The following is a 72,089-nucleotide window of genomic DNA, read 5'->3' as shown; positions in this document are numbered from 1 at the left end:
CAATTAGGGTTAAGTGCCTTGCTCAAGGGCACATTTACGTCATTTAGCAGACGCTCTTATCCAGAGCGACTACAAATTGGTGCATTCACCCTATAGCCAGTGGGATAACCACTTTACAATTATATATATATTTTTTTGGGGGGGGGGGTAGAAGGATTACTTTATCCTATCCCAGGTGTTCCTTAAAGAGGTGGGGTTTCAAATGTCTCCGGAAGGTGGTGAGTGACTCCGCTGTCCTGGCGACTATATGATATTATATATGTATATATATCAATACAAGTGGATGATTTAGTTCCTGTTCCGTTTGTAAATACCCTGGTAGATTGACTGATAACCTGAACCAGGTTGCAAACACTGGTTACAGTTTGAAGCTTTTTCTTGAACGGACAGCTTGATGAAAGCCAGTCAATATCTAGGTCACCCAGAAAATATACCTCTCTGTTGATATCACATACAGTGAGGGAAAAAAGTATTTGATCCCCTGCTGATTTTGTACGTTTGCCCACTGACAAAGACATGATCAGTCTATTATTTTAATGGTAGGTTTATTTGAACAGTGAGAGACAGAATAACAACAAAAAATCCAGAAAAACGCATGTGAAAAATGTTATAAATTGATTTGCATTTTAATGAGGGAAATAAGTATTAGACCCCTCTGCAAAACATGACTTAGTACCTGGTGGTAAAACCCTTTTTGGCAATCACAGAGGTCAGACGTTTCTTGTAGTTAGCCACCAGGTTTGCACACATCTCAGGAGCGATTTTGTTCCACTCCTCTTTGCAGATCTTCTCCAAGTCATTAAGGTTTCGAGGCTGACGTTTGGCAACTCGAACCTTCAGCTCCCTCCACAGATTTTCTATGGGATTAAGGTCTGGAGACTGGCTAGGCCACTCCAGGACCTTAATGTGCTTCTTCTTGGCCGTGTGTTTTGGGTCATTGTCATGCTGGAATACCCATCCACGACCCATTTTCAATGCCCTGGCTGAGGGAAGGAGGTTCTCACCCAAGATTTGACGGTACATGGCCCCGTCCATCATCCCTTTGATGCGGTGAAGTTATCCTGTCCCCTTAGCAGAAAAACACCCCCAAAGCATAATGTTTCCACCTCCATGTTTGACAGTGGGGATGGTGTTCTTGGGGTCATAGGCAGCATTCCTCCTCCTCCAAACACGGCGAGTTGAGTTGATGCCAAAGATCTCGATTTTGGTCTCATCTGACCACAACACTTTCACCCAGTTCTCCTCTGAATCATTCAGATGTTCATTGGCAAACTTCAGACGGCCCTGTATATGTGCTTTCTTGAGCAGGGGGACCTTGCAGGCGCTGCAGGATTTCAGTCCTTCACGGCGTAGTGTGTTACCAATTGTTTTCTTGGTGACTATGGTCCCAGCTGCCTTGAGATCATTGACAAGATCCTCCCGTGTAGTTCTGGGCTGATTCCTCACCGTTCTCATGATCATTACAACTCCACGAGGTGAGATCTTGCATGGAGCCCCAGACCGAGGGAGATTGACAGTTATTTTGTGTTTCTTCCATTTGCGAATAATCGCACCAACTGTTGTCACCTTCTCACCAAGCTGCTTGGCGATGGTCTTGTAGCCCATTCCAGCCTTGTGTAGGTCTACAATCTTGTCCCTGACATCCTTGGAGAGCTCTTTGGTCTTGGCCATGGTGGAGAGTTTGGAATGTGATTGATTGATTGCTTCTGTGAACAGGTGTCTTTTCTACAGGTAACAAGATGAGATTAGGAGCACTCACTTTAAGAGTGTGCTCCTAATCTCAGCTCGTTACCTGTATAAAAGACACCTGGGAGCCAGAAATCTTTCTGATTGAGTGGGGGTCAAATACTTATTTCCCTCATTAAAATGCAAATCAATTTATAACATTTTTTACATGCGTTTTTCTGGATTTCTTTGTTGTTATTCTGTCTCTCACTGTTCAAATAAACCTACCATTAAAATTATAGACTGATCATTTCTTTGTCAGTGGGCAAACGTGCAAAATCAGCAGGGGATCAAATACTTTTTTCCCTCACTATACATTATCAAGCATTTCACACATATTATCCAGATACTGACTGTTAGTGCTTGGTGGTCTATAGCAACTTCCCACAACAATAGGCTTTAGGTGAGGCAGGTGAACCTGTAGCCATATTACTTCAACAGCATTTGACATGAGATCCTCTCTAAGCTTTACATGAATATGACTCTGAATATAAATAGCAATACCTCCTCCATTGGCATTCCTGTCTCTTCTATAGATGATATAACCATATATTGCTACCGCTGTGTCATCAAATGAATTATCTAAGTGAGTTTCAGATATAGCCAGTATATGAATGCTTTCTGTTGCTAGCAAGTTATCGATTTCATTAACCTTGTTTCTTAGGATACATATGTTAATGTGGGCTATTTTTTGCGATTTTCTGGGATTCTTGATTGTTTTTATTGCTTTACAGGGAGGCTTATCAGAGGTAGACATGACAGCAATATTTATATTAGATCTGATAGTGCCGGGTGAACTGCTCACAGTTGGCTTCCTACTAGGGCAAAACGTCTCAGTGCTAACAGCATAACTCAGGTTCATAGGCACATGACTTCTGCTGACAATTGCTGTCGGATTGACAGAGGCATTTAGAGTAACATAAATTAGGTTACTTAGACTGTGATTGTCAACACCCCTGGGAAAATGTATTCGCAGCAGCACTACGACAGCTCAGCAACACAATGGTAGGGATTATCTGAGCAGGGCTTGGGTCACTGATAAATCATTGTCTCAACACAGCCTTGAAATGCAAGGATAGGGCCCAGGCACCAAGATGAATTGGATGGACTCCGTCATTCCTATAGAACTTCTGTTTCCAAAGTTGTTGAAGTTATCTATAAAAGTTATGCCAACAGATCTACAGTAGTCTTTTATCCAGATGTGTAATGCCAGTAGCCTGCTGAATCTTTTGCTGCCGCAGCCCAGCGATGGCTCAGGGCCTGAAATAATCGGCTGCTTTTTGGAATCTCGAATCAGTACTTTAAAATCCAGTTTCAGCAGTTCCGCGCTGGCCCTCCTGCCGTTTGACCCCCCATGATTGTCTAAAACAACACAAAATCGGGTTTTATCAAAACAAAAACATGTCTTTGCTGTGCCACATGAAAACAATTGAACAATCTTCCTGAGGTGTGGTAAAAAGATGAAACACCCTATTCTGGAATGTACAGAGCAGAAGAGTGAGATGTCTGGAATATCAAACCAATAAGAGCCCAATTATCATCTCAAATAAAACGTTTCTTAATGTTCTAAGTCATAACGTATATTAATTTCAGGTCATTTTTTATTTAAAAAGGGGCAATCTGTAGCTGATACATATTTGTTAAATAAATGTATATGTACCCATTGATTCTTGAAGAATATAACTTATAAAAGCCTCATGAGCTTAGATCAACTGTCGTACCACAGCAGAACCCAAAATAGCTAGTTTTACAATGTTTATAAACAAAGTAAATATATACTATATAGCCTGAACTATAATTTAGATATTATGGATGGTCCTTGCATCCATAGCGCTATGAATTTTAGTGGTGACATTTCTCCAGCCCTATCAATCAGCTTTTTAACAAAACAGGGGCGGGAAAATGCTTTGTTAGTTTCATATGCTGATTGCCGCTTTAATTCTAAAATTTAGACAGTTCAAAAACATTTATAATGACCTGATTAATATTAGGGCTAGTGTCCGTTTTTTCTGGGGCTTTTCAGTTTTCAGCTACCAAATCCAGCACAATACATAATGAACTGTAGGAGAGCTGAACGTTGCCATGGGATTGAGGTTTACTGGGCTTTCTTTGTTAAACTATGGTCTATAGCACCACCATCTGGTTAAGGTCTTCAACTGGCCTCTCTTCAGAGTTCAGACCTACGGATGGGTTACAAATCCATTAGACATAAGAATAAAACTGACCCATGACCAGAAACAGTGTTATTAATCTGGAGGGTAATGTTTTAATACTAAGCCTGCTAAATAACGAAGGAAAAAAGTTGAATAATATTGTAAGAATTAACATAATTAATTTTATTTAAAAACACTTCAGAAGATTAATTAACATAAATTCCAAACCATGACTTTGTCAAAAGCGGAGGCCAAAAAATAAACCATGTTGAGCGTCGGGGTCTGAAGCTTTACACCCTGACCTGCGCTTAACAAGGACAGAGATATTGCATGTTTTAAAAAAATAAGCAAATACTACACAGAAAAGTACGATAAAACAAAGGTCTATTTACATATCGTCATACAAACAAGTTTACAATTCTTGCTCAGTAAAACCATTAAACTCCAAACAAACAAAAAGGAGACAACAGAAAAAAAGGGGTTTTCATTGGGATGACAGAAGTTTAGGGTACCAAGTTGGATTCTGGACAGATTTGAGATGATTAACTGCGTTCCCGTTTATCGTCTTTCTGAGATTGGGTCCACCTGAGCTTTAGAATATCACTAAACTGGTCCAAAATTAACTCAGTGTAGCCTGATTATGAATGAGCTCTTTAAACCCACCTCTTGTGCTTCCTTGATGAAGATCAGCACTATAGTAAGAGACCTGAAAACTACATTACCCAGAGAGACCTGAAAACTACATCACCCAGAGTCATCTGAAGCCCTAACACAATACATTTTTTAAAATACCCTTACAAATCGGCTGTTTGACTGTGGAATAAAAAGTGAATTGATGACAACATGATCTGACAAACTATTAAGGTATCAAATCCCAGGTCCTAAACAAAGTACTGAGGAAACAGTCAGCAATCCCTACAATACAGCACGGGTAAGTTACATATGGGGTTGTGGGTGGTGTAGGTGAACAAATAGGAAGGGCTAACAACGCACTATGGTTCCATTCTGCCCAGGTCACTGTTAAACATTACTCGTTGGCCACACATCTACATATAAACCAGTGGAGGCTGGTGGGAGGACAGGCTCATTGTAATGGCTAGAATGGAACGGAGTCAAACGTGTGGTTTCAATATGTTTGATGTGGCTGATACCGTTCCATTGATTCCATTCCAAAGAGCATGTCTCCCTATAGCTCCTCCCACCAGCCTCCTCTTATATAAACCCTACTACGAGTCAACCAGACAGCACATTGAGCTTTTCACTTGACAACTAAAGTATTGGGAGAATAACGAGGTTGGCAAGAATCTAGACAGGGTCTACGCTTTCCCCTAATGGGACGGGTGCAAGACTTTACAATAGGGGATTTTAACGGGTGAACATAGCATAGCAGACAATCACAACCAGACTGACTTGAAATGGGCCAAACGTGCCGCTACATGCAACCAGAAAATTTCGCCAAGAGTTAAAAATCACCTTGTCTGGACGCTATAGCCCACCCCACATCCACATTTGTGATGTTACAAAAGCACTTTTTGTATGGAATTCAAAACCGCTTTCCTTTTTGTATGGAACATGTATAAAATAAAAAATAAAATAAATGAAAACACTTAGCTTCTACAGTAATATCTATGGTATACAAAAATAAAAAATAAAGAATCCAAAAAACGATTTCCTGTTCTTCTAGCTTAGTTCTGATCCCATGCGCTGTGGCAGAAGGGGGGAGGGGCTAGTCGGCATCACCATCGCTGTCGTCTCCCTCGTCCTCTGTGTCCCTCTTCCGTTTCTCTCCCTGGTCTCCTACTCCATCCTCTTCCTCCTCCTCTTCAACATAGTCATCATCATCTTCCTCATCCTAAGGGCCAGAGAACATTTCAATCAACATGATTAGGAGTTATTTTCCTGTAGGCCTTTTAGACCCAACATGCCAATGGCTAGAAAGCAGCGGTTGGCTGCGGTAATCCCCTAACCTAATGTAGCAGGTGTAGAAAGACACCTAAGCGGAGTCCCTACTTCCTTTTAAGGGGAAGTTAGGTTAAATACTCTATCCCTGAAAATCTGAAACATCCGCTTTCTGTCAACACCGCCAAGGGTGGTAATCACTTACTGAACTTCAACGAACTGCGCCTTTTCAACGTGTAGAATCAGGAAATAAATGTAAATTGACATCTGGTGTGCATCCTCTAAGGGACTGTCCGGTGTGCATCCTCTAAGGGACTGTCCGGTGTGCATCCTCTAAGGGACTGTCCGGTGTGTATCCTCTAAGGGACTGTCCGGTGTGTATCCTCTAAGGGACTATACACTGTCTGGTGTGTATTATCTAAGAGACTGGGATTGTTAGCTGCACATGGGTTTGGATGAATGATTACCTGAATGCCATCCTTCATCAGGTAGGACAGTCCCACCTCTTCACCCTCTGAACACTCATCATCCTCATCCTCATCATCTTCCCCATCTCTGGTGGGGCCGGCTGTGTGGTCGTCATCATCATCTGTGGGGAGGACAACATTGGGTTCATTCTTTGTAATGCTCTAGGACGAGGGCACACGTCTTAAGTCTTTCCTCCCCGCCTTTCCTCAGTCCGGCCCCTCCCAGCCCTGTGTTGCTCACCATCGTCAGCCTCTGAGTCTAGACCCTCGTTGTCATCTGTGGGGAGGACAACAATGGGTTAATTCTTTGTAATGCTCTAGGATAAGGGAACAGTCTCAAGTCTTACCACCCAGCCCTCAGCCTTTCCCCAGTCCGTCCCCTCCCAGCCCCCAGCCCTGTCGTTGCTCACCATCGTCAGCCTCTGAGTCTGGCACCTCGTTGTCTTCGTGGTCGTACCCGTCCAGGAAGGTGACCTGTGGCAGCAGCTCAAAGACACTCTCCCTGTAGTCCTCCAGAGTGGTGATCTCACAGCTGTACAGGTCCAGACTCTTCAGGTTCTTCAGGTTTTGCTGCAATCACAACGTGATGCTGTAATAATGATTATGGTTGGAATCCATTAAGGGGACAGTACTTTGTTGGGTCTACCAGGTGTTTATGGGGGTTCCCTTACCAGAGGCTTCACAGTGCTGAGCTCCTTAATCTTGTTCCCACTCAGGTTGAGGTAGGTCAGGTTGGGACACTTCTCAGACAGCTGGTCCAGACCTCCAACAATCATGTTATCACTGATCTCCAGCTGAAGAGGACAGACAGTGATTCATCTCAAAAAATACTATTTTCACAAGTATATAGTCAACAAATAAATGTGGCTTAAAATCTTACACGTTCTCCAACTGACTACTATAGTATGTAGCTACACACTGATTAATACATTTTACTTGTATTAAATATTCAAAACTGTGGGTGAACCATTTGAACCTCTCCATGACCCGTGGCAAAATATGGCCATGGACCGAAGATGTTGCTCACCTTGAGCAGTTTGGGCAGCGAGGGCAGCTTAGCCAGGGAGGTGAGCCCCACATTGACCATGCTGAGAAACTCCAGCTCCTTGTAGTCATCTGACAGCCCTTCCACCTCTCCATCACTGGACCTACAGTTGTCCACCACCAGCTCAGCCACCTGTGGAACAATTTGAATTACTTGTAAATGATACAGAATCATTGAGTTTGTTTTTATGAACTTGTTGCTATATTGTGCAAGAAATAGATATATTAATAAATGCCCGTTTAGAACGTAGCATACTAGTATTCGTTTTCAATTACGCTTGAGAATGTCAACATCCTTCCTGCCTGCAACTCCACCTCATTATACTAAAGTTAGCTCATGATCATAGAGTGCGCGAGGTCACTATCCCCAGTCAGAGAAGAGTCATTAACTGTTACTGTAGCGCGAACTATGGCAAGCAACGATATCTAACTACAAAGTAACACTAACTACTAGCGGACCTAGTTGGCTAGCCATAAAGTAACATTTCTTGGTGAGGTTTAAATGTATCATGTGCTATTCATATCCCTTACAAAGTCAACGGCTCAGCGTACAGCAATTGGCCAACACGTTCATAGCACTTCATATCGACCGATGCAACATTTGATTCACGAATAAGTGTTGAATAACACCAGGCTATAAAGTTATTATCCCCACAACGATGGGCGGCATTCCGCACAACTTTATCTTGCAAAACGCCACGCGGGCGCATAGGTTGCATGAAATGCATTCCAGAGATGTGTACATATTTTAATTAGCTATGTGATTTATAACCTTGTATTTGCGGAGAAGGCACATTCAGTTAGTTCGCTGTTCAAAATACCAAGTAAACACTACTTTCACACAAGCCAATTTGATTCAGTATGCGCAAACAACTCCATTGTGTTCTTCAAAACAAATCGTGGAGCTGGTCGGCTCTACGCTAGCAAGTCCAGGGTCCGGGATAATTTATGATAGGTTATTGCTGGCTAACTAGCTAGGCTACTACAGTCCATGTTGGCTACCAATAGTGTTTGCTCATTCTTAACATCGCCATTATTTGGGTTGGGAAAAAATGAACTCCATTAACTAACTACTGGTTAGGAGTCTAGCTAGCCAGCATTGGCGCTAGCTACATGTAGCTAGCTAGCTGATGCCCTTGGTATCGCTAACTCAGCCAGAACAAGTCGCGCCACCATCAATGTTCTGATCCCATTTTAGTCCGAATCGATTTCTACCGCATCCTATTCGTAGTAACCACCCATATGTGATTTATTATCAGATATTTTGTTGGCACGCCAGTTATATACTATAACGTAGCTAGCTAAAGAGTATCGAGCATCGTCATTTCGCATCCATGGTTGAGTCGTCATCCTTCACAAAATGCATTCGGAAATAAATAAATACATAATACTATACCTCGGCTGGGGTCTTATTCCTCAACTCCAAACTGATCCTCTTCTCCATCTCCATTTTGAAGACAAACGAAAGCTCAAAAACAAAGGAAAACTGAAAATAAAAAGCCGAACACTCAAGCTCTCAGTCACTCCAACCTTGTTCTGTCTATGGCTGATAGGCGATAACTAAACCACCATGTTACTTCGCACCCAACCCCCTTTCTAAGATACGCCTTCTTCTACATAAATATTAAGTCTCTCTGTTTTTAATCATACTATTGGCCAGCTATTACGCCATTCAACAGGGACAACCCCAATTTACATAATATGGCTTGGTGGTAGTTGTAATTGGTCAGGATTGCGTGGTCATTAAATACAGGTCAGCCAATGAGATGATTAATACCCCACTTTTAAACTTAGGATACTCCCCCTCTTTGTTCTCATTGGCGCCATTATCAAGGATCGACAGTTGATATAATGCTGTGTTCATAACCAAGTGAGGAAGGTGGTATTTCTAGTTGAGAAGTAGTAAATACTAGTTGGATGCATTAATGTGATTTTAACTTGTTGAGAAACGCCGATTGGCTAATAGCAAACAAGCTGCGTCAACCATAAACTAAAAGTACAGCTATCATGCTCGCAAACAAATGATTGTGTTCAAAAACCATATTAATAGATTGCTTTTTATAAATAATATTTTTTGATGTTGCATTAAACTGCCGAAAATGCTGGTGATGTCAAAGGTCAGCATGTGGGAGAAGTTGGCTCTCATGGATGATATAGGAGTTTTCACTAATTACCAGTTGGAGGGGTGTTCAAGTATACTGAACGAAAATATAAACACAACATGCAATAATTTCAACGATTTTACTGAGTTACAGTTCATATAAGGAAATCAGTCAATTTAAATAAATAAATTAGGCACTAATCTATGGACTTCACATGACTGGGCAGGGGTGCAGCCATGGGTGGGCCTGGGAGGACATGGGCCCACCCACTGGGGAGCCAGGCCCAGACAATGGGGAATATGTTTTTTAGAGAATTGAACATTAAATTATCTGGCAACAGATCTGGTGGACATTCCTGCAGTCAGCATGCCGATTGCACGCTCCCTCAAAACTTGAGACATCTGTGGCATTGTGTTGTGTGACAAAACTGCACATTTTAGACCTGTGTAATGATCATGCTGTTTAATCAGCTTCTTGATATGCCACACCTGTCAGGTGGATTGATTATCTTGGCAAAGGAGAAATGTTCACTAACAGGGATGTAAACAAATTTGTGCACAAATTTGAGAGAAATAAGCTTTTTGTGCGTAAGGGAAAATTCTGGGATCTTTTATTTCAGCTCATGAACCATATTTTTGTTCAGTATAGATTTTTCCCAGTCGTATGTGGTAAATAGCACCTTCCCAATTGGTTATATACTATAATAAATGTAATGTATAATCCACATTCTGACACTATGTAATGTTCAATATAAAATACATTTGCATTTTGTTAAGTTAGCAGACACTCTTATCCAGAGCAACTTTACAGTCAGGTCAAGGCAGGTAAGACAACCACACATCAAAGTCATTGCAAGTAAAACTTTTCTTGATAAAGCAGCTATCAGCAAAGTCAGTGCTAGTAAGAATAGACAAGTATTTTCAAGTATTTCATTTTTAAAAAATGTGGTCCTCTGTGGCTCAGTTGGTAGAGCATGGTGGTTCGATTCCCGGAACCAAACATATACTTTTACAGTTTAGTCATTTAGCAGCCTGGTCCCAGATCTGTGTGGGCTATTGCCTACTCCATTCTGTCATGTATGACAATGAGTGGCAACTGAAAGGTGTGGCATGTTGGCACAAACAGACAGGAACCCAGGCTAAAACTAGGCTTATTATGCTGAAGATCTGATTTCCCACCAGTGTGGCAAAAGTGTCTATTGTGCTTCACTATCTTCCTTCATAGTTCTCGGTGACGCCTCCGCCCCATTTCAACACTAGCCTAGTTCCCAGTAGGAACCTATGCATATAGATTATAGCTACACAATTTACTAGATGAGGTATGTCATCTCTTCATTATATCAATACTGCTACCGTATACTTTGTGTGAAGATAATATGAATTCCATTTTACTCCATTTTACTCCATTAATCTCTATTTGATGATGTGTTGTACTGTGTTTGTGTTGTAGTACCAGTGATGCTCACTAGATGTCAGGCAACAAAATGTAATGGGCTGATGGACTAAACTGCCGGAGGGTCACGGTCTGCCGACCTTGAGCTCAACGGCTTGCCTCTAGAGGCCTCTGCTTACTCTTTTTTCCACTCAGACGAACTTGCTGAAAAGGTTATATTAATCGGATGAATCAGATGGAAGCTCAGACGGCCTAACATTTGATTCATCTCCCAAAAATCGGTTTGGGGCTACAGCTGTTGGTGAGTTTAGTTGTCTCACTTTTCAAAATTCAAAAAGGCACTCGCACATCTGAGCTATCTTTGTGGCAGGTGCATGGTAACAGTTGAATAAGATGAGAAAAAAGAAGAATCCCTCACACTGCTCTTACTAGTATCACTGCTCTTTATTAAGCTTTACATATCGGCCTCAAGGCCTTCGTCAGAGCTCTGATACGTAAAGCTTAATAAAGAGCAGTGATACTAGCAAGAGCAGTGTGCAGGTTTTTTCGGTTTTTTCTCAGACGTCTCACTTTTGACATGCTTTGCGTTTTGAACTATTTCTATATACATTTACGGCCTTGTGTTCACAGCACTTTAAAATAGCTGACAGACTGGGACACCATCTCCCATTTATGACTCTGCCTTAGTCCTAATTCTCCACAAAGGGTCAACGACAGGTCATGGGAACCTCACTTCCTATGGCGTTGCCTGACGATGTAATGATAGGCCGTTGAATCACATTAGAAAGGGGAATCTCACTGTCTTTGGGCTGGAGTGGGAGGCACTGTATGTAACATTTTAGACAGCACCAAGCCAAGCCAGTCTTGAAACATGTCAGGCACATGAAGCGAGCTTCTCATGACCTGGCTTTGCCTGTTAATACCAAGCAAGGGAGGGGGTTGGGGGTTATTTTACAGCGTAAAGCTTTTTCAACACTTTTTTTCCTGAAGATAATGAATCTGTCCATAAATTGCTCTGTCTTGTATCACACAGAGAGATTAGAGTGCCAGAGCCCTGGTTAATGCCACAGTGAATAAAGTGCTGTATCCAGATCACTTCTGGAATATACTTTATCACCCTTCCTTTGTAACACATAGCAGCCATTAGGAAATGTTTGTTAACCCCATCAGAGTAATGCAATAAGCACACGCACACACACACATTTTCCTACTCAATTGATGGCTTGTTTTACTCCTCCAATAGAGACTGTTTCCCAGCACCTGGGTGTCAGTCATTTATGCCATGACCCCTGCCCTTTGACCCCCAGCTAATTTCCATCAGTGTGACTCCTTCCAGATGTGTATTACAGTGTCTGCAGGGGCTTTCATGGACCGTCTCGTTTAGAGGGTGCTGAACACACTGCTCATGGTTTACTGGCGGAACAAACAGCTTTGTCAACAGAAAGACAACAGAAGGAGAGACATTGCACTGCAATTCCAAAGACAAATGCCTTTGAAAATTGAACTCCTCCTATGTGATCGCAGATAATATTATTATTTTTGTACTGTGGACTCTGAGCCCAAGATAAACATTGAACACACAGTGCATGTTTGAGCACCATTTGTGTGCATACTTGCTATAGACGGCAGATTCTGAAACCTACAAAGCCTTGCGTGGCTTTGAGTGTTTTACCCCAAATCTTGGGCTCAGAGTCCACAGTATAAAAATATTACATAGAAAGAGCTACATTTTCAAAGGCACGTGTCTTTGGAACTGCAGTTAATGGGAAAATAAATACTCACGTCACTGTGCATGAATATAGACATGCATCTGAGGGGAGGCATACTCAGGGCTCAGACGCCGGACCAGATGGGTCAACATTTCCCACATCAACTGGTCTATTAGGGAGTGAAGGTAACAAAACCCAGCCATGCTTCAAGCAAGGGCTGAGGCTAAGGGAATAAGACTATCTACACTGTGTACAAAACAAGTTTTTGAACGGGGTACGGTAGTAGGTGCCAGGCGCACCGGTTTGAGTGTGTCAAGAACTGCAACGCTGCAGGGTTTTTCACGCTCAATAGTTTCCCTTGTGTATCAAGAATGGTCCACCACCCAAAGGACATACAGCCAACTTGACACATCTGTGGGAAGCATTGGAGTCAACATGTTCCTAATGTTTTGTACACTCAGTGTATATTGTCAAGAGCCCCCTAATCATAGAGCTGTCCACAGGAGCTGCTGAAGACGGCAACTGACCCTAGCGATATCATCCAATACCAGTGGAGGCTGCTGAGGGGAGGACGGCTCATAATAATGGCTGGAATGGAGTAGAAGGGAGTGAATGGAATGGTATTAAACACATGAACCATGTTTGATACCATTCCATTTGCTCCGTTCCAGCCATTGTTATGAGCCGTCCTCCCCTCAGCAGCCTCCACTGTGATTGAGATAATAAAGCTATGGGATGTGGTAGTTAATGCTGTGTATTTTAGTGTGATGTGTGTTCATTTATCAACATGGAGCCAGTAATAATACACCTTCTGGGTTGATCATCTCGCTCCTTCATCATACTGTATGCACTTGTCATTTTCATTTGAGCAATATTCTGGACAGTGTTTGGTACGGTACATGTGAGTAAGTAGGAGCATATGTAAGCCACTTACATGCCAGGAGATTGGAACTCTAATGGTGTCCATAGCAACATACTGTATGTTCTTTGACCTCAGTAATGCTTCCCCTGTTCCCATTAGGCGGCATTATCATTATTCATTAGGCTGCATTATCATTATTCATTTGCTTGATGCTGAACAGAGACAGTGAAGAGAGAGAGAGAGAGCGAGCGAGAGCGAGCAAGAGACAGAGAGCGAGAGAGAGAGCGAGAGAGAGAGCGAGACAGAGAGAGAGAGAGAGATGAAAAGCAAAGGCCCTGGGACAGAAAGATTTCCAGGACTGTGGAACAAGTCTGCCTCAAGTAAATCATACTAATAGATGTCTCATTGGGGGACTGGTGTGAATGTTTCTGCTGCCAGGTTAGCTCTCTTTGATTCAAGCATTTAGGGCACTCCTTGTCCAGGGATGTGTGTGTTTAGTAGGGTGGGGATTTAGGGGGTTGGATATTAGCGGTAATGTGGGAGTATGTTGGCTCGCAGGTGTTTGAAACGGGGAAGTCCACAATTCTCTCAAAAGTGCAAATCCAAGTAGTAAAAATGCTGTAGATTTTATTTAACCTTTATATTATCGAGACCAAGGCCTCTTTTTCAAGGGAGCCCTGCATGAATACAATTTATAAAATGTACAACATTCAAACATACAACGTGATGTATTGTGCGTGATGTATTGTTGTCTTTACCTTCTTGCCCTTTGTGCTGTTGTCTGAGCCCAATAATGTTTGTACCATGTTTTGTGCTGCTACCATGTTGTGCTGCTGCCATGTTGTGTTGCTGCCATGTTGTGTTGTTGTCTTAGGTCTCTCTTGTCGTGATGTGTGTTTTGTCCTATATTTTTATTTTTAATCCCAGCCCCCGTCCCCGCAGGAGGCCTTTTGGTTGGCCGTCATTGTAAATAAGAATTTGTTCTTAACTGACTTGCCTAGTTAAATAAAGGTTAAATAAATAAATAAAAAATGAAATACGTCATAAAAACATACAATACTATGAGTAATTTAAGAAGCAAACATAATAAAAATATGAAAAGGTTCATACAAATATGAAGACCAACATTGGGCTCCCGAGAGGCGCAGCGGTCTGAGGCACTGCATCTCAGTGCTTGAGGCATCACTACAGACCCCTTGGTTCGATTCCAGGCTGTATCACAACCGGCCGTGATTGGGAGTCCCATAGGGCGGCACACAATTGGCCCAGCGTCGTCCGGGTTTGGCCGGTGTAGGCCGTCATTGTAAATAAGAATTTGTTCTTAACTGACTTGCCTTGTTAAATAAAAAAATTCCATCATAAGGTGGTTTGGGATGGAGCAGTTTTGTACTTCCTGTTATATTTTAGATTCTATACTGCACTAAGAGATGTCCCGTATGGATATAAAAATAATCATTAATGCACTATTGTCCCTCTGCCAAGTCAGAAAGCACTACAGAAATACTGTTTCATAGGGTTGTCAATGAACGGGCTCAAGTTGGGAAAATTCCATATGACAGATTCTAAATGATTTAGTCTACCATATCAGTCCCCCCCCCCCATCAGTTTGTCAATAAGGTCTTTCATATTGCATGGCATGACCGATTCCTCACCATAGCCGCAGGCCTAGCTAACACTGTGTTGGCATAGATGAATCTGCCTTCAATGACTCATATTCCCCAACAACTAGCCCCGTAATGCCAGTACTGGCCCTCTTTGTAGATAGTGACTTCAAAGACTTGTCGAGACAGAGCCCAGTTTGAAGAACAAAACCATGTTGCCTGTTTGGCTGAGGCTTGTCAAATAGAGATCCAATGATAAACCAGAGAGAACTCTACAGTCAGTGATGGGTCTGATAACAACCAAAGAATATCTCTGGTCAAGCGGTTAAGACCCTTATCACAAAAAGCCTACCAATAATCCAGTGACACAGAACATGGCATGGAATGAGACGGGAGTGGCAGGAGGGGCACTGAAGTAATAACATAATCCAGACCCTGTCCACATGTGTAACAAAAGGAAAGTCGTTTTGTCTTTAAATGTACCCATTTGTGTTCTGTGTATCAATATCTATCAATTGTTTTTGAGACATAGAGAAAGAGGAGAGATGATGTGTCCTCAACTTACCTGTGATGTAGTTTACCCAATGATCGCTTGGCTGGCTGGAGTTTCCCTTCATGCCATCGTTCACCGTTCCTGCTTCAACGATCTCGTGACAGATCTTCATCACAATAGTAAGGTTGTCTTGGAGATAACAAAAGAAAGAGAGTGTGAGAAAGAGAAAGAGGGAACAGTTCAGAAATTAACCTTTAAATGTTACTTTGGCTTGATGAGCAGTTTTCCACTCAGCAAGTGAATGACTCATATCTGGTCATACTGTATTTCTCTCTGTTATGACTTGGTTAGAGACTTTATAACCAAACCCATGAAATACCAACTGTCCACATTATTTGAATGAGATCATACCAAATTTGCCTCAGCCTGCAAGAATACATTTTGAGCAGGTTAATCTTGCCCTGGGGGCAGAACTGAGCAATTTCCGATAGATGGGCCAGCTGCCAAGTCAAACATTGGCTATATTGTAAAAATGAATTTAAGATTAGGGTTAGGCGTTAGTGTTAGAAGTGTGGTTAAGGTTAGGTTAAAAATACACTGCTCAAAAAAAATAAAGGGAACACTAAAATAACACATCCTAGATCTGAATGAATGAAATAATCTTATTACAGTTTTTTCCAACTGCTTACACACAAAATCTTTTCATGTTACACGATTTTTGAAACCTCTCACTCAAAGTGCAAAACTACACACCAAATCTCCAAAACCATAAGCTATTTCTCAGCCTTTGACTCAGTTGTCAATTGCATAAAACACTTTTTTCAAAACACTACACACAATTTTCTACCTAAAGCACAACAATCTAACAGGAAGTGACTTGCTTTCCTTTTCCAAACACAACCAATCAAAATGCTACACTTATTCACCAGGTCACACACACACTCCTCACATTTGCAAACACTAATTGCTTAACTGATCACTAACCAATCACTGCTTTACTGTAGTATAGGCCTATAAATAGGTCAAAGGTCAGATTACCTGTTTTGAACAATGGATGCCAACAATGGACGGAGAGCAAGAGGAGTAGGAGGGAGAGGCAGGGGACAACAACGAGGACAAATTCAAAGACGAAGAGTTGGAAGAGGAGGAGGAGGAGGAGGAGGAGGAGGAGGAGGAGGAGGAGGAAGAGGAAGAGGAAGAGGAAGAAGAGGACGAGGGCAAAGAAGAGAAGGAAGGAAAGCCATCTCTGATAAAAATAGGGCAACACTTGTTGATCATGTGATCAACCACAGTTTGACCATGAGAGAGGCTGGACTGAGAGTCTATTTACAGTGGCGTCCATAATCCAAACCTTCAGAAATGAGAACAGGTATGCAACTATCTAATGACTATTTTAGCATTACAGTAATGTACTGTAAAATACGTATGACTGCATAGTATTGCATAAACATTTGTAACTCTAAGCCATCCATTTACTGCACTGCATTGAATGAATGAGGTTGGTTATCATGCTGTACTACATTTATTTGTACATTGTTTACAGTTCCTATGCTGAACACATGCTGTGTTTGAATTCTGTACAGAGTGGAAAGGCAAAGACATCATGGAGGACGAGGACGCTTGTTTACAGATGTACAAGAGACTGCAACTATAAATATGGTTTTGTCCAACAATGCAATTAGGATTCGAGAGATAAGAGAGCATATCTTGAATAATGACACCATATTTAACAACATCAATGCTGTAAACCTGTCGACCATACAACGCATCCTCCAACGGCACCAAGTGACGATGAAACAACTTTACAAGGTGCCATTTGAAACTCTGACAGAGTCAAGAATCTGCGACATGACTTTGTAGAGGTATGTATGCAAGTAACACTACTTCCAGTACTTCAGACATACCATATTTACTCATCTGTATATCCTTTTGTCTGTTACAGAGAGTATTGGAGATGGATGCCCATGTAATTCGCCATTCATTTATTTATGTGGATGAGGTTGGCTTCAACCTCACCAAAACCAGGCGCCGCGGAAGAAATGTAATAGGACAGAGGGCAATTACCAATGTCCCTGGACAGCGTGGGGGTAATATAACTATGTGTGTTGCCATCACTCAAAACGGGGTCCTCCATCACAATGCCACACACGGCCACATGCTCACTTTTCTGGATGCAATTTACACAATGCTTGTCCCTGATCCAGACAAGGAGCCTGCTAGATTTGTGGTTATATGGGACAGTGTTAGTTTTCACCGGGCTGTTCTGGTCCAAAACTGGTTTGCCACCCATCCACAATTTGTAGTTTTGCACCTACCCCCATATTCACCTTTTCTAAATCCCATAGAGGAATTCTTCTCAGCCTGGCGCTGGAAAGTGTATGATTGCCAACCCTATGCCCGCATGCCGCTTCTCCAGGCAATGGATGACGCATGTGGGGACATAGAGGTTGCCTCTGTCCAAGGTTGGATACGCCATGCTAGGAGATACTTCCCTTGATGTTTGGCAAGAGAAAACTTATCTTGTGATGTGGACGAAGTATTGTGGCCAGACCCAGCCCGGAGAAGAGATGAAGCGTAGCTTAGCACTGGTGATTGCCCCCCCCCCCTACCAATTCCAGGACTGCCCCCCCGGGATCCCATACAGACAATTGTGTTCTTTACTGTATTCTAAAGAATATACTTTTGGTTTACATATGTTTATGGTTTTGTTGTATGCTACTGTATGCTACTGTTTGGCCTAATAAATATTTTCTGTTTCTACATTGCATTGGTGTTTACAGTGTACTTGTTACCCCTCTCAGCAGATTACTTTCCCTGTAGAACATTGTATTGAAATGTAGATATAAGCCTATGAAAGACCAAAGAGCTTTAGATTTAGAACAACAGTGTTTACATGGTATATCCAAAAATGTACTATTATGAAATAAGTGTTTGCCATTTGATGCAAATGCTTCATTCTGACATGTGTTTATGGCATTTTGAATGCAGTGTTACATTTCGAAGGCGATGTGAGGCATTTTGCATTTTGTGTGTGCAGTTTTGTCAATTGTGTGTAGAGTTTTGAAAAAAGGAGACATAGTTTTGAAAACGTGTGTAAGCAGTTGGAAAAAACTGTAAATACTTTTTTCTTTACATAGTTGAATGTGCTGACAACAAAATCACACAAAAATTATCAATGGAAATCAAATGTATCAACCCATGGAGGTCTGGATTTGGAGTCACCCTCAAAATTAAAGTGGAAAACCACACTACAGGCTGATCCAACTTTGATGTAATGTCCTTAAAACAAGTCAAAATGAATGTGTGTGGCCTCCACGTGCCTGTATGACCTCCCTACAACGCCTGGGCATGCTCCTGATGAGGTGGCGGATGGTCTCCTGAGGGATCTCCTCCCAGACCTGGACTAAAGCATCCGCCAACTCCTGGACAGTCTGTGGTGCAACGTGGCGTTGGTGGATGGAGCGAGACATGATGTCCCAGATGTGCTCAATTGGATTCAGGTCATAGGAACGGGCGGGCCAGTCCATAGCATCAATGCCTTCCTCTTGCAGGAACTGCTGACACACTCCAGCCACATGAGGTCTAGCATTGTCTTGCATTAGGAGGAACCCAGGGCCAACCGCACCAGCATATGGTCTCACAAGGGGTCTGAGGATCTCATCTCCGTACCTAATGGCAGTCAGGCTACCTCTGGCGAGCACATGGAGGGCTGTGCAGCCACCCAAAGAAATGCCACCCCACACCATGACTGACCCACCGCCAAACCGGTCATGCTGGAGGATGTTGCAGGCAGCAGAACATTCTCCACGGCGTCTCCAGACTCTGTCACGTCTGTCACATGTGCTCAGTGTGAACCTGCTTTCATCTGTGAAGAGCACAGGGCGCCAGTGGCGAATTTGCCAATCTTGGTGTTCTCTGGCAAATGCCAAACGTCCTGCACGGTGTTGGGCTGTAAGCAGAACCCCCACCAGTGGAGGTCGGGCCCTCATACCACCCCCATGGAGTCTGTTTCTGACCGTTTGAGCAGACACATGCACATTTGTGGCCTGCTGGAGGTCATTTTGCAGGGCTCTGGCAGTGCTCCTCCTGCTCCTCCTTGCACAAAGGCGGAGGTAGCAGTCCTGCTGCTGGGTTGTTGCCCTCCTACGGCCTCCTCCACGTCTCCTGATGTACTGGCCTGTCTCCTGGTAGCGCCTCCATGCTCTGGACACTACGCTGACAGACACAGCAAACCTTCTTGTCACAGCTCGCATTGATGTGCCATCCTGGATGAGCTGCACTACCTGAGCCACTTGTGTGGGTTGTAGACTCCGTCTCATGCTACCACTAGAGTGAAAGCACCGCCAGCATTCAAAAGTGACCAAAACATCAGCCAGGAAGCATAGGAACTGAGAAGTGGTCTGTGGTCACCACCTGCAAAGCCAGTCCTTTATTGGGGGTGTCTTGCTAATTGCCTATAATTTCCACCTGTTGTCTATTCCATTTGCACAACAGCATGTGAAATGTATTGTCAGTGTTGCTTCCTAAGTGGACAGTTTGATTTCACAGAAGTGTGATTCACTTGGAGTTACATTGTGTTGTTTAAGTGTTCCCTTTATTTTTTTGAGCAGTGTACTTTATGACTTTGTGGCTGTGCCAGCTAGGGACCACTCTGCAGAGCTGCCTCCAGGGCAAGATTCATGACAATAAATGCCAACCTGCACATTTTGAGGGTGGAATGAATGTTGCAAATAATAAGAACCATATACAGTATATTCAGTTAAACCCAGGGCTTCAAATGGATACATTTTGTACAGTTTTCTTTTTGTTATCAATGTGCCTTGTGTTAAAAACACAACAAGAAAATGCAGAAAAACACAGACATGTTGAGACAGTAACTCTGGTGTCATCACTCCTTACTGGAAACGGTTGGCCCCAGATTTGCAACCCAGTTTTGACATCCCCTGGTCACCGAAATCTCCTCAACTACCCTTTATACCTTCCACGATGGCAGCAGTGTCACCGGTGCTGATAGACATAGCACCCATGAGGCTTTTCCCTCAGCAGCTACACAGAGATGTTAGATTAGATACATTTAGTAGTCTTAGGGATGTAGCTCAGTTGATAGAGCATGGCGTTTGCAACGCCAGGGTTGTGGGTTCGATTCCCACAGGGGGTATGAAAAATAAATAATGTATGCACTAACTGTAAGTCGCTCTGGATAAGAGCATCTGCTAAATGACTAAAATGTAAATAGGTAGCTGCCTAGTGATGGCTGTTCAGCAGCCTGATGGTCTGGGGGTAGAAGCTATTGGCCAGTCTGACAGTTTTTGCCATGATGCTCCTATACTGCCCGCGTCTGAGTGATGGAAGCGGGAAGAACAGGCCGTGGCTAGGGTGGCTGAGGTCCCAGATGATCTTCTTGGCCTTCCTGCGACACCTGGTGTTGTAGGTGTCCTGGAGGGCAGGCAGTGTGCACCCAATGGTGAGTTCGGCTGAGCGTACCACCCTCTGTAGCGCCTTGCGGTCAGTGGCGATGGAGTTGCCGTACCAGGCTGTGATGCAGCCCGGCAGTACGCTCTTAATTGTGCTCCTGTAGAACACGGTGAGGGCCCTTGGGGATAGGACACATTTCTTCAGCCTCCTGAGGTTGAAGAGTGGCTGTTGTGCCTTCTTCACCACGTGTCTGTGTGGTGAAAACATCAGGACTGGCAGCGTCTTGGGTGAGGCAGCTTTCCCATGGTAATTGTCCATAAGCAGAGATGACATCTCGGTGGCTTATTATTTTAGTGGTAGGTGGGGATTTCTGGGGGGATGAAATTTCAGCGTGGCTCGTAGAGTTGGAGCATGGCCAGCCCAGTTGGAGCATGGCCAGCTAGAGCTGCAGGTGATGCTGGTGGTTTAAGCCTGCTGTTTAGCTGTTAGGCTGGCACAGTGAGGATTCAGGTTACCAGCCTCTCATGTCATACCATGCCATTCTACATGATCTTTCTCCCATGATGAGGGTCCCCACTGTTTGGTTTGTACTGTTGTCGGCCGGTGGTCTTATCTGTTCATGGTCTAACTGCATTAGAAGGATTGTCTCCCTGGGGCCTTGGATTTACCAGTTATAAAAACATAGATTGGTACAAAAATATATTTTATTCATCATCCTGTGCTGTAGAGGGCAGAGAGAGGAAATAAGATATTCTTTCAAATCAAGTGATAAACCATACCGCCACCTCCCTGTGGAGAGATAAACCATACCGTCACCTCCCTGTGGAGAGATAAACCATACCACCACCTCCCTGTGGAGAGTTAGTCCTTGATAGATAGAGAAGTTTGCCAGGAATGCGTCCCTGCTGAGCGACCAACTGCAGATGGGGACAGTGAGGACAGGGAGAGAAGAGGGGGGCCACATAAGATCAATGCCTGCTTCGGGTCAGAGCAGAGGGCTTACAGGGCCAAGTAGGAAGTACTTCCAGCCTGTCTGTACAGTAAAACACCAGGAAACATTTCAGGGCCCTACAGGACTTGGCATATGACATTATGAACAGTAATTGCAGGTTGGTGTGTCAGTGACTGCATATCTTATTATGACCTATGATTGACAGAAGCTGATATTACCATTTAAAAATGAATGCTTGAAAAGGCATTATAACCTACCTAAATGCATTAGGGCCCTTCAAAAAAAATGAATATTCAAGGAGGATGAAGTATAGTTTACTCCTCAAAGGCATCTCTTTTGGCCCAGGCAATACTGGTAGGCAATAGGCATATGAACATGTCCAGACAGGCTTCAGTAGACACTCACACACCCTTAAAGACCACAGAGTGAACCAGCATCAGGTAGGGATTAATGTGCTCATGTGAAGCCTTGTCCTGTTTTCCCTTGGGTACACATGAACACCTGATTGAATAATACCTTCATATTGAATCTGTTAAGCTGGTAAATATAGGTACATGGTTTACAGTCTATGGTTATGATGATTGACAGGCGGCATAATGAGAAGCAGGTTTCCACTTGTAAAGGCAGGTGAAATAATGGACTTTTTATAGCTTTGAGGTAAAGGGAAGAAAAGAGAAGAAACACTCACCCTTCTAGGAACATTGACTCTCCTGGAATGACGTATGAGGGATATTCTGATTGTGTGTGAGTGTGTGTGAGTGCGTGTGTGTGCGTGTTTGTGTATGTGTCCGGCACATCCTCCCTGACCATCTCCCCACACCCACGGTCCAGCTCTCACACCCCCAGCAAACAGCTGGGACTAGTTAGGACGTAGAGAGGGAGGTTAGGGGAGCTAGGGATACAGTACTGTCCCATATATCTGCCCTTGTTTATTCAGAATCCCAGGAAGAGGGAGTAGCACGGGGGAGGAAGAGGGAGTAGCGCGGGGGAGGAAGAGGGAGGAGTGTGATCCGACCCCCTAAAGCTTTTTTCTTTACTGTTCTCTCCATCTCCTCCTCTCTTTACCGTTCTCTCCATCTCCTCCTCTCATCTCTCTTTATCGTTCTCTCCATCTCCTCCTCTCATCTCTTTATACCGTTCTCTCCATCTCCTCCTCTCATCTCTCTTTACCGTTCTCTCCATCTCCTCCTCTCATCTCTCTTTACCGTTCTCTCCATCTCCTCTGACCATTCGTCAGCACAGAAGGGATCGTCAAAGCAAGGCTGCCAGACAAACAAACACACACACACAGTAGAGAATAGATTCTAGACAAAAATGTAAGACAAAATTCTTATGTCGCCCTTGGCTACGTTGTTCTGTAATCAATCAAATGTATTTATAAAGCCCTTTTTACATCAGCAGTTGACACAAAGTGCTATACAGAAACCCAGCCTAAAACCCCAAACAGCAAGCAATGCAGATGCAGAAGCACAGTGGCTAGGGAAAACTCCCTAGAAAGGCAGGAACCTAGGATGACACCTAGAGAGGAACCAGGCTCTGAGGGTGGGCCAGTCCTCTTCTGACTGTGCCTGTAACAGTGATCGTACAGCATAACAAATCAAGAAACAAGATAATCAACTTCCAGTTTTCAGTTTAGTAATACAGTAATTGTAATAATTTGTCTTATGATATGTGAGTCAAGTTGACAAAATCCTGTCATTGCTTTCAGACAATGAGGGCCCCTAATAAAGATGAGAACACAAACAGCACAAATCAACTGTCCCCTGTCAAGATCAAACTATAGATTACACAACAGCCACATGTCAGGATCTGTCGGCTGGAGTTTAGTTTCTTAGTTAGTTCCCTCTTACCTCTATAAAAAGAAGAAATGAAGACTGAAAGTATCCTATATGGAGTTCTTCCCTCTTGGCTTTCTTTTAGCCCGCCCTCCCTGCCACACCAGCGTGCTCACACTCACAATCAGACACACCCCTACTCACAAACCACAGTGTCTGCGTTCGGCTCTCCCTTCCCACTCTGCCTCTGTCTCCCTTCCAGTATGCACAGGCGACTGCTCTCTCTCTGGGTGACCGGGGCGCTGCTGCTACCCTTGTGCTGGGGTGAGTATTCGCTGACCTTTGTACTGGCTAGAGCACTGCTGGACCTCGGGGTAATTTATCAACGGTGGATCAAAGAGGGCACCACTTACCCCATGCAGGTGTGTTTAAACAGGACACCAAGAGGGAATGTTTGCTATCATCTGAAGCCGGTGCCCAAAGTGAGGATGGCTGAACTGTTAGACAGGGTCAGGATGAGGGTTAGGGTATGGTTTGGAGGAGGCATTATGCCCTGGGCATTCCTAGAAACAATATCTAGTGCACTGTGGAGCAGTTTTAAATAGCCACGTACAGTGTTGTTGTAACCCTACTGCGGGCAGTGATGACTTTTCTCAGGCACCAGCGGATAAGTTTTTCTAGAGAGAAAATAATCAAGGAGCTCTGTGGATCCCCTATGGACTCCACCCGGCTGCTTTTACTCTGGATGTACTTTTTTTCCCATCCAGCCAGAGTATACACTTACAATGCTGGGGAAGGCCTCCAACAAACCACCTTTTCTTTGTTTAGTCTTACTCTTTCTTGTTGTTAGTCTTGTTTTGGCTGCTGTCTCTGGGAGTCGGTCAGATGCAGACATTTGTCTTTATTGGTTTGTGGAGTTTGCGAGAAGCACACTTCTAGCGCTGTGAGAGTTTCGTTCCATGCTGGTCGTTAACTGTTCTGTTGGGTGATTCATACTGCTGTAAGAAACAGACCAGACGACAGCGCAGATAAATTATTCAATTTGCTAGCTATAGCTTACCATAGCTTTTAGCAGTGATGCATGTTTTATAGTCTGTCAAGGTCTTACAAGTTGTATCGCTTGATATTAAAAAGCATTGTAGACATGACACTTAATTTAAGTCAATGAAAACATCTCTACTGCGATATGATTTATCATGAGGAAGTCCACCTGCTAGTCTCGCCATTCTGTATCATATCTAAGAAACCGGCTCATGGAGCATGAAAGGAAATTAAACAAAGTGAACCTGAGTGCAGGAGATGCAAGTCCTCAGAGAGAGAGAGATACTGTACATAGACAGGGGTCATTCAAAGGTCCACCGCACTCAGAATAGAGCCATAAGATGTTTTCTGGGAGTATAAATGTGCTGCCCCAAGCCTTGCTATTCAAGGAGACATGGGATAGGAGCCCTGTGAAATAAGACTGAGGGTGAAATGATTAGGTTATGGAACCACCTTATCAATATGCCAGAAGACTGAATAACAAAAAAGGTTTTCAATTGGGATAAAACACACAATTACCCTTGGACAAAGGATCTCAATGCCATATTTAAGGAAGCTGATGTACAACACATATTTATAAATACCGTAAGTAATGATGCAATGTCAACATGATCAAACACAAGTTAACCCTTAGTTACAAAGAAAAATGGTCGACTCAGATATTGGTAAAACCAAAACTAGTGAACGGATCAGCTTGTCCGAAGCACCCGAACACCAGCGTCAGGCATGATATTAACAGACCAGAGGCAGTTCAGGTTGTGGTTCCTTTTCTTTTGTATTGTTACTGAACGGGTTCTCTTTCGCCCGACAAAATAATTCCAATACAGGGTAACGTCCAACGCTCAAACAGCGTAACAAAAAAATAAACAAACTAAGCCGTTGACCAAAAGGCAGTGGACCAAAACGGGAAATCAAAACAAAAAACGGCTACTCCTTTCTCTAGACTATCGTCTACACATAACAGTTACAGGAGAAACGCTTTGCTCTTTCTTGGTTAACAGAGAGAAAAGGTGCCCCAGGCGAAGACGCTTTCGCTGAGGTAGGCCAATACGACGTCCTCACAGGTCCCCGTCTCTACTCCCAATCCTTCCTCAGCTCCTCTCCTGGCACACCTATATGGAGGAAGACACCAAGCAATTAGTGGGCCCAGCTGTGTGTTAATTGGCTTTACACTGAGTATCTATCCCCTGAGGAGGGTGCTGTTGTGTCGTCTTCCTCTGGCTGGTCACTGAACTCTCACTATATATATACAGGTAAAAGTCAGTAAATTAGAATATTTTGAAAAACTTGATTTATTTCAGTAATTGCATTCAAAAGGTGTAACTTGTACATTATATTTATTCATTGCACACAGACTGATGCATTCAAATGTTTATTTCATTTAATTTTGATGATTTGAAGTGGCAACAAATGAAAATCCAAAATTCCGTGTGTCACAAAATTAGAATATTGTGTAAGGGTTACATTTTGAAGACACCTGGTGCCACAAACTAATCAGCTGATTAACTCAAAACACCTGCAAAGGGCTTTAAATGGTCTCTCAGTCCAGTTCTGAAGCCTACACAAACATGGGGAAGACTTCAGATTTGACAGCTGTCCAAAAGGCGACCATCGACACATTGCACAAGGAGGGAAAGACACAAAAGGTTATTGCAGAAGAGGCTGGCTGTTCTCAGAGCTCTGTGTCCAAACACATTAATAGAGAGGCAAAGGGAAGGAAAAACTGTGGTCAGAAAAAGTGTACAAGCGATAGGGATCACCGCGCCCTAGTCAAGATTGTGAAAAAAACCATTCAAAAATGTGGGGGAGATTCACAAGGAGTGGACAGCTGCTGGAGTCAGGGCTTCAAGATCCACCACCAAGAGACGCTTGAAAGACATGGGTTTCAACTGCCGCATACCTCGTGTCAAGCCACTGTTGACCAAGAAACAGCGCGAAAAGCGTCTCACCTGGGCTAAGGAAAAAAAGAGCTGGACTGCTGCTGAGTGGTCTAAAGTCATGTTTTCTGACGAAAGCAAATTTTGCATTTCCTTTGGAAATCGAGGTCCCAGAGTCTGGAGGAAGACAGGAGAGGCACAGGATCCACGTTGCCTGAAGTCTAGTGTAAAGTTTCCACCATCAGTGATGGTTTGGGGTGCCATGTCATCTGCTGGTGTCGGTCCACTCTGTTTCCTGAGATCCAGGGTCAACGCAGCCGTCTACCAGCAAGTTTTAGAGCACTTCATGCTTCCTGCTGCTGACCTGCTCTATGGAGATGGAGATTTCAGGTTCCAACAGGACTTGGCGCCTGCACACAGCGCAAAATCTACCCGTGCCTGGTTTACGGACCATGGTATTTCTGTTCTAAATTGGCCAGCCAACTCCCTGACCTTAGCCCCATAGAAAATCTGTGGGGGTATTGTGAAAAGGAAGATGCAGAATGCCAGACCCAACAACGCAGAAGAGTTGAAGGCCACTATCAGAGCAACCTGGGCTCTCATAACACCTGAGCAGTGCCAGAAACTCATCGACTCCATGCCACGCCGCATTAATGCAGTAATTGAGGCAAAAGGAGCTCCAACCAAGTATTGAGTATTGTACATGCTCATATTTTTCATTTTCATACTTTTCAGTTGGCCAACATTTCTAAAAAATCCCTTTTTTGTATTAGCCTTAAGTAATATTCTAATTTTGTGACACACGGAATTTTGGATTTTCATTTGTTGCCACTTCAAATCATCAAAATTAAATGAAATAAACATTTGAATGCATCAGTCTGTGTGCAATGAATACATATAATGTACAAGTTACACCTTTTGAATGCAATTACTGAAATAAATCAAGTTTTTCAAAATATTCTAATTTACTGACTTTTACCTGTATATATATATATATATATATATATATATATACACACTGAGTGTACAAAACATTAGGAACACCTTCCTTATATTGAGTTGCAACCCCTTTTGCCCTCAGAACAGCCTCAATTCGTCGAGGCATGGACTCTACAAGGTGTCCAAAGTGTTCCACAGGGATGCTGGCCCATGTTGACGCCAATGCTTCCCACAGTTGTGTCAAGTTGGCTGGATGTCCTTTGGGTGGTGTACCATTCTTGATATGCAGGGGAAACTGTTGAGCATGGAAAACCCAGCAGCGTTGCAGTTCTTGACACACTCAAACCGGTGCGCCTGGGACATACTACCACACCCCATTTGTCTTTCCCATTCACCCTCTGAATAGCAGACATACACAATGCATCTCAATTGTCTCAAGGCTTAAAAATCCTCCTTTAACCTGTCTCCTCCCCTTCATCTACACTGAGTGGATTTAACAGGTTACATCAATAAGGGATCATAGCTTTCACCCTGATTCACCTGGTCAGTCTATGTCATGGAAAGAGCAGGTGTTCTTGATGTTTTGTATACTCATTATATATACATTTGATATATATATATATATATATATATATATATATATATATATATATATATATATGATTATTTGGTTTGGCTACAGAAAATACATGTGGGCTGGGCAATCTTGAAGATGCACTATAATAATAAAATAAATCAAATCATCCACTGTGGAAAACAGATACCCTTGATACTGTCATTCATTGCTTGTACACAAGTCATGTACAGGCTGTGCCTTTGTTACGCTCGTTGTGTTACTTTGTTTGAGTTTTGCTTTACAGTTACAGTTGACTGGACTATGTTCCAGCACACAGAGGAGATTGAGAGAAAGGGTGATATCTATAAACCTCAGTTACTATCTGACAGTATTGGAGTGAGTGAATGCATGGCACATGGCTTCAACAGACCCTATCTGATTTGGTTTTAGTGCAGAGAGAGTCAAACAGTGCCTATGCTCATCAGGGATTGGCCTCCTGTATCTGGCATGGATCATACAGTTAAGGGAAAACCACCTTTCAATGTACTCAACAACACATAAATAGAATGAACAGAATCTAACAATGTGGGGCATTGAAATTGTGTGTCTTTGAAATTGTATGTCTTTCATTTAGATTAGAAAAAATGTAGGTGCTTGATTATTATCTATCAGTGAACATGTTTACAAATGAAGTATTGCATCAAATTTGATCCATTTATTGCAGACTACTCCATGATACATAAATACTGTAATGCTGTGGTATAGAATAAAATCCTGAGGGATTCAAGCCAGTGAGTGTCAGCCTCTCTGTATACCAATTCAAGATGTAGCATGCCTAGAAGATGACCTGACATTTCTAAGTTGTCATGCTGAGTTGGCCAGTGAACATCTGTCATTCTCCCTCCAAGTGCCTCTCTGCATGTCCTGTGGTTGGCCATCACTCTGGGAGATCTTATCAAAGCAGCCCAGAGAATTTATTGGGGTAGGAGCTTGGGAAGGAAACTGAGGGTTGGGGTAGCAGAGCAGGGCTAATGTTTTCTCCATGTGTTGGAGCTGGTTCTCGGAGGGACAGAAGCTGAAGCCTTGTGGGGTGTCACACTGATGATGGGCCAGTGGTGGATTACAACTGAGCTCTGATGGTGGTGAGAACTCAAGACACCACAGACTTTACCTATGGGAGTGGTGAATAAAGCTCTTGAAGGCCGTCCTAATACATAGCCAAATAAGACAATACAAAGGTTATTGATTACAGTGATAGTAGTGATTCTGGAGAACATGGGGTTTTAGCAGCCCATTTGACCAGAAGCAAAACCCACTTCTCCCTATCATGTCAGCGGATTAGGAGAAGTCACCTGATTTACAGTTGGAGAGTAGTTGCGTTTCCCTAAATCATCCTTCCCATTGTCTGAGTGCAGAAACTGATGCAAGACGTGACATGTTGCAGTCTGACTTCTTTGCCAAAGGGCTCTTCTGTGGTTCTGGGAGGTTGTTGAAGAACCTGTGGTTGACTCTCATCATAGAGAGTGTAATTGTAAACACTCTCCAGTGCCAGTATGGTACAGCTGCCAAAGTGTTAGCAGACTTTCAATATGAGCTGTTTCAGCTTGTTGTCGAGACAAGAGTATACAGGCTCCTCCTATCAAATCAAAACTGATCATCAGGTTACCGGGATGAGTCAAAACCAACAAGACCAACTTACCCACAGCGACAAAGCATTGAGTTATTTTTTTCATATTGCAAAAACTGTTTAATAGTACATGGATCAAAGGAGGTTGGTGGCACCTTAATTGGGGAGGACTGGAGCGGAATAGGTGGAATGGTATCAAACACATGGTTTCCATGTGTTTAATGCCATTCCATTTGCTCCGTTCCAGACATTATTATGAGCTGTCCTCCCCTCAGCAGCCTCCACTGACATGGATCCATACTTGCATTCTTGCAGCACACCAGAGGAATGGGGGCGGGAGGTAGCTTAGTGGTTAAGAGCGTTGTGCCAGTAACCGAAAGGTCTCTGGTTCTAATCCCCGAGCCGACTAGGTGAAAAATCTGTCGATGTGCCCTTGAGCAAGGCACTTAACCCTAATTGCTCATGTAAGTCGCTCTGGATAAGAGCGTCTGCTAAATGACTAAAATGTAATGTAAATGTAAATGAATGTTTGGGACTTTTCCCGGAAACCTGGTGTAGAAACTCTCATCAATAGCATTGCAAGTGCTGGAACTTCCCTTTTGTATTTGTGTAGGGACTTCCAGATTTCTGGAAAGAGCTGGTTGTCTTTATGTTACTCACATGGAAAGTCTAATGTAAGATGATTATTTTATCCCACTAAGGTTCCTTCCTGCCATTGTGATTGAGACCTGGGATCAAGAGAGAGAGAGAGAGAGGTCAGGAATATTCCCCCCTCACACACCTCAAATATGACTTTGTGAGAGTTCCCATCCCTAACTTTCAGCCAAACCCCCCTCTTTGCTACGTCCATTTTGTGTGTGTCTGGCATTGGTACAGTAGCAGCAGCCAGATCCCCCTTTCTCCCCTTCAATTCCCCATCAGGACTATCCCCACATGACCCACCATTAGATCTTTAGCTCTGAAGGGCAGACATTTCCTCTTTTACGTTCATTTAAGCTTTTTTCATGAAGTTTAGTCTATCATACAGGCCATGTGGTTGAATAAGATGGTGGTAAAGCCATACAGTGCGGTCGAATTCTCATTTCTTGAGCATGTTTGTCAACCAACTCCCCAAGAGCATTTTATTCCTCTGCAATTATTGAGAAATTGTTTGATATATCTCAAGCTCAATATGTGGCCCTAAATCATAGGACAGGAAATCGCTGTCTCTAGAACGTATCCAAACGTTCATTACATTTACATTTACATCATTTAGCAGACGCTCTTATCCAGAGCGACTTACAAATTGGACATACGGCCATTCACATGTGGCCTTGCTCAACCAAGGATTTCACAAGACATGCGACGGCTCGTTTCACTAGCCGAGGAGATTCCACCAGGGAAACCTGATGCTCATTGTTTCACACCAGTCTGCTCTGCATGGTGTCACAGTGTAGTTCACTGCTCTGCAGTTTACCCTTGGCTGTCCTCTACTGGTATAGACTCTGATGGATGGAGTTCCAGATCCTCTGTGTATTGTCCTGCTGCCAGCTCCAGGATGTATCCCCCTGGGGGCCAGACCTCCCTCCTGCCTCCATTCGGTTTCATTCTTCTCCTCTGCTGTGTCTCTGCTCCATAACTCACAGGAGATGTCTCTGTTTGTCCTGGGCAGGGAAGATGAGGTGCAACACCTGAGAGTTTATTTCTCCCCTGAGGCACACCAAACAAACGAGGTGGGGCTCTCCAGACTCAGAATCCACCTTTAACGGAACAAGGGCTTTTGTTTGCGTGCAAATAACACACCACGTAATCCACATGTTGGGTGTATCTGATATGTTTGTAATAGGAGATGTTGAGGAGATCAATGACATGGAATGTAGTTCAGTGAAAGACATGATGGGATATGAGGTGTGATATAGATGGCTTTTAGTTTCAGGGCTGACCAGGTGTTTGGTAATAGCATTTCACTCTCTTCTTCCACAGCAAACCAAGAGGACTTTGAGGAGGAAAATTACGACTATTCTACCCAAACACCAGACTACGACTACAACGCCACCTTTGATTACGAAATATTCAGTAAGCCAGTTAACCAGATATGCTAGTTCAAATGATAAGTTGAATGCACCAATTTGTAAGTCGCTCTGGATAAGAGCATCTGCTAAATGATGTAAATGTAAATGTGTTAATGTGGCCTCACTTTGTGATTATCCTCACCAACATCGTTGATGTCTGTCATCTTTGAAGGTAATACCACCGGCCATGAGGAGGACTATAATTTGTATGTAATTCTAGGAGGAAAGAAGAATGTGGAGGAGAAAGATCTTGAGAATAAGGTACAGTATGTTTGGCATTATGGCTGCTTCCTATCTCAGCACACACAACTAATTGACATCCCCATCAATGTATAAAATGAAGGAAAACCCATTGTTTTGGATAAGGTCTGCAGACTGAAAGCAAATCTATTTTGTTTCCATTTGTCAGTATGTCTGATTCTGTTTAATGTCCCTAATGCTTCTCATCTAATATGGCAGCTTCTCCATGTCATACAGTGGTGTATTACTGTATTGTAAACGTGATGATGTATAACCAAATGTACACGTTATGACTCCCTCATCCTGTATCACACCCTATACATCCTATACACATCCTGGATCAGTTTTGGGTCATGTCCATGCCTCCATGATATGACCACAAAGCAAACTGTTGGGAAAAAAACCGTTTTCTACCAAATACAATGCTATTTCTCTGTAAACAAATTGACAACAGACTTTCAGCATGCTTATAGAGAAGGGCACTCAACATGTACTACACTGACACAAATTACTGATGATTGGTTGAAATAAATTGATAATAAGAAGATTGTGGGAGCTGTACTGTTAGATTTCAGTGCAGCCTTTGATATTATTGACCATAACCTGTTGTTGAGAACTTTTTTATGGCTTTTCAACCTCTGCCATATCGTGTATTCAGAGCTATCTATCTAATAGAACTCAGAGGGTTTTCTTTAACGGAAGCTTCTCTAATGTCAAACATGTATGGTGTGGTGTACCGCAGGGCAGTTCTCTAGGCCCTGTACTTTTTTATATTTTTACCAATGACATGCCACTGGCATTAAACAAAGCCTGTGTGTCCATGTATGTTGATGATTCAACCATATACGTGTCAGCAACCACAAATAATGAAGTCACTGAAACAAAGAGTTGCAGTCAGTTTTGGAATTGGTGGCGAGTAATAAACTGGTCCTGAACATCTCTACAAATCATTCCCTAAGCTCTAGACATCAGCTAAATCTGTTAATGAATGGTGTGGCTGTTGAATACGTTGAGGAGACTAAATGACTTGGTGTTACCTTCGATTGTAAACTGTCATGGTCAAAACAATGATTGTAAAGATGGGGAGAGGTCTGTCCGTAATAAAGAGCCGTTCTTCTTTTGTGACACCACACTCCACAAAGCAAGTCATGTAGACTCTAGTTTTATCTTATCTTGATTATTGTCCAGTCATATGGTCAAGCGCTGCAAAGAAAGACCTAGTTAAGCTGCAGCTGGCCCAGAACAGAGCGGCACGTCTTGCTCTTCATTGTAATCAGAGGGCTAATATTAATACTATGCATGCCTGTCTCTCTTGGCTAAGAGTTGAGGAGAGACTGACTACGTCACTTCTTGTTTTTATAAGAAACATTAGTGTGCTGAAAATTCCAAATTGTTTGCATAGTCAACTTACGCACAGCTCTGACACACACACTTATCCCATCAGACATGCCACCAGGGGTATTTTCATAGTCCCCAAATCCAGAACAAATTCAAGAAAGCGTATAGTATTATATAGAGCCATTATTGCATGGAACTCCCTTCCATCTCATATTGCTCAAATGAACAGCAAATCTTTTTTCAAAAAACAGATAAAGCAACTCCTCACGGCACAACGCCTCTCCCCTATTTGACCTAGATATTTTGTGTGTATGTATTGATATGTAGACTTGGTGTGCTGTTTTTAAATGTGTGTAGTTCTGTCCTTGAGCTGTTCTTGTCTATTAATGTTCTGTATTATGTCATGTTTCATGTTCTGTGTGGACCACAGGAAGAGTAGCTGCGGCTACTGGGGATCCTAATAAAATACAAAAAATACCATGATCATTGTAATATTTTAGATTTGTCACGTTTGAGCAGGAAAAATGTATTTCAGTAAACACAAGAGGTAAATAATGCTGAACTGTCACATAGTTCCAGCATTCACAGAGAGGTCTCTGCATGAGGAGCAAACTTGCCAAGACAGCGATGAAACATGCAAACACTAACCCCAGTGAAGAATGTTCTTATAAGACTTGGTTTCCATTCTGCAGCTTATCATGTTCTAATGACCTTTTACTGACCCCTATCAGGCTTTAACGATTGGCTCCCCATGCCCAGCGCTCCTCCTTGGATTGGCTGCTCACCAACTCCATCGATTACTGTGAATGAGACCGAGCACTGCAGAACATACACAGGTACACATCTATTTTCTGATCTAAACGTTCTTTAAAATGTCTTTGTCTTCCTTTCTCTCTTCTCCTCAATACTGTGCAGGTTGCAGGACATAACGAACGTGGAAAAGTGTCGTGCATTGATAGTACACAGTGGTACACAAGTACACACTAGGAAGTTAACCCAGGACCTTCAGGTCAAAGGTCAAGTACCCTGACCACTTTATTGGCGACTCCCATCATTCACAGGCTCATAGCCATAAAGATATCTCTCTCAAGACATTCATGTGAAGGCCCCAAATTGGACGAACGCCGAAGGGCACCTAAGTAACCATAATTTTTCACCCCGTCTAGAATTTAAGGGTCTTGAAAATAAACAAAGTTAATTGCTGACAATTTCCTGTGAAAAAGCTTTTTTTAATGATTTGGAGATAGGGTCATACACCTCTTGTTTATTTTCTCCACTAATATGTGTTTCTCAATTCTCACAGATACTCAGGACCCTGAACTGAGCAGAGTGACCCAATATTCTGGAACTGGACTGAGCAGAAAACTGACCCAATATTCTGGAATTTGACATTTCTAAGGATCAAATGGACACAGCATGAGATACTCCACCACTGACTTTCTATGCTATAGTTGGAAAAACTCATAGTATATCCTGAATCCTAACATGTGAAATAAGCCCATAATTTAAATTAATAAAAATCTCCCACAAGAATATTTGAGTTGTATGCACGTCTCAAGTTGTAAGATGTGTCCCTTAGAGTAATAATAGCACAAAGCAAGTATACACCACATATTCCATCTTGTTTTGACTTTATACAAACTAAATATGTATATTATACATGCAGTTTTTATCTTTTAATACATATTTTCCAAGTATTTGTTGTTTCTGTTCGATATTCTTTCTATAACCATGGTAGCTTTTTCTATTCTCTATGGTCAATGGTTTATGGACTATGGTTTAAAGATCTGCAGATGTGAAATACGACAACCCATGTATTAGTAATAGGGTTCTAATTATCTTCCCTGCCCTAGAAAAGCATTTGAGAGAATTATACGTTAACAATAAAACAGAGAAATCCCCAATGAGGTGTAAGGAGGCTTTATAGCCATGATCTGTTTATTTGAGTTCCTTTTGTATTCTGACATGATCTCAGAGACAGTATTGTTCTTTCTGAACAACAGTCAAGAAGTGGTGAGGATGAGATGACTGTATTAATGCATTCTGGGATGGGGCCTACACAGGGGTAGAGGGATTGGGCTGGGCATGCACAGCAGTAGAGGGATGGGATGGGCCTGCACAGGGGTAGAGGGATTGGGCTGGGCATGCACAGCAGTAGAGGGATGGGGCTGGGCCTGCACAGGGGTAGAGGGATGGGACTGGGCCTGCACAGGGGTAGAGGGATGGGGCTGGGCCTGCACAGGGGTAGAGGGCAGTGGTGGAAAAAGTACCTATACTTGAGTAAAAGTAGAAACACTACTATAGTAGAAAAACTAATCTAATAGAAACACTAGTCTCGTAGGAACACTAGTCTAGTACAAACACTACTATAGTGGAAACACTAGTCTAGTAGAAACACTACTATAGGAGGAACACTACTATAGTAGAAACACTAGTCTCGTAGGAACACTACTATAGTAGAAACACGAGTCTAGTAGGAACACTACTATAGTAGGAACACTAATATAGTAGGAACACTAGTCTAGTAGGAACACTACTATAGTAGAAACACTACTATAGTAGAAACACTAGTCTACTAGGAACACTACTATAGTAGGAACACTACTATAGTAGGAACACTAGTCTAGTAGAAACTAGTCTAGTAGGAACACTAGTCTAGTAGAAACACTAATATAGTAGGAACACTAGTCTAGTAGAAACACTACTATAGTAGAAACAATAGTCTAGCAGAAACACTAGTCTAGTAGGAACACCAGTCTAGTAGAAACACTACTATAGTAGAAACACTAGTCTAGTAGGAACACTACTGTCACGAGTTGCTAAGCCAGAACCCAGAAGCAGACCAGGACAAGGTAAGTTGAAACGAAGGTGAGTGTTTATTTACAAGTTCAAGAGTGATGCTGAATAATCCAGGGAACAGAGCGGGCGGCGTTGATTAGTTGTTGGGGGTGCAGTGGTTGATCCCATCCTGGGTCGGCAGCCGCCGACCACCAGGCAGAGGTTGGATGAAGGTTCCGGACGGGTGACTGCAGATGGAACAAAACGGGGGTAAGTAAGCAACAAACCAACAAGGTGCAAAAACAACAAAACTAACGCTAGGCTCTAAGACTGATACTCTGGTAAACCTACTGTTCATGGCTAACGATCCGGCAGGGAATGGATGTTAGGCCAGAGCCTAAGAAGGGTGATGATCAGGACCAGGTGTGCAGATTGCTGATGGGATGCAGGTGCGGAAATCAAGAGAGCTCCCCGGAGCGTTCCAGAACCCTCGGGAAACTGGAGATCACGAACATAACAACTAGTCCACAGACAGGACCCGACTCAGACTGCCGGGATCGTTACAACTACTATAGTAGAAACACTAGTCTAGTAGAAATAATAGTCTAGTAGGAACACTAGTCTAGTAGAAACACTATTATAGTAAGAACACTAGTCTAGTAGAAACTAGTCTAGTATGAACACTAGTCTAGTAGAAACACAAATATAGTAGGAACACTAGTCTAGTAGAAACACTACTATAGTAGAAACACTAGTCTAGTAGAAACACTACTATAATAGGAACACTAGTCTAGTAGAAACACTACTATAGTAGGAACACTAGTCTAGTAGGAACACTAGTCTAGTAGAAACACTACTATAGTAGGAACACTAGTCTAGTAGAAACACTGCTATAGTAGGAACACTAGTCTAGTAGGAACACTAGTCTAGAAGGAACACTAGACTAGTAGAAACACTACTATAGTAGAAACACTAGTCTAGTAGAAACACTACTATAGGAGGAACACTAGTCTAGTAGGAACACTAGTCTAGAAGAAACACTACTATAGTAGGAACACTAGTCTAGTAGGAACACTACTATTGTAGGAACACTACTATAGTAGGAACACTAGTCTAGTAGGAACACTAGTCTAGTAGGAACACTACTATTGTAGGAACACTAGTCTAGTAGAAACACTACTATAGTAGGAACACTAGTCTAGTAGAAACACTTCTATAGTAAGAACACAAGTCTAGTAGAAAGACTACTATAGTAGGAACACTAGTCTAGTAGAAACACTAGTCTAGTAGGAACACTAGTCTAGTAGGAAAACTACTTAGTAGGAACACTAGTCTAGTAGGAACACTAGTCTAGTAGAAACACTACTATAGTAGGAACACTAGTCTAGTAGAAACACTACTATAGTAGGAACACAAGTCTAGTATAAAGACTACTATAGTAGGAACACTAGTCTAGTAGAAACACTAGTCTAGTAGGAACACTAGTCTAGTAGGAACACTAGTCTAGTAGAAACACTACTATAGTAGAAACACTAGTCTAGTAGAAACACTACTATAGGAGGAACACTACTATAGTAGGAACACTAGTCTAATAGGAACACTAGTCTAGAAGAAACACTAGTGTAGTAGAAACACTAGTCTAGTAGGAACACTAGTCTAGTAGAAACACTACTATAGTAGGAACACTAGTCTAGTAGAAACACTAGTCTAGAAGGAACACTAGTCTAGTAGGAACACTAGTCTAGTAGAAACACTACTATAGTAGAAACACGAGTCTAGTAGAAACACTACTATAGTAGGAACACTAGTCTAGTAGGAACACTACAATAGTAGAAACACTAGTCTAGTAGAAACACTAGTCTAGTAGAAACACTAGTCTAGTAGGTACACTACTATAGTAGGAAAACTAGTGCAGTAGAAACACTAGTCTAGTAGAAACACTAGTCTAGTAGGAACACTAGTCTAGTAGGAACACTACTAAGTAAGAACACTAGTCTAGTAGAAACACTACTATAGTAGAAACACTAGTCTAGTAGAAACACTAGTCTAGTAGAAACACTAATATAGTAGAAATACTAGTCTAGTAGAAACACTACTATAGTAGAAACACTAGTCTAGTAGAAACACTACTATAGTAGAAACACTAGTCTAGTAGAAACACTAGTCTAAAAGGAACACTAGTCTAGTAGAAACACTACTATAGTAGGAACACTAGTCTAGTAGAAACACTACTATAGTAGAAACAATAGTCTAGTAGAAACACTACTATAGTAGGAACACTAGTCTAGTAGGAACACTAGTCTAGAAGAAACACTACTATAGTAGGAACACTAGTCTAGGAGGAACACTAGTCTTGTAGAAACACTACTATAGCAGGAACACTAGTCTAGTAGAAACACTAGTCTAGTAGGAACACTAGTCTAGTAAGAACACAAGTCTAGTAGAAACACTACTATAGTAGGAACACTAGTCTAGTAGAAACACTAGTCTAGTAGGAACACTAGTCTAGTAAGAACACAAGTCTAGTAGAAACACTACTATAGTAGGAACACTAGTCTAGTAGAAACACTAGTCTAGTAGGAACACTAGTCTAGTAGGAACACTAGTCTAGTAGAAACACTACTATAGAAGGAACACTAGTCTAGTAGAAACACTACTATAGTAGGAACACTAATCTAGTAGAAACACTAGTCTAGTAGAAACACTACTATAGCAGGAACACTAGTCTAGTAGAAACACTAGTCTACTAGAAACACTAGTCTAGTAGAAACACTACTATAGTAGGATTACTACTATAGTAGAAACACTAATCTAGTAGAAATACTAGTCTAGTAGGAACACTAGTCTAGTAGAAACACTACTATAGTAGGAACACTAGTCTAGTAGAAACTAGTCTAGTAGGAACACTAGTCTAGTAGAAACACTAATATAGTAGGAACACTAGTCTAGTAGAAACTAGTCTAGTAGGAACACTAGTCTAGTAGAAACACTAATATAGTAGGAACAATAGTCTAGTAGAAACACTACTATAGTAGAAACAAAATTTTAGTAGAAACACTACTATAGTTGATACACTAGTCTAGTAGAAACACTACTATAGTAGGAACACTAGTCTATTAGGAACACTAGTCTAGTAGAAACAACTACTATAGTAGGAACACTAGTCTATTAGGAACACTAGACTAGTAGGAACACTAGTCTAGTAGGAACACTAGTCTAGTAGAAACACTTCAATGGTAGGAACACTAGTCTAGTAGGAACACTACTATGGTAGAAACACTAGTCTAGTAGGAACACTAGTCTAGTAGAAACACTACTATAGTAGGAACACTAGTCTAGTAGAAACACTACTATAGTAGGAACACTAGTCTAGTAGGAACACTACTATAGTAGGAACACTAGTCTAGTAGGAACAATAGTCTAGTAGGAACACTACTATAGTAGGAACACTAGTCTAGTAGAAACACTACTATAGTAGGAACTCTAGTCTAGTAGAAACACTACTATAGTAGGAACACTAGTCTAGTAGAAACACTTCTATAGTAAGAACACAAGTCTAGTAGAAAGACTACTATAGTAGGAACACTAGTCTAGTAGAAACACTAGTCTAGAAGGAACACTAGGTCTAGTAGTAACACTAGTCTAGTAGAAACACTAGTCTAGAAGGAACACTAGTCTAGTAGGAACACTAGTCTAGTAGAAACACTACTATAGTAGAAACACGAGTCTAGTAGAAACACTACTATAGTAGGAACACTAGTCTAGTAGGAACACTACAATAGTAGAAACACTAGTCTAGTAGAAACACTAGTCTAGTAGAAACACTAGTCTAGTAGGTACACTACTATAGTAGGAAAACTAGTGCAGTAGAAACACTAGTCTAGTAGAAACACTAGTCTAGTAGGAACACTAGTCTAGTAGGAACACTACTAAGTAAGAACACTAGTCTAGTAGAAACACTACTATAGTAGAAACACTAGTCTAGTAGAAACACTAGTCTAGTAGAAACACTAATATAGTAGAAATACTAGTCTAGTAGAAACACTACTATAGTAGAAACACTAGTCTAGTAGAAACACTACTATAGTAGAAACACTAGTCTAGTAGAAACACTAGTCTAAAAGGAACACTAGTCTAGTAGAAACACTACTATAGTAGGAACACTAGTCTAGTAGAAACACTACTATAGTAGAAACAATAGTCTAGTAGAAACACTACTATAGTAGGAACACTAGTCTAGTAGGAACACTAGTCTAGAAGAAACACTACTATAGTAGGAACACTAGTCTAGGAGGAACACTAGTCTTGTAGAAACACTACTATAGCAGGAACACTAGTCTAGTAGAAACACTAGTCTAGTAGGAACACTAGTCTAGTAAGAACACAAGTCTAGTAGAAAGACTACTATAGTAGGAACACTAGTCTAGTAGAAACACTAGTCTAGTAGGAACACTAGTCTAGTAAGAACACAAGTCTAGTAGAAACACTACTATAGTAGGAACACTAGTCTAGTAGAAACACTAGTCTAGTAGGAACACTAGTCTAGTAGGAACACTAGTCTAGTAGAAACACTACTATAGAAGGAACACTAGTCTAGTAGAAACACTACTATAGTAGGAACACTAATATAGTAGAAACACTAGTCTAGTAGAAACACTACTATAGCAGGAACACTAGTCTAGTAGAAACACTAGTCTACTAGAAACACTAGTCTAGTAGAAACACTACTATAGTAGGATTACTACTATAGTAGAAACACTAATCTAGTAGAAATACTAGTCTAGTAGGAACACTAGTCTAGTAGAAACACTACTATAGTAGGAACACTAGTCTAGTAGAAACTAGTCTAGTAGGAACACTAGTCTAGTAGAAACACTAATATAGTAGGAACACTAGTCTAGTAGAAACTAGTCTAGTAGGAACACTAGTCTAGTAGAAACACTAATATAGTAGGAACAATAGTCTAGTAGAAACACTACTATAGTAGAAACAAAATTTTAGTAGAAACACTACTATAGTTGATACACTAGTCTAGTAGAAACACTACTATAGTAGGAACACTAGTCTATTAGGAACACTAGTCTAGTAGAAACAACTACTATAGTAGGAACACTAGTCTATTAGGAACACTAGACTAGTAGGAACACTAGTCTAGTAGGAACACTAGTCTAGTAGAAACACTTCAATGGTAGGAACACTAGTCTAGTAGGAACACTACTATGGTAGAAACACTAGTCTAGTAGGAACACTAGTCTAGTAGAAACACTACTATAGTAGGAACACTAGTCTAGTAGGAACACTACTATAGTAGGAACACTAGTCTAGTAGGAACAATAGTCTAGTAGGAACACTACTATAGTAGGAACACTAGTCTAGTAGAAACACTACTATAGTAGGAACTCTAGTCTAGTAGAAACACTACTATAGTAGGAACACTAGTCTAGTAGAAACACTTCTATAGTAAGAACACAAGTCTAGTAGAAAGACTACTATAGTAGGAACACTAGTCTAGTAGAAACACTAGTCTAGAAGGAACACTAGGTCTAGTAGGAACACTAGTCTAGTAGAAACACTACTATAGAAGGAACACTAGTCTAGTAGAAACACTACTATAGGAGGAACACTACTATAGTAGGAACACTAGTCTAATAGGAACACTATTCTAGAAGAAACACTAGTCTAGTAGGAAAACTAGTCTAGTAGGAACACTACTATAGTAGAAACACTTGTCTAGTAGGAACACTAGTCTAGTAGAAACACTACTATAGTAGAAACACTAGTCCAGTAGAAACACTACTGTAGTAGAAACACTAGTCTAGTAGAAAAACTACTATAATAGAAACACTAGTCTAGTAGAAACACTAGTCTAGTAGAAACACTAGTCTAGTAGGAACAATAGTCTAGTAGAAAGACTACTATAGTAGGAACACTAGTCTAGTAGAAACACTACTATAGTAGAAACACTAGTCTAGTAGAAACACTACTATAGTAGGAACACTAGTCTAGTAGGAACACTACTATAGTAGAAACACTAGTATAGTAGAAACACTAGTCTAGTAGAAACACTAGTCTAGTAGGAACAATAGTCTAGTAGGAACACTACTATAGTAGGAACACTAATATAGTAGGAACACTAGTCTAGTAGGAACACTACTATAGTAGAAACACTACTATAGTAGAAACACTAGTCTACTAGGAACACTACTATAGTAGGAACACTACTATAGTAGGAACACTAGTCTAGTAGAAACTAGTCTAGTAGGAACACTAGTCTAGTAGAAACACTAATATAGTAGGAACACTAGTCTAGTAGAAACACTACTATAGCAGAAACAATAGTCTAGCAGAAACACTAATCTAGTAGAAACACTAGTCTAGTAGAAACACTACTATAGCAGGAACACTAGTCTAGTAGAAACACTAGTCTACTAGAAACACTAGTCTAGTAGAAACACTACTATAGTAGGATTACTACTATAGTAGAAACACTAATCTAGTAGAAATACTAGTCTAGTAGGAACACTAGTCTAGTAGAAACACTACTATAGTAGGAACACTAGTCTAGTAGAAACTAGTCTAGTAGGAACACTAGTCTAGTAGAAACACTAATATAGTAGGAACACTAGTCTAGTAGAAACTAGTCTAGTAGGAACACTAGTCTAGTAGAAACACTAATATAGTAGGAACAATAGTCTAGTAGAAACACTACTATAGTAGAAACAAAATTTTAGTAGAAACACTACTATAGTTGATACACTAGTCTAGTATAAACACTACTATAGTAGGAACACTAGTCTATTAGGAACACTAGTCTAGTAGAAACAACTACTATAGTAGGAACACTAGTCTATTAGGAACACTAGACTAGTAGGAACACTAGTCTAGTAGGAACACTAGTCTAGTAGGAACACTACTATGGTAGAAACACTAGTCTAGTAGGAACACTAGTCTAGTAGAAACACTACTATAGTAGGAACACTAGTCTAGTAGAAACACTACTATAGTAGGAACACTAGTCTAGTAGGAACACTACTATAGTAGGAACACTAGTCTAGTAGGAACAATAGTCTAGTAGGAACACTACTATAGTAGGAACACTAGTCTAGTAGAAACACTACTATAGTAGGAACTCTAGTCTAGTAGAAACACTACTATAGTAGGAACACTAGTCTAGTAGAAACACTTCTATAGTAAGAACACAAGTCTAGTAGAAAGACTACTATAGTAGGAACACTAGTCTAGTAGAAACACTAGTCTAGAAGGAACACTAGTCTAGTAGGAACACTAGTCTAGTAGAAACACTACTATAGAAGGAACACTAGTCTAGTAGAAACACTACTATAGGAGGAACACTACTATAGTAGGAACACTAGTCTAATAGGAACACTATTCTAGAAGAAACACTAGTCTAGTAGAAACACTAGTCTAGTAGGAAAACTAGTCTAGTAGGAACACTACTATAGTAGAAACACTTGTCTAGTAGGAACACTAGTCTAGTAGAAACACTACTATAGTAGAAACACTAGTCCAGTAGAAACACTACTGTAGTAGAAACACTAGTCTAGTAGAAAAACTACTATAATAGAAACACTAGTCTAGTAGAAACACTAGTCTAGTAGAAACACTAGTCTAGTAGGAACAATAGTCTAGTAGAAACACTACTATAGTAGGAACACTAGTCTAGTAGAAACACTACTATAGTAGAAACACTAGTCTAGTAGAAACACTACTATAGTAGGAACACTAGTCTAGTAGGAACACTACTATAGTAGAAACACTAGTATAGTAGAAACACTAGTCTAGTAGAAACACTAGTCTAGTAGGAACAATAGTCTAGTAGGAACACTACTATAGTAGGAACACTAATATAGTAGGAACACTAGTCTAGTAGGAACACTACTATAGTAGAAACACTACTATAGTAGAAACACTAGTCTACTAGGAACACTACTATAGTAGGAACACTAGTCTAGTAGAAACTAGTCTAGTAGGAACACTAGTCTAGTAGAAACACTAATATAGTAGGAACACTAGTCTAGTAGAAACACTACTATAGTAGAAACAATAGTCTAGCAGAAACACTAGTCTAGTAGGAACACCAGTCTAGTAGAAACACTACTATAGTAGAAACACTAGTCTAGTAGGAACACTACTATAGTAGAAACACTAGTCTAGTAGAAATAATAGTCTAGTAGGAACACTAGTCTAGTAGAAACACTATTATAGTAAGAACACTAGTCTAGTAGAAACTAGTCTAGTATGAACACTAGTCTAGTAGAAACACAAATATAGTAGGAACACTAGTCTAGTAGAAACACTACTATAGTAGAAACACTAGTCTAGTAGAAACACTACTATAATAGGAACACTAGTCTAGTAGAAACACTACTATAGTAGGAACACTAGTCTAGTAGGAACACTAGTCTAGTAGAAACACTACTATAGTAGGAACACTAGTCTAGTAGAAACACTGCTATAGTAGGAACACTAGTCTAGTAGGAACACTAGTCTAGTAGGAACACTAGACTAGTAGAAACACTACTATAGTAGAAACACTAGTCTAGTAGAAACACTACTATAGGAGGAACACTAGTCTAGTAGGAACACTAGTCTAGAAGAAACACTACTATAGTAGGAACACTAGTCTAGTAGGAACACTACTATTGTAGGAACACTACTATAGTAGGAACACTAGTCTAGTAGGAACACTAGTCTAGTAGGAACACTACTATTGTAGGAACACTAGTCTAGTAGAAACACTACTATAGTAGGAACACTAGTCTAGTAGAAACACTTCTATAGTAAGAACACAAGTCTAGTAGAAAGACTACTATAGTAGGAACACTAGTCTAGTAGAAACACTAGTCTAGTAGGAACACTAGTCTAGTAGGAAAACTACTTAGTAGGAACACTAGTCTAGTAGGAACACTAGTCTAGTAGAAACACTACTATAGTAGGAACACTAGTCTAGTAGAAACACTACTATAGTAGGAACACAAGTCTAGTATAAAGACTACTATAGTAGGAACACTAGTCTAGTAGAAACCCTAGTCTAGTAGGAACACTAGTCTAGTAGAAACACTACTATAGTAGAAACACTAGTCTAGTAGAAACACTACTATAGGAGGAACACTACTATAGTAGGAACACTAGTCTAATAGGAACACTAGTCTAGAAGAAACACTAGTGTAGTAGAAACACTAGTCTAGTAGGAACACTAGTCTAGTAGAAACACTACTATAGTAGGAACACTAGTCTAGAAGAAACACTAGTCTAGAAGGAACACTAGTCTAGTAGGAACACTAGTCTAGTAGAAACACTACTATAGTAGAAACACGAGTCTAGTAGAAACACTACTATAGTAGGAACACTAGTCTAGTAGGAACACTACTATAGTAGAAACACTAGTCTAGTAGAAACACTAGTCTAGTAGAAACACTAGTCTAGTAGGTACACTACTATAGTAGGAAAACTAGTGCAGTAGAAACACTAGTCTAGTAGAAACACTAGTCTAGTAGGAACACTAGTCTAGTAGGAACACTACTAAGTAAGAACACTAGTCTAGTAGAAACACTACTATAGTAGAAACACTAGTCTAGTAGAAACACTAGTCTAGTAGAAACACTAATATAGTAGAAATACTAGTCTAGTAGAAACACTACTATAGTAGAAACACTAGTCTAGTAGAAACACTACTATAGTAAAAACACTAGTCTAGTAGAAACACTAGTCTAAAAGGAACACTAGTCTAGTAGAAACACTACTATAGTAGGAACACTAGTCTAGTAGAAACACTACTATAGTAGAAACAATAGTCTAGTAGAAACACTACTATAGTAGGAACACTAGTCTAGTAGGAACACTAGTCTAGAAGAAACACTACTATAGTAGGAACACTAGTCTAGGAGGAACACTAGTCTTGTAGAAACACTACTATAGCAGGAACACTAGTCTAGTAGAAACACTGCTATAGTAGGAACACTAGTCTAGTAGGAACACTACTATAGTAGGAACACTAGTCTAGTAGGAACAATAGTCTAGTAGGAACACTACTATAGTAGGAACACTAGTCTAGTAGAAACACTACTATAGTAGGAACACTAGTCTAGTAGAAACAATTATATAGTAAGAACACAAGTCTAGTAGAAAGACTACTATAGTAGGAACACTAGTCTAGTAGAAACACTAGTCTAGTAGGAACACTAGTCTAGTAAGAACACAAGTCTAGTAGAAACACTACTATAGTAGGAACACTAGTCTAGTAGAAACACTAGTCTAGTAGGAACACTAGTCTAGTAGGAACACTAGTCTAGTAGAAACACTACTATAGAAGGAACACTAGTCTAGTAGAAACACTACTATAGTAGGAACACTAATCTAGTAGAAACACTAGTCTAGTAGAAACACTACTATAGTAGGAACACTAGTCTAGTAGAAACACTAGTCTAGTAGAAACACTACTATAGTAGGATTACTACTATAGTAGAAACACTAATCTTGTAGAAATACTAGTCTAGTAGGAACACTAGTCTAGTAGAAACACTACTATAGTAGGAACACTAGTCTAGTAGAAACTAGTCTAGTAGGAACACTAGTCTAGTAGAAACACTAATATAGTAGGAACACTAGTCTAGTAGAAACTAGTCTAGTAGGAACACTAGTCTAGTAGAAACACTAATATAGTAGGAACAATAGTCTAGTAGAAACACTACTATAGTAGAAACAAAATTTTAGTAGAAACACTACTATAGTAGATACACTAGTCTAGTAGAAACACTACTATAGTAGGAACACTAGTCTATTAGGAACACTAGTCTAGTAGAAACACTACTATAGTAGGAACACTAGTCTATTAGGAACACTAGACTAGTAGGAACACTAGTCTAGTAGGAACACTAGTCTAGTAGAAACACTTCAATGGTAGGAACACTAGTCTAGTAGGAACACTACTATGGTAGAAACACTAGTCTAGTAGGAACACTAGTCTAGTAGAAACACTACTATAGTAGGAACACTAGTCTAGTAGAAACACTACTATAGTAGGAACACTAGTCTAGTAGGAACACTACTATAGTAGGAACACTAGTCTAGTAGGAACAATAGTCTAGTAGGAACACTACTATAGGAGGAACACTAGTCTAGTAGAAACACTACTATAGTAGGAACTCTAGTCTAGTAGAAACACTACTATAGTAGGAACACTAGTCTAGTAGAAACACTTCTATAGTAAGAACACAAGTCTAGTAGAAAGACTACTATAGTAGGAACACTAGTCTAGTAGAAACACTAGTCTAGAAGGAACACTAGTCTAGTAGGAACACTAGTCTAGTAGAAACACTACTATAGAAGGAACACTAGTCTAGTAGAAACACTACTATAGGAGGAACACTACTATAGTAGGAACACTAGTCTAATAGGAACACTAGTCTAGAAGAAACACTAGTCTAGTAGAAACACTAGTCTAGTAGGAAAACTAGTCTAGTAGGAACACTACTATAGTAGAAACACTTGTCTAGTAGGAACACTAGTCTAGTAGAAACACTACTATAGTAGAAACACTAGTCTAGTAGAAACACTAGTCTAGTAGAAACACTAGTCTAGTAGGAACACTAGTCTAGTAGAAACACTACTATAGTAGAAACACTAGTCTAGTAGAAACACTACTATATTAGGAACACTAGTCTAGTAGGAACACTACTATAGTAGAAACACTAGTATAGTAGAAACACTAGTCTAGTAGAAACACTAGTCTAGTAGGAACAATAGTCTAGTAGGAACATTACTATAGTAAGAAAACTAGTCTAGTAGAAACACTACTGTAGTAGAAATACTAGTCTAGCAGAAACACTATTCTAGTAGAAACACTACTATAGTAGAAATACTAGTCTAGTAGAAACACTACTATAGTAGAAACACTAGTCTAGTAGAAACACTACTATAGTAGAAACACTAGTCTAGTAGAAACACTAGTCTAGTAGGAACACTACTAAAGTAGAAACACTAGTCTAGTAGGAACACTACTATAGTAGAAACACTAGTCTAGTAGAAACACTACTATAATAGGAACACTAGTCTAGTAGGAACACTAGTCTAGTAGGAACACTAGTCTAGTAGAAACACTGGTCTAGTAGGAACACTAGTCTAGTAGGAACACTAGTCTAGTAGAAACACTACTATAGTAGAAATACTAGTCTAGTAGAAACACTACTATAGTAGAAACACTAGTCTAGTAGAAACACTACTATAGTAGAAACACTAGTCTAGTAGAAACACTAGTCTAGTAGGAACACTACTATAGTAGAAACACTAGTCTAGTCGGAACACTACTATAGTAGAAACACTAGTCTAGTAGAAACACTACTATAATAGGAACACTAGTCTAGTAGGAACACTAGTCTAGTAGGAACACTAGTCTAGTAGAAACACTGGTCTAGTAGGAACACTAGTCTAGTAGGAACACTAGTCTAGTAGAAACACTAGTCTAGTAGGAACACTAGTCCAGTAGGAACACTAGTCTATTAGAAACACTACTATAGTAGGAACACTACTATAGTAGAAACACTAGTCTAGTAGAATCACTAGTCTAGTAGGAACACTAGTCTAGTAGAAACACTACTATAGTAGGAACACTAGTCAAGTAGAAACACTAGTCTAGTAGAAATACTAGTCTAGTAGGAACACTACTTTAGTAGGAACACTAGTCTAGTAGAAACACTACTATAGTAAAAACACTAGTCTAGAAGAAACACTAGTCTAGTAGGAACACTACTATAGTAGGAACACTAGTCTAGAAGAAACACTAGTCTAGTAGGAACACTACTATAGTAGGAACACTAGTCTAGTAGAAACACTACTATAGTAGAAATACTAGTCTAGTAGAAAAACTATTATAGTAGAAACACTAGTCTAGTAGAAACACTACTATAGTAAAAAACTAGTCTAGTAGAAACACTAGTCTAGTAGGAACACTAGTCTAGTAGAAACACTACTATAGTAGAAAAACTAGTCTAGTAGAAACACTAGTCTAGTGGAAACACTACTATAGAAGGAACACTAGTCTAGTAGAAACACTACTATAGGAGGAACACTACTATAGTAGGAAAACTAGTCTAATAGGAACACTAGTCTAGAAGAAACACTAGTCTAGTAGAAACACTAGTCTAGTAGGAAAACTAGTCTAGTAGGAACACTACTATAGTAGAAACACTTGTCTAGTAGGAACACTAGTCTAGTAGAAAAACTACTATAGTAGAAACACTAGTCCAGTAGAAACACTACCGTAGTAGAAACACTAGTCTAGTAGAAAAACTATTATAATAGAAACACTAGTCTAGTAGAAACACTAGTCTAGTAGAAACACTACTATAGTAGAAACACTAGTCTAGTAGAAACACTAGTCTAGTAGGAACACTACTATAGTAGAAACACTAGTCTAGTAGGAACACTACTATAGTAGGAACACTACTATAGTAGAAACACTAGTATATTAGGAACACTACTATAGTAGAAACACTAGTCTAGTAGAAACACTACTATAATAGGAACACTAGTCTAGTAGGAACACTAGTCTAGTAGAAACACTGGTCTAGTAGGAACACTAGTCTAGTAGGAACACTAGTCTAGTAGAAACACTAGTCTAGTAGGAACACTAGTCCAGTAGGAACACTAGTCTATTAGAAACACTACTATAGTAGGAACACTACTATAGTAGAAACACTAGTCTAGTAGAATCACTAGTCTAGTAGAAACACTACTATAGTAGGAACACTAGTCAAGTAGAAACACTAGTCTAGTAGAAATACTAGTCTAGTAGAAACACTACTATAGTAGGAACACTAGTCAAGTAGAAACACTAGTCTAGTAGAAATTCTAGTCTAGTAGGAACACTACTTTAGTAGGAACACTAGTCTAGTAGAAACACTACTATAGTAAAAACACTAGTCTAGAAGAAACACTAGTCTAGTAGGAACACTACTATAGTAGGAACACTAGTCTAGAAGAAACACTAGTCTAGTAGGAACACTACTATAGTAGGAACACTAGTCTAGTAGAAACACTACTATAGTAGAAATACTAGTCTAGTAGAAAAACTAGTCTAGTAGAAACACTACTATAGTATAAATACTTGTCTAGTAGAAACACCATTATAGTAGAAACACTAGTCTAGTAGAAACACTACTATAGTAGAAAAACTAGTCTAGTAGAAACACTAGTCTAGTAGGAACTCTAGTCTAGTAGAAACACTACTATAGTAGAAACACTAGTCTAGTAGAAACACTAGTCTAGTAGAAACACTAGTCTATTAGGAACACTACTATAGTAGGAACACTAGTCTAGTAGAAACACTACTATAGTAGAAACACTAGTCTAGTAGAAACACTAGTTTAGTAGGAACACTACTATAGTAGGAACACTAGTCTATTAGGAACACTACTATAGTAGGAACACTAGTCTAGTAGAAACACTACTATAGTAGAAACACTAGTCTAGTAGAAACACTAGTCTAGTAGAAACACTACTATAATAGGAACACTAGTCTAGTAGGAACACTAGTCTAGTAGGAACACTAGTCTAGTAGAAACACTGGTCTAGTAGGAACACTAGTCTAGTAGGAACACTAGTCTAGTAGAAACACTAGTCTAGTAGGAACACTAGTCCAGTAGGAACACTAGTCTATTAGAAACACTACTATAGTAGGAACACTACTATAGTAGAAACACTAGTCTAGTAGAATCACTAGTCTAGTAGAAACACTACTATAGTAGGAACACTAGTCAAGTAGAAACACTAGTCTAGTAGAAATACTAGTCTAGTAGAAACACTACTATAGTAGGAACACTAGTCAAGTAGAAACACTAGTCTAGTAGAAATTCTAGTCTAGTAGGAACACTACTTTAGTAGGAACACTAGTCTAGTAGAAACACTACTATAGTAAAAACACTAGTCTAGAAGAAACACTAGTCTAGTAGGAACACTACTATAGTAGGAACACTAGTCTAGAAGAAACACTAGTCTAGTAGGAACACTACTATAGTAGGAACACTAGTCTAGTAGAAACACTACTATAGTAGAAATACTAGTCTAGTAGAAAAACTAGTCTAGTAGAAACACTACTATAGTATAAATACTTGTCTAGTAGAAACACTATTATAGTAGAAACACTAGTCTAGTAGAAACACTACTATAGTAGAAAAACTAGTCTAGTAGAAACACTAGTCTAGTAGGAACACTAGTCTAGTAGAAACACTACTATAGTAGAAACACTAGTCTAGTAGAAACACTAGTCTAGTAGAAACACTAGTCTATTAGGAACACTACTATAGTAGGAACACTAGTCTAGTAGAAACACTACTATAGTAGAAACACTAGTCTAGTAGAAACACTAGTTTAGTAGGAACACTACTATAGTAGGAACACTAGTCTATTAGGAACACTACTATAGTAGGAACACTAGTCTAGTAGAAACACTACTATAGTAGAAACACTAGTCTAGTAGAAACACTAGTTTAGTAGGAACACTACTATAGTAGGAACACTAGTCTAGTAGAAACATTAGTCTAGTAGGAACACTACTATAGTAGAAAATCTAGTCTTGTAGAAATACTACTATAGTAGTAACACTAGTCTAGTAGGAACACTACAATACTATTGTAGAAACACTAGTCTAGAAGAAACACTAGTCTAGTAGGAACACTACTATAGTAGGAACACTAGTCTAGAAGAAACACTAGTCTAGTAGGAACACTACTATAGTAGGAACACTAGTCTAGTAGAAACACTACTATAGTAGAAATACTAGTCTAGTAGAAAAACTATTATAGTAGAAACACTAGTCTAGTAGAAACACTACTATAGTAAAAAAAACTAGTCTAGTAGAAACACTAGTCTAGTAGGAACACTAGTCTAGTAGAAACACTACTATAGTAGAAAAACTAGTCTAGTAGAAACACTAGTCTAGTGGAAACACTACTATAGAAGGAACACTAGTCTAGTAGAAACACTACTATAGGAGGAACACTACTATAGTAGGAAAACTAGTCTAATAGGAACACTAGTCTAGAAGAAACACTAGTCTAGTAGAAACACTAGTCTAGTAGGAAAACTAGTCTAGTAGGAACACTACTATAGTAGAAACACTTGTCTAGTAGGAACACTAGTCTAGTAGAAACACTACTATAGTAGAAACACTAGTCCAGTAGAAACACTACTGTAGTAAAAAACACTAGTCTAGTAGAAAAACTATTATAATAGAAACACTAGTCTAGTAGAAACACTAGTCTAGTAGAAACACTACTATAGTAGAAACACTAGTCTAGTAGAAACACTAGTCTAGTAGGAACACTACTATAGTAGAAACACTAGTCTAGTAGGAACACTACTATAGTAGGAACACTACTATAGTAGAAACACTAGTATATTAGGAACACTACTATAGTAGAAACAGTAGTCTAGTAGAAACACTACTATAATAGGAACACTAGTCTAGTAGGAACACTAGTCTAGTAGGAACACTAGTCTAGTAGAAACACTGGTCTAGTAGGAACACTAGTCTAGTAGGAACACTAGTCTAGTAGAAACACTAGTCTAGTAGGAACTCTAGTCCAGTAGGAACACTAGTCTATTAGAAACACTACTATAGTAGGAACACTACTATAGTAGAAACACTAGTCTAGTAGAATCACTAGTCTAGTAGAAACACTACTATAGTAGGAACACTAGTCAAGTAGAAACACTAGTCTAGTAGAAATACTAGTCTAGTAGAAACACTACTATAGTAGGAACACTAGTCAAGTAGAAACACTAGTCTAGTAGAAATTCTAGTCTAGTAGGAACACTACTTTAGTAGGAACACTAGTCTAGTAGAAACACTACTATAGTAAAAACACTAGTCTAGAAGAAACACTAGTCTAGTAGGAACACTACTATAGTAGGAACACTAGTCTAGAAGAAACACTAGTCTAGTAGGAACACTACTATAGTAGGAACACTAGTCTAGTAGAAACACTACTATAGTAGAAATACTAGTCTAGTAGAAAAACTAGTCTAGTAGAAACACTACTATAGTATAAATACTTGTCTAGTAGAAACACTATTATAGTAGAAACACTAGTCTAGTAGAAACACTACTATAGTAGAAAAACTAGTCTAGTAGAAACACTAGTCTAGTAGGAACACTAGTCTAGTAGAAACACTACTATAGTAGAAACACTAGTCTAGTAGAAACACTAGTCTAGTAGAAACACTAGTCTATTAGAAACACTACTATAGTAGAAACACTAGTCTAGTAGAAACACTACTATAGTAGAAAAACTAGTCTAGTAGAAACACTAGTCTAGTAGGAACACTAGTCTAGTAGAAACACTACTATAGTAGAAACACTAGTCTAGTAGAAACACTAGTCTAGTAGAAACACTAGTCTATTAGGAACACTACTATAGTAGGAACACTAGTATAGTAGAAACACTACTATAGTAGAAACACTAGTCTAGTAGAAACACTAGTTTAGTAGGAACACTACTATAGTAGGAACACTAGTCTATTAGGAACACTACTATAGTAGGAACACTAGTCTAGTAGAAACACTACTATAGTAGAAACACTAGTCTAGTAGAAACACTAGTCTAGTAGAAACACTACTATAATAGGAACACTAGTCTAGTAGGAACACTAGTCTAGTAGGAACACTAGTCTAGTAGAAACACTGGTCTAGTAGGAACACTAGTCTAGTAGGAACACTAGTCTAGTAGAAACACTAGTCTAGTAGGAACACTAGTCCAGTAGGAACACTAGTCTATTAGAAACACTACTATAGTAGGAACACTACTATAGTAGAAACACTAGTCTAGTAGAATCACTAGTCTAGTAGAAACACTACTATAGTAGGAACACTAGTCAAGTAGAAACACTAGTCTAGTAGAAATACTAGTCTAGTAGAAACACTACTATAGTAGGAACACTAGTCAAGTAGAAACACTAGTCTAGTAGAAATTCTAGTCTAGTAGGAACACTACTTTAGTAGGAACACTAGTCTAGTAGAAACACTACTATAGTAAAAACACTAGTCTAGAAGAAACACTAGTCTAGTAGGCACACTACTATAGTAGGAACACTAGTCTAGAAGAAACACTAGTCTTGTAGGAACACTACTATAGTAGAAATACTAGTCTAGTAGAAAAACTAGTCTAGTAGAAACACTACTATAGTATAAATACTTGTCTAGTAGAAACACTATTATAGTAGAAACACTAGTCTAGTAGAAACACTACTATAGTAGAAAAACTAGTCTAGTAGAAACACTAGTCTAGTAGGAACACTAGTCTAGTAGAAACACTACTATAGTAGAAACACTAGTCTAGTAGAAACACTAGTCTAGTAGAAACACTAGTCTATTAGGAACACTAATATAGTAGGAACACTAGTCTAGTAGAAACACTACTATAGTAGAAACACTAGTCTAGTAGAAACACTAGTTTAGTAGGAACACTACTATAGTAGGAACACTAGTCTATTAGGAACACTGCTATAGTAGGAACACTAGTCTAGTAGAAACACTACTATAGTAGAAACACTAGTCTAGTAGAAACACTAGTTTAGTAGGAACACTACTATAGTAGGAACACTAGTCTAGTAGAAACATTAGTCTAGTAGGAACACTACTATAGTAGAAAATCTAGTCTTGTAGAAATACTACTATAGTAGTAACACTAGTCTAGTAGGAACACTACAATACTATTGTAGAAACACTAGTCTAGAAGAAACACTACTATAGTAGAAACACTAGTCTAGTATAAACACTACTATAGTAGGAACACTAGTATAGTAGAAACACTACTATAGTAGAAACACTAGTATAGTAGAAACACTAGTCTAGTAGGAACACTAGTCTAGTAGGAACACTAGTCTAGTAGAAACACTACTATAGTAGGAACACTATTCTAGTAGAAACACTAGTCTAGTAGAAACACAACTATAGTAGAAAACACTAGTCTAGTAGAAACACTACTATAGTAGAAACACTAGTATAGTAGAAACACTACTATAGTAGAAACACTAGTCTAGTAGAAACACTAGTCTAGTAGGAACACAACTATAGTAGAAACACGAGTCTAGTAGAAACACTAGTCTAGTAGATACACTACTATAGTAAAAACACTAGTCTAGTAGAAACACTACTATAGTAGAAACACTAGTCTAGTAGGAACACTACTATAGTAGAAACACTAGTCTAGTAGGAACACTACTATAGTAGAAAAACTGGTCTAGTAGGAATACTAGTCTAGTAGGAACACTAGTCTAGTAGGAACACTAGTCTAGTAGAAACACGAGTCTAGTAGAAACACTACTATAGTAGAAACACTAGTCTAGTAGAAACACTACTCTAGTAGGAACACTAGTCTAGTAGAAACAGAAGTCTAGTAGGAAACACTACTATAGTAGAAACACTACTATAGTAGAAACACTAGTATAGTAGGAAACACTAGTCTAGTAGGATCACTAGTCTAGTAGGACACTAGTCTAGTAGAAACACTACTATAGTAGGAACACTAGTCTAGTAGAAACACTAGTCTAGTAGAAACACAACTATAGTAGAAACACTAGTCTAGTAGAAACACTACTATAGTAGAAACACTAATATAGTAGAAACACTACTATAGTAGAAACACTAGTCTAGTAGAAACACTAGTCTAGTAGGAACACAACTATAGTAGAAACACGAGTCTAGTAGAAACACTAGTCTAGTAGAAACACTACTATAGTAAAACACTAGTCTAGTAGAAACACTACTATAGTAGAAACACTAGTCTAGTAGAAACACTAATATAGTAGAAACACTAGTCTAGAAGGAACACTACTATAGTAGAAACACTAGTCTAGTAGAAACACTACTATAGTAGAAAAACTAGTCTAGTAGAAACACTAGTCTAGTAGGAACACTAGTCTAGTAGAAACACTACTATAGTAGAAACACTAGTCTAGTAGAAACACTAGTCTAGTAGAAACACTACTATAATAGGAACACTAGTCTAGTAGGAACACTAGTCTAGTAGGAACACTAGTCTAGTAGAAACACTGGTCTAGTAGGAACACTAGTCTAGTAGGAACACTAGTCTAGTAGAAACACTAGTCTAGTAGGAACACTAGTCCAGTAGGAACACTAGTCTATTAGAAACACTACTATAGTAGGAACACTACTATAGTAGAAACACTAGTCTAGTAGAATCACTAGTCTAGTAGAAACACTACTATAGTAGGAACACTAGTCTAGTAGAAACACTAGTCTAGTAGAAACACTAGTCTATTAGAAACACTATTATAGTAGAAACACTAGTCTAGTAGAAACACTACTATAGTAGAAAAACTAGTCTAGTAGAAACACTAGTCTAGTAGGAACACTAGTCTAGTAGAAACACTACTATAGTAGAAACACTAGTCTAGTAGAAACACTAGTCTAGTAGAAACACTAGTCTATTAGGAACACTACTATAGTAGGAACACTAGTATAGTAGAAACACTACTATAGTAGAAACACTAGTCTAGTAGAAACACTAGTTTAGTAGGAACACTACTATAGTAGGAACACTAGTCTATTAGGAACACTACTATAGTAGGAACACTAGTCTAGTAGAAACACTACTATAGTAGAAACACTAGTCTAGTAGAAACACTAGTCTAGTAGAAACACTACTATAATAGGAACACTAGTCTAGTAGGAACACTAGTCTAGTAGGAACACTAGTCTAGTAGAAACACTGGTCTAGTAGGAACACTAGTCTAGTAGGAACACTAGTCTAGTAGAAACACTAGTCTAGTAGGAACACTAGTCCAGTAGGAACACTAGTCTATTAGAAACACTACTATAGTAGGAACACTACTATAGTAGAAACACTAGTCTAGTAGAATCACTAGTCTAGTAGAAACACTACTATAGTAGGAACACTAGTCAAGTAGAAACACTAGTCTAGTAGAAATACTAGTCTAGTAGAAACACTACTATAGTAGGAACACTAGTCAAGTAGAAACACTAGTCTAGTAGAAATTCTAGTCTAGTAGGAACACTACTTTAGTAGGAACACTAGTCTAGTAGAAACACTACTATAGTAAAAACACTAGTCTAGAAGAAACACTAGTCTAGTAGGCACACTACTATAGTAGGAACACTAGTCTAGAAGAAACACTAGTCTTGTAGGAACACTACTATAGTAGAAATACTAGTCTAGTAGAAAAACTAGTCTAGTAGAAACACTACTATAGTATAAATACTTGTCTAGTAGAAACACTATTATAGTAGAAACACTAGTCTAGTAGAAACACTACTATAGTAGAAAAACTAGTCTAGTAGAAACACTAGTCTAGTAGGAACACTAGTCTAGTAGAAACACTACTATAGTAGAAACACTAGTCTAGTAGAAACACTAGTCTAGTAGAAACACTAGTCTATTAGGAACACTAATATAGTAGGAACACTAGTCTAGTAGAAACACTACTATAGTAGAAACACTAGTCTAGTAGAAACACTAGTTTAGTAGGAACACTACTATAGTAGGAACACTAGTCTATTAGGAACACTGCTATAGTAGGAACACTAGTCTAGTAGAAACACTACTATAGTAGAAACACTAGTCTAGTAGAAACACTAGTTTAGTAGGAACACTACTATAGTAGGAACACTAGTCTAGTAGAAACATTAGTCTAGTAGGAACACTACTATAGTAGAAAATCTAGTCTTGTAGAAATACTACTATAGTAGTAACACTAGTCTAGTAGGAACACTACAATACTATTGTAGAAACACTAGTCTAGAAGAAACACTACTATAGTAGAAACACTAGTCTAGTATAAACACTACTATAGTAGGAACACTAGTATAGTAGAAACACTACTATAGTAGAAACACTAGTATAGTAGAAACACTAGTCTAGTAGGAACACTAGTCTAGTAGGAACACTAGTCTAGTAGAAACACTACTATAGTAGGAACACTATTCTAGTAGAAACACTAGTCTAGTAGAAACACAACTATAGTAGAAACACTAGTCTAGTAGAAACACTACTATAGTAGAAACACTAGTATAGTAGAAACACTACTATAGTAGAAACACTAGTCTAGTAGAAACACTAGTCTAGTAGGAACACAACTATAGTAGAAACACGAGTCTAGTAGAAACACTAGTCTAGTAGATACACTACTATAGTAAAAACACTAGTCTAGTAGAAACACTACTATAGTAGAAACACTAGTCTAGTAGAAACACTAATATAGTAGAAACACTAGTCTAGAAGGAACAATACTATAGTAGAAACACTACTATAGTAGCAAAACTGGTCTAGTAGGAATACTAGTCTAGTAGGAACACTAGTCTAGTAGAAACACTACTATAGTAGAAACACTAGTCTAGTAGAAACACTACTATAGTAGGAACACTAGTCTAGTAGGAACACTACTATAGTAGAAACACTAGTCTAGTAGAAACAGAAGTCTAGTAGGAACACTACTATAGTAGAAACACTACTATAGTAGAAACACTAGTATAGTAGAAACACTAGTCTAGTAGGATCACTAGTCTAGTAGGAACACTAGTCTAGTAGAAACACTACTATAGTAGGAACACTAGTCTAGTAGAAACACTAGTCTAGTAGAAACACAACTATAGTAGAAACACTAGTCTAGTAGAAACACTACTATAGTAGAAACACTAATATAGTAGAAACACTACTATAGTAGAAACACTAGTCTAGTAGAAACACTAGTCTAGTAGGAACACAACTATAGTAGAAACACGAAGTCTAGTAGAAACACTAGTCTAGTAGAAACACTACTATAGTAAAAACACTAGTCTAGTAGAAACACTACTATAGTAGAAACACTAGTCTAGTAGAAACACTAATATAGTAGAAACACTAGTCTAGAAGGAACACTACTATAGTAGAAACACTACTATAGTAGAAAAACTGGTCTAGTAGGAATACTGGTCTAGTAGGAACACCAGTCTAGTAGGAACACTACTATAGTAGAAACACTAGTCTAGTAGAAACACTTGTCTAGTAGGAACACTAGTCTAGTAGAAACACTACTGTAGTAGAAACTAGTCTAGTAGGAACACTACAATAGTAGAAACACTAGTCTAGTAGAAACACTAGACAGTAGAAACACTACTATAGTAGAAACACTAGTCTAGTAGAAACACTAGACTAGTAGAAACACTACTATAGTAGAAACACTAGTCTAGTAGAAACACTACTATAGTAGGAACACTAGTCTAGTAGAAATTCTAGTCTAGTAGGAACACTACTTTAGTAGGAACACTAGTCTAGTAGAAACACTACTATAGTAAAAACACTAGTCTAGAAGAAACACTAGTCTAGTAGGAACACTACTATAGTAGGAACACTAGTCTAGAAGAAACACTAGTCTAGTAGGAACACTACTATAGTAGGAACACTAGTCTAGTAGAAACACTACTATAGTAGAAATACTAGTCTAGTAGAAAAACTAGTCTAGTAGAAACACTACTATAGTATAAATACTTGTCTAGTAGAAACACCATTATAGTAGAAACACTAGTCTAGTAGAAACACTACTATAGTAGAAAAACTAGTCTAGTAGAAACACTAGTCTAGTAGGAACTCTAGTCTAGTAGAAACACTACTATAGTAGAAACACTAGTCTAGTAGAAACACTAGTCTAGTAGAAACACTAGTCTATTAGGAACACTACTATAGTAGGAACACTAGTCTAGTAGAAACACTACTATAGTAGAAACACTAGTCTAGTAGAAACACTAGTTTAGTAGGAACACTACTATAGTAGGAACACTAGTCTATTAGGAACACTACTATAGTAGGAACACTAGTCTAGTAGAAACACTACTATAGTAGAAACACTAGTCTAGTAGAAACACTAGTCTAGTAGAAACACTACTATAATAGGAACACTAGTCTAGTAGGAACACTAGTCTAGTAGGAACACTAGTCTAGTAGAAACACTGGTCTAGTAGGAACACTAGTCTAGTAGGAACACTAGTCTAGTAGAAACACTAGTCTAGTAGGAACACTAGTCCAGTAGGAACACTAGTCTATTAGAAACACTACTATAGTAGGAACACTACTATAGTAGAAACACTAGTCTAGTAGAATCACTAGTCTAGTAGAAACACTACTATAGTAGGAACACTAGTCAAGTAGAAACACTAGTCTAGTAGAAATACTAGTCTAGTAGAAACACTACTATAGTAGGAACACTAGTCAAGTAGAAACACTAGTCTAGTAGAAATTCTAGTCTAGTAGGAACACTACTTTAGTAGGAACACTAGTCTAGTAGAAACACTACTATAGTAAAAACACTAGTCTAGAAGAAACACTAGTCTAGTAGGAACACTACTATAGTAGGAACACTAGTCTAGAAGAAACACTAGTCTAGTAGGAACACTACTATAGTAGGAACACTAGTCTAGTAGAAACACTACTATAGTAGAAATACTAGTCTAGTAGAAAAACTAGTCTAGTAGAAACACTACTATAGTATAAATACTTGTCTAGTAGAAACACTATTATAGTAGAAACACTAGTCTAGTAGAAACACTACTATAGTAGAAAAACTAGTCTAGTAGAAACACTAGTCTAGTAGGAACACTAGTCTAGTAGAAACACTACTATAGTAGAAACACTAGTCTAGTAGAAACACTAGTCTAGTAGAAACACTAGTCTATTAGGAACACTACTATAGTAGGAACACTAGTCTAGTAGAAACACTACTATAGTAGAAACACTAGTCTAGTAGAAACACTAGTTTAGTAGGAACACTACTATAGTAGGAACACTAGTCTATTAGGAACACTACTATAGTAGGAACACTAGTCTAGTAGAAACACTACTATAGTAGAAACACTAGTCTAGTAGAAACACTAGTTTAGTAGGAACACTACTATAGTAGGAACACTAGTCTAGTAGAAACATTAGTCTAGTAGGAACACTACTATAGTAGAAAATCTAGTCTTGTAGAAATACTACTATAGTAGTAACACTAGTCTAGTAGGAACACTACAATACTATTGTAGAAACACTAGTCTAGAAGAAACACTAGTCTAGTAGGAACACTACTATAGTAGGAACACTAGTCTAGAAGAAACACTAGTCTAGTAGGAACACTACTATAGTAGGAACACTAGTCTAGTAGAAACACTACTATAGTAGAAATACTAGTCTAGTAGAAAAACTATTATAGTAGAAACACTAGTCTAGTAGAAACACTACTATAGTAAAAAAACTAGTCTAGTAGAAACACTAGTCTAGTAGGAACACTAGTCTAGTAGAAACACTACTATAGTAGAAAAACTAGTCTAGTAGAAACACTAGTCTAGTGGAAACACTACTATAGAAGGAACACTAGTCTAGTAGAAACACTACTATAGGAGGAACACTACTATAGTAGGAAAACTAGTCTAATAGGAACACTAGTCTAGAAGAAACACTAGTCTAGTAGAAACACTAGTCTAGTAGGAAAACTAGTCTAGTAGGAACACTACTATAGTAGAAACACTTGTCTAGTAGGAACACTAGTCTAGTAGAAACACTACTATAGTAGAAACACTAGTCCAGTAGAAACACTACTGTAGTAAAAAACACTAGTCTAGTAGAAAACTATGATAATAGAAACACTAGTCTAGTAGAAACACTAGTCTAGTAGAAACACTACTATAGTAGAAACACTAGTCTAGTAGAAACACTAGTCTAGTAGGAACACTACTATAGTAGAAACACTAGTCTAGTAGGAACACTACTATAGTAGGAACACTACTATAGTAGAAACACTAGTATATTAGGAACACTACTATAGTAGAAACAGTAGTCTAGTAGAAACACTACTATAATAGGAACACTAGTCTAGTTGGAACACTAGTCTAGTAGGAACACTAGTCTAGTAGAAACACTGGTCTAGTAGGAACACTAGTCTAGTAGGAACACTAGTCTAGTAGAAACACTAGTCTAGTAGGAACTCTAGTCCAGTAGGAACACTAGTCTATTAGAAACACTACTATAGTAGGAACACTACTATAGTAGAAACACTAGTCTAGTAGAATCACTAGTCTAGTAGAAACACTACTATAGTAGGAACACTAGTCAAGTAGAAACACTAGTCTAGTAGAAATACTAGTCTAGTAGAAACACTACTATAGTAGGAACACTAGTCAAGTAGAAACACTAGTCTAGTAGAAATTCTAGTCTAGTAGGAACACTACTTTAGTAGGAACACTAGTCTAGTAGAAACACTACTATAGTAAAAACACTAGTCTAGAAGAAACACTAGTCTAGTAGGAACACTACTATAGTAGGAACACTAGTCTAGAAGAAACACTAGTCTAGTAGGAACACTACTATAGTAGGAACACTAGTCTAGTAGAAACACTACTATAGTAGAAATACTAGTCTAGTAGAAAAACTAGTCTAGTAGAAACACTACTATAGTATAAATACTTGTCTAGTAGAAACACTATTATAGTAGAAACACTAGTCTAGTAGAAACACTACTATAGTAGAAAAACTAGTCTAGTAGAAACACTAGTCTAGTAGGAACACTAGTCTAGTAGAAACACTACTATAGTAGAAACACTAGTCTAGTAGAAACACTAGTCTAGTAGAAACACTAGTCTATTAGGAACACTACTATAGTAGGAACACTAGTATAGTAGAAACACTACTATAGTAGAAACACTAGTCTAGTAGAAACACTAGTTTAGTAGGAACACTACTATAGTAGGAACACTAGTCTATTAGGAACACTACTATAGTAGGAACACTAGTCTAGTAGAAACACTACTATAGTAGAAACACTAGTCTAGTAGAAACACTAGTCTAGTAGAAACACTACTATAATAGGAACACTAGTCTAGTAGGAACACTAGTCTAGTAGGAACACTAGTCTAGTAGAAACACTGGTCTAGTAGGAACACTAGTCTAGTAGGAACACTAGTCTAGTAGAAACACTAGTCTAGTAGGAACACTAGTCCAGTAGGAACACTAGTCTATTAGAAACACTACTATAGTAGGAACACTACTATAGTAGAAACACTAGTCTAGTAGAATCACTAGTCTAGTAGAAACACTACTATAGTAGGAACACTAGTCAAGTAGAAACACTAGTCTAGTAGAAATACTAGTCTAGTAGAAACACTACTATAGTAGGAACACTAGTCAAGTAGAAACACTAGTCTAGTAGAAATTCTAGTCTAGTAGGAACACTACTTTAGTAGGAACACTAGTCTAGTAGAAACACTACTATAGTAAAAACACTAGTCTAGAAGAAACACTAGTCTAGTAGGAACACTACTATAGTAGGAACACTAGTCTAGAAGAAACACTAGTCTTGTAGGAACACTACTATAGTAGAAATACTAGTCTAGTAGAAAAACTAGTCTAGTAGAAACACTACTATAGTATAAATACTTGTCTAGTAGAAACACTATTATAGTAGAAACACTAGTCTAGTAGAAACACTACTATAGTAGAAAAACTAGTCTAGTAGAAACACTAGTCTAGTAGGAACACTAGTCTAGTAGAAACACTACTATAGTAGAAACACTAGTCTAGTAGAAACACTAGTCTAGTAGAAACACTAGTCTATTAGGAACACTACTATAGTAGGAACACTAGTCTAGTAGAAACACTACTATAGTAGAAACACTAGTCTAGTAGAAACACTAGTTTAGTAGGAACACTACTATAGTAGGAACACTAGTCTATTAGGAACACTGCTATAGTAGGAACACTAGTCTAGTAGAAACACTACTATAGTAGAAACACTAGTCTAGTAGAAACACTAGTTTAGTAGGAACACTACTATAGTAGGAACACTAGTCTAGTAGAAACATTAGTCTAGTAGGAACACTACTATAGTAGAAAATCTAGTCTTGTAGAAATACTACTATAGTAGTAACACTAGTCTAGTAGGAACACTACAATACTATTGTAGAAACACTAGTCTAGAAGAAACACTACTATAGTAGAAACACTAGTCTAGTATAAACACTACTATAGTAGGAACACTAGTATAGTAGAAACACTACTATAGTAGAAACACTAGTATAGTAGAAACACTAGTCTAGTAGGAACACTAGTCTAGTAGGAACACTAGTCTAGTAGAAACACTACTATAGTAGGAACACTATTCTAGTAGAAACACTAGTCTAGTAGAAACACTAGTCTATTAGGAACACTACTATAGTAGGAACACTAGTCTAGTAGAAACACTACTATAGTAGAAACACTAGTCTAGTAGAAACACTAGTTTAGTAGGAACACTACTATAGTAGGAACACTAGTCTATTAGGAACACTGCTATAGTAGGAACACTAGTCTAGTAGAAACACTACTATAGTAGAAACACTAGTCTAGTAGAAACACTAGTTTAGTAGGAACACTACTATAGTAGAAACACTAGTCTAGTAGAAACATTAGTCTAGTAGGAACACTACTATAGTAGAAAATCTAGTCTTGTAGAAATACTACTATAGTAGTAACACTAGTCTAGTAGGAACACTACAATACTATTGTAGAAACACTAGTCTAGAAGAAACACTACTATAGTAGAAACACTAGTCTAGTATAAACACTACTATAGTAGGAACACTAGTATAGTAGAAACACTACTATAGTAGAAACACTAGTATAGTAGAAACACTAGTCTAGTAGGAACACTAGTCTAGTAGGAACACTAGTCTAGTAGAAACACTACTATAGTAGGAACACTATTCTAGTAGAAACACTAGTCTAGTAGAAACACTACTATAGTAGAAACACTAGTATAGTAGAAACACTACTATAGTAGAAACACTAGTCTAGTAGAAACACTAGTCTAGTAGGAACACAACTATAGTAGAAACACGAGTCTAGTAGAAACACTAGTCTAGTAGATACACTACTATAGTAAAAACACTAGTCTAGTAGAAACACTACTATAGTAGAAACACTAGTCTAGTAGAAACACTAATATAGTAGAAACACTAGTCTAGAAGGAACAATACTATAGTAGAAACACTACTATAGTAGCAAAACTGGTCTAGTAGGAATACTAGTCTAGTAGGAACACTAGTCTAGTAGAAACACTACTATAGTAGAAACACTAGTCTAGTAGAAACACTACTATAGTAGGAACACTAGTCTAGTAGGAACACTACTATAGTAGAAACACTAGTCTAGTAGAAACAGAAGTCTAGTAGGAACACTACTATAGTAGAAACACTACTATAGTAGAAACACTAGTATAGTAGAAACACTAGTCTAGTAGGATCACTAGTCTAGTAGGAACACTAGTCTAGTAGAAACACTACTATAGTAGGAACACTAGTCTAGTAGAAACACTAGTCTAGTAGAAACACAACTATAGTAGAAACACTAGTCTAGTAGAAACACTACTATAGTAGAAACACTAGTATAGTAGAAACACTACTATAGTAGAAACACTAGTCTAGTAGAAACACTAGTCTAGTAGGAACACAACTATAGTAGAAACACGAGTCTAGTAGAAACACTAGTCTAGTAGAAACACTACTATAGTAAAAACACTAGTCTAGTAGAAACACTACTATAGTAGAAACACTAGTCTAGTAGAAACACTAATATAGTAGAAACACTAGTCTAGTAGGAACACTACTATAGTAGAAACACTACTATAGTAGAAAAACTGGTCTAGTAGGAATACTGGTCTAGTAGGAACACCAGTCTAGTAGGAACACTACTATAGTAGAAACACTAGTCTAGTAGAAACACTTGTCTAGTAGGAACACTAGTCTAGTAGAAACACTACTGTAGTAGAAACTAGTCTAGTAGGAACACTACAATAGTAGAAACACTAGTCTAGTAGAAACACTAGACAGTAGAAACACTACTATAGTAGAAACACTAGTCTAGTAGAAACACTAGACTAGTAGAAACACTACTATAGTAGAAACACTAGTCTAGTAGAAACACTACTATAGTAGGAACACTAGTCTAGTAGAAACACTACTATAGTAGAAACACTACTATAGTAGAAACACTAGTCTAGTAGAAACACTAGTCTAGAAGGAAAACTACTATAGTAGAAACACTTGTCTAGTAGGAACACTAGTCTAGTAGAAACACTACTATAGTAGAAACACTAGTCCAGTAGAAACACTAGTCTAGAAGAAACACTAGTCTAGTAGGAACACTACTATAGTAGGAACACTAGTCTAGTAGAAACACTACTATAGTAGAAATACTAGTCTAGTAGAAAAACTAGTCTAGTAGAAACACTACTATAGTATAAATACTTGTCTAGTAGAAACACCATTATAGTAGAAACACTAGTCTAGTAGAAACACTACTATAGTAGAAAAACTAGTCTAGTAGAAACACTAGTCTAGTAGGAACACTAGTCTAGTAGAAACACTACTATAGTAGAAACACTAGTCTAGTAGAAACACTAGTCTAGTAGAAACACTAGTCTAGTAGAAACACTAGTTTAGTAGGAACACTACTATAGTAGGAACACTAGTCTATTAGGAACACTACTATAGTAGGAACACTAGTCTAGTAGAAACACTACTATAGTAGAAACACTAGTCTAGTAGAAACACTAGTCTAGTAGAAACACTACTATAATAGGAACACTAGTCTAGTAGGAACACTAGTCTAGTAGGAACACTAGTCTAGTAGAAACACTGGTCTAGTAGGAACACTAGTCTAGTAGGAACACTAGTCTAGTAGAAACACTAGTCTAGTAGGAACACTAGTCCAGTAGGAACACTAGTCTATTAGAAACACTACTATAGTAGGAACACTACTATAGTAGAAACACTAGTCTAGTAGAATCACTAGTCTAGTAGAAACACTACTATAGTAGGAACACTAGTCAAGTAGAAACACTCGTCTAGTAGAAATACTAGTCTAGTAGAAACACTACTATAGTAGGAACACTAGTCAAGTAGAAACACTAGTCTAGTAGAAATTCTAGTCTAGTAGGAACACTACTTTAGTAGGAACACTAGTCTAGTAGAAACACTACTATAGTAAAAACACTAGTCTAGAAGAAACACTAGTCTAGTAGGAACACTACTATAGTAGGAACACTAGTCTAGAAGAAACACTAGTCTAGTAGGAACACTACTATAGTAGGAACACTAGTCTAGTAGAAACACTACTATAGTAGAAATACTAGTCTAGTAGAAAAACTAGTCTAGTAGAAACACTACTATAGTATAAATACTTGTCTAGTAGAAACACTATTATAGTAGAAACACTAGTCTAGTAGAAACACTACTATAGTAGAAAAACTAGTCTAGTAGAAACACTAGTCTAGTAGGAACACTAGTCTAGTAGAAACACTACTATAGTAGAAACACTAGTCTAGTAGAAACACTAGTCTAGTAGAAACACTAGTCTATTAGGAACACTACTATAGTAGGAACACTAGTCTAGTAGAAACACTACTATAGTAGAAACACTAGTCTAGTAGAAACACTAGTTTAGTAGGAACACTACTATAGTAGGAACACTAGTCTATTAGGAACACTACTATAGTAGGAACACTAGTCTAGTAGAAACACTACTATAGTAGAAACACTAGTCTAGTAGAAACACTAGTTTAGTAGGAACACTACTATAGTAGGAACACTAGTCTAGTAGAAACATTAGTCTAGTAGGAACACTACTATAGTAGAAAATCTAGTCTTGTAGAAATACTACTATAGTAGTAACACTAGTCTAGTAGGAACACTACAATACTATTGTAGAAACACTAGTCTAGAAGAAACACTAGTCTAGTAGGAACACTACTATAGTAGGAACACTAGTCTAGAAGAAACACTAGTCTAGTAGGAACACTACTATAGTAGGAACACTAGTCTAGTAGAAACACTACTATAGTAGAAATACTAGTCTAGTAGAAAAACTATTATAGTAGAAACACTAGTCTAGTAGAAACACTACTATAGTAAAAAACTAGTCTAGTAGAAACACTAGTCTAGTAGGAACACTAGTCTAGTAGAAACACTACTATAGTAGAAAAACTAGTCTAGTAGAAACACTAGTCTAGTGGAAACACTACTATAGAAGGAACACTAGTCTAGTAGAAACACTACTATAGGAGGAACACTACTATAGTAGGAAAACTAGTCTAATAGGAACACTAGTCTAGAAGAAACACTAGTCTAGTAGAAACACTAGTCTAGTAGGAAAAACTAGTCTAGTAGGAACACTACTATAGTAGAAACACTTGTCTAGTAGAAACACTAGTCTAGTAGAAACACTACTATAGTAGAAACACTAGTCCAGTAGAAACACTACTGTAGTAAAAACACTAGTCTAGTAGAAAAACTATTATAATAGAAACACTAGTCTAGTAGAAACACTAGTCTAGTAGAAACACTACTATAGTAGAAACACTAGTCTAGTAGAAACACTAGTCTAGTAGGAACACTACTATAGTAGAAACACTAGTCTAGTAGGAACACTACTATAGTAGGAACACTACTATAGTAGAAACACTAGTATATTAGGAACACTACTATAGTAGAAACAGTAGTCTAGTAGAAACACTACTATAATAGGAACACTAGTCTAGTAGGAACACTAGTCTAGTAGGAACACTAGTCTAGTAGAAACACTGGTCTAGTAGGAACACTAGTCTAGTAGGAACACTAGTCTAGTAGAAACACTAGTCTAGTAGGAACACTAGTCCAGTAGGAACACTAGTCTATTAGAAACACTACTATAGTAGGAACACTACTATAGTAGAAACACTAGTCTAGTAGAATCACTAGTCTAGTAGAAACACTACTATAGTAGGAACACTAGTCAAGTAGAAACACTAGTCTAGTAGAAATACTAGTCTAGTAGAAACACTACTATAGTAGGAACACTAGTCAAGTAGAAACACTAGTCTAGTAGAAATTCTAGTCTAGTAGGAACACTACTTTAGTAGGAACACTAGTCTAGTAGAAACACTACTATAGTAAAAACACTAGTCTAGAAGAAACACTAGTCTAGTAGGAACACTACTATAGTAGAAACACTAGTCTAGAAGAAACACTAGTCTAGTAGGAACACTACTATAGTAGGAACACTAGTCTAGTAGAAACACTACTATAGTAGAAATACTAGTCTAGTAGAAAAACTAGTCTAGTAGAAACACTACTATAGTATAAATACTTGTCTAGTAGAAACACTATTATAGTAGAAACACTAGTCTAGTAGAAACACTACTATAGTAGAAAAACTAGTCTAGTAGAAACACTAGTCTAGTAGGAACACTAGTCTAGTAGAAACACTACTATAGTAGAAACACTAGTCTAGTAGAAACACTAGTCTAGTAGAAACACTAGTCTATTAGGAACACTACTATAGTAGGAACACTAGTCTAGTAGAAACACTACTATAGTAGAAACACTAGTCTAGTAGAAACACTAGTTTAGTAGGAACACTACTATAGTAGGAACACTAGTCTATTAGGAACACTACTATAGTAGGAACACTAGTCTAGTAGAAACACTACTATAGTAGAAACACTAGTCTAGTAGAAACACTAGTCTAGTAGAAACACTACTATAATAGGAACACTAGTCTAGTAGGAACACTAGTCTAGTAGGAACACTAGTCTAGTAGAAACACTGGTCTAGTAGGAACACTAGTCTAGTAGGAACACTAGTCTAGTAGAAACACTAGTCTAGTAGGAACACTAGTCCAGTAGGAACACTAGTCTATTAGAAACACTACTATAGTAGGAACACTACTATAGTAGAAACACTAGTCTAGTAGAATCACTAGTCTAGTAGAAACACTACTATAGTAGGAACACTAGTCAAGTAGAAACACTAGTCTAGTAGAAATACTAGTCTAGTAGAAACACTACTATAGTAGGAACACTTGTCAAGTAGAAACACTAGTCTAGTAGAAATTCTAGTCTAGTAGGAACACTACTTTAGTAGGAACACTAGTCTAGTAGAAACACTACTATAGTAAAAACACTAGTCTAGAAGAAACACTAGTCTAGTAGGAACACTACTATAGTAGGAACACTAGTCTAGAAGAAACACTAGTCTTGTAGGAACACTACTGTAGTAGGAACACTAGTCTAGTAGAAACACTACTATAGTAGAAATACTAGTCTAGTAGAAAAACTAGTCTAGTAGAAACACTACTATAGTATAAATACTTGTCTAGTAGAAACACTATTATAGTAGAAACACTAGTCTAGTAGAAACACTACTATAGTAGAAAAACTAGTCTAGTAGAAACACTAGTCTAGTAGGAACACTAGTCTAGTAGAAACACTACTATAGTAGAAACACTAGTCTAGTAGAAACACTAGTCTAGTAGAAACACTAGTCTATTAGGAACACTACTATAGTAGGAACACTAGTCTAGTAGAAACACTACTATAGTAGAAACACTAGTCTAATAGAAACACTAGTTTAGTAGGAACACTACTATAGTAGGAACACTAGTCTATTAGGAACACTACTATAGTAGGAACACTAGTCTAGTAGAAACACTACTATAGTAGAAACACTAGTCTAGTAGAAACACTAGTTTAGTAGGAACACTACTATAGTAGGAACACTAGTCTAGTAGAAACATTAGTCTAGTAGGAACACTACTATAGTAGAAAATCTAGTCTTGTAGAAATACTACTATAGTAGTAACACTAGTCTAGTAGGAACACTACAATACTATTGTAGAAACACTAGTCTAGAAGAAACACTAGTCTAGTAGGAACACTACTATAGTAGGAACACTAGTCTAGAAGAAACACTAGTCTAGTAGGAACACTACTATAGTAGGAACACTAGTCTAGTAGAAACACTACTATAGTAGAAATACTAGTCTAGTAGAAAAACTATTATAGTAGAAACACTAGTCTAGTAGAAACACTACTATAGTAAAAACTAGTCTAGTAGAAACACTAGTCTAGTAGGAACACTAGTCTAGTAGAAACACTACTATAGTAGAAAAACTAGTCTAGTAGAAACACTAGTCTAGTGGAAACACTACTATAGAAGGAACACTAGTCTAGTAGAAACACTACTATAGGAGGAACACTACTATAGTAGGAAAACTAGTCTAATAGGAACACTAGTCTAGAAGAAACACTAGTCTAGTAGAAACACTAGTCTAGTAGGAAAACTAGTCTAGTAGGAACACTACTATAGTAGAAACACTTGTCTAGTAGGAACACTAGTCTAGTAGAAACACTACTATAGTAGAAACACTAGTCCAGTAGAAACACTACTGTAGTAAAAACACTAGTCTAGTAGAAAAACTATTATAATAGAAACACTAGTCTAGTAGAAACACTAGTCTAGTAGAAACACTACTATAGTAGAAACACTAGTCTAGTAGAAACACTAGTCTAGTAGGAACACTACTATAGTAGAAACACTAGTCTAGTAGGAACACTACTATAGTAGGAACACTACTATAGTAGAAACACTAGTATATTAGGAACACTACTATAGTAGAAACAGTAGTCTAGTAGAAACACTACTATAATAGGAACACTAGTCTAGTAGGAACACTAGTCTAGTAGGAACACTAGTCTAGTAGAAACACTGGTCTAGTAGGAACACTAGTCTAGTAGGAACACTAGTCTAGTAGAAACACTAGTCTAGTAGGAACACTAGTCCAGTAGGAACACTAGTCTATTAGAAACACTACTATAGTAGGAACACTACTATAGTAGAAACACTAGTCTAGTAGAATCACTAGTCTAGTAGAAACACTACTATAGTAGGAACACTAGTCAAGTAGAAACACTAGTCTAGTAGAAATACTAGTCTAGTAGAAACACTACTATAGTAGGAACACTAGTCAAGTAGAAACACTAGTCTAGTAGAAATTCTAGTCTAGTAGGAACACTACTTTAGTAGGAACACTAGTCTAGTAGAAACACTACTATAGTAAAAACACTAGTCTAGAAGAAACACTAGTCTAGTAGGAACACTACTATAGTAGGAACACTAGTCTAGAAGAAACACTAGTCTAGTAGGAACACTACTATAGTAGGAACACTAGTCTAGTAGAAACACTACTATAGTAGAA

The 72,089-nt window shown here is 38.8% G+C and overlaps 1 protein-coding gene and 1 long non-coding RNA gene across 3 annotated transcripts; one reads left to right on the top strand and one right to left on the bottom strand.

The window, feature by feature from the left end:
* Positions 1-4,032: 4,032 nt before the first annotated feature.
* Positions 4,033-8,880, bottom strand: LOC121543289 (acidic leucine-rich nuclear phosphoprotein 32 family member E). 2 transcript variants are annotated; one of them, XM_041853043.2, is made up of 7 exons: positions 8,685-8,878; positions 7,272-7,421; positions 6,916-7,038; positions 6,655-6,814; positions 6,486-6,521; positions 6,245-6,366; positions 4,033-5,730 (listed from the first exon to the last, which is right to left on the bottom strand). In XM_041853043.2, the coding sequence occupies exons 1-7, from the start codon at positions 8,736-8,738 to the stop codon at positions 5,605-5,607; spliced, it is 771 nt and encodes a 256-aa protein (XP_041708977.1). In that variant the 5' UTR covers positions 8,739-8,878; the 3' UTR covers positions 4,033-5,604. The 2 variants fall into 2 exon arrangements, with proteins under 2 accessions (XP_041708977.1, XP_041708978.1); XM_041853044.2 differs by lacking the exon at positions 6,486-6,521 and having other exon boundaries at positions 8,685-8,880.
* A 14,900-nt stretch (positions 8,881-23,780) lies between these two features.
* Positions 23,781-34,793, top strand: LOC121542428. The gene is made up of 5 exons (XR_005995905.2): positions 23,781-23,913; positions 31,592-31,684; positions 31,853-31,941; positions 33,990-34,094; positions 34,562-34,793. It is a non-coding gene; the product is annotated as an uncharacterized LOC121542428 (long non-coding RNA).
* The last annotated feature ends 37,296 nt before the right edge of the window (positions 34,794-72,089 follow it).

The sequence above is a fragment of the Coregonus clupeaformis genome, chromosome 28 (genome assembly GCF_020615455.1).
Source record: "Coregonus clupeaformis isolate EN_2021a chromosome 28, ASM2061545v1, whole genome shotgun sequence".
NCBI lineage: Eukaryota > Metazoa > Chordata > Actinopteri > Salmoniformes > Salmonidae > Coregonus > Coregonus clupeaformis.
The sequence above is the reverse complement of the archived record's forward strand: the minus strand, read 5'-3'. Positions and strand labels throughout refer to the sequence as shown.

What these genes read in the sequence shown, in the direction of transcription:
- LOC121543289 (XM_041853043.2), bottom strand. Translation starts at nt 8,738, where the DNA reads ATGGAGATGGAGAAGAGGATCAGTTTGGAGTTGAGGAATAAGACCCCA. An exon ending in AGACTCAGAGGCTGACGATG is followed by an intron (nt 6,522 to 6,654) that starts GTGAGCAACGAC and finishes TCCTCCCCACAG; the next exon opens with ATGACAACGAGGGTCTAGAC. An exon ending in AGACTCAGAGGCTGACGATG is followed by an intron (nt 6,367 to 6,485) that starts GTGAGCAACACA and finishes TCCTCCCCACAG; the next exon opens with ATGATGATGACGACCACACA.